We start from the raw sequence: 72,089 nt of genomic DNA, 5'->3' as shown, positions 1-72,089 counted from the left end.
AAGTCGTGTCGGTGGCATCCTTAAAGTGTGTCCCAAACATGTCTATCATCGTCTTACTACGTTTGATTTGCTGTATTAAAATTTCTGATGTTTCAAGAAACTCTTTCTAATGAAGTCTAAAGATCTTCCACAGCATTTTCTTTGGAATGATTTGATCTTATTAATTTCTGTTGCAGATTTCTATTGTAGTAGGAGAACAAACATGATGTCAATGTGAAAAATTCATAATTTGGTATCCGTGCCAGTCATGCTACTTTTCCAAATCTTTAAGTGTATGTAAGTTGTTTGCTGCCTTTGATATTTGTTGCTTGACATTTAGCATGGTGTCACCAACATTGCACATCTCACTCTGTAGACAGTTAAAAGTACTCCTTTTAGTGTTTCTCCTTCTACTCTGCTGGTTACTTTGGGGATGCTGATAACCATATATTCTGTTTTCCATTGGTTGATAAACAAACCAACTTGTTTTGCTGTGTCTGCCAAAAACTGGGGCTTTCTTCCATTAAGTTGATATGTTGAACTAAGCAGGATAATGTAATCAGCAAAAACAAGGTAATCCAATAATGCTTTATCATTAGTCCATATAATTCTTCTGTTGCCTTCTGCAGTTACTTTCCTCGTGACATAGTGAATGACCAGTTCAAACAATAGTGGGGACATAATGCATCCTTGTTTTACTCCAGTTGTCACTGCAAACCATTGGCTGATGTAGTCCCCATCTCTGACTGCACATTTTGGCATTGTCATACAGATTCTTGATGATTCTAATTAATTTTGCAGGTATTCAGTAATATGCCATAATTTTCCATAGATTGTCTCTGTGTATGCTGTCAAAAGCTTTCTGGAAGTCTATAAAATGTATCACAAGTGGTGCTTGCCACTCTACGCTTTATTCCAAAATGTGTCTGAGAACAAGAATATGATCTGCATTTGATCTCAATGGTCTAAAACCTGCTTGTTCCTCTTGAAGTTGGAGATCTCTTTTGTTTCTTGGTATGTTCCAGGATGATGATGCACAGGTACGGAGAGTAATGTGATTCCTCTCCAGTTATTGCAATTGGTAAGGTCACCATTCTTTGACAATTTTACTATAAGGCCTCTCTTCCATTGGATTGGGTTCTTTTCTTCACTCCATATTCTATCCAAAAATTCAGGAAAGTCTGGAGGGCTATTTCATCACTTGCTTTAAATATCTCTCCAGTAATGTTATCATCTCCAGCTGCTTTTCTATTTTGAAGTTGTAATATCTCCTAAATCAACATCAAGCTCTGGTAGTAGGTCTTTATCATGTATTTTTAGCAACTTTCTATTTAAAAACAGCCTGAAAGTGTTCTGCCCATCTTCTCGTTTGTTGTTTGTTCTATGTTAAGGCTATGTCTACACTACAGCCTGTGTCAGCATAACTTATGTCACTCAGGTATGTGAGAAAGCCACCTCCCTTTCATGTGCACAGCGCTATGTCGGCAGGAGAGCTTCAGTACAGCTGGGCTGCTGTAGACAAGGCCTAAGAGTCTTTCTATTTGCATCTTTAATAGGGCCTCCAGTACTGCTAAAGGTTCCTATTAGATGTTTGATTGTTTTATACAAGATTGTAAGCTCACTCTTTGGCTAGTGCCTTTGGAAAATGTTGAGAGGGTATCAATATTCTCCTTTTTACCTCTCTGTCTAGAGCGCTCTATTCTTCTTGTCACTTGCTTGTCTCTTCACATGTCTTAGCATTCATCAGTTTTTGTTTTACACTTCTTCTCTTTTCCACAGCTGCCCAAGTAGCATCACTAATTCATTCTTCCTTTTGGATTTTGTTGTTAGGAGTGTCTTTGCACTTTCTAGATAGCACTCTGATGTTTTCCCACAAAATAGCAGTGTCTTGGTTTTCTTCAGCTGACTCCATTAGAACTCTGCACACGTTATTCAATTCAAGCTGAAAAGTACTTTTTGTGTCTGGGTCTTTTAATAGTGCACTGTTGATGCCTGGTCTTCTTTTACCTTCTTCATCCTTTTAAATTTGATCTTCAATTTAGCCACAGAAAGGTTATGGACACTGCCCGTGTCTGCTTCCCTCTGTGCACTTACATCTACCAACAACTGCAAAACTTTCTTGAAATGCAGAAGTGTTTTATCTGGTTCTCTGTAGGAACTGGAGAATTCCATGTCACTTTGTGGATTTCTTTGAGGGAGTATTGCTTCACCTGTCACTATGTTGTTCATGCTGCAAATTTCTACCAACTATTCAACATTTTGATTCCTATCCAAACCCCTACCACACTTACCCACACTTTATCCAAAACTTCATTGTTATTTCCAATCTTTGTGCTAAAATCATCCATAGTCACAGATATCATGTTTTGGGAGCTTGGTTAACACATCCGGTAACAAATCCTAAAAAGCCCTTTTTACTCATCTGGGGTTTTGCTGATTGGTGCATAGTATTGTATGATTGTTAATTTGAAGAATCTACTCTGAAAGTGAGCTCCAATAATTCTTTCATTGACTGACTGATTCCAGCTCAGAAAGTGCATGATCTGGTTCATTCAACATTAGGATTGATATGCCAACTTCAGATCCATTATCCATGTTACCAGAGTGGATGGTGGTCTCAATTATTTCTCTAAAATGTAGTTTGTTCGAACCTCTCCATCCACACTTATTAATTTCAAGGACACCAAGATGGTATCAATCCATTCCTTTAATTATCTGACCAGCTTTTAATAGTTTTTTAAACTGTTCTCAAATTCCATAATTAGATTTTCATTACTGATCTGCCACAGGACTCTACAAGGGACAAGCAAAGGACTTTTCAGGATACAGGTTTCCTTACAGGTTTGACCAATGCCAATATTATTCTTTGTGTGAAGTTGATCTCGTGTTTGAGCCTGCTGCATATCGATATGGCTTCTAGTGTCCATTTCTGTAGTAAGTTTGTTTTACATGACGGTATTACTAACCTTTGTGCACAACGTAAGGTCCACATCTCCATATTCGTTATTTGGAGCTGTCCACAGGTGGACACTTCCCCATCTGCCAAGTGCAGCGGATGCACTTTGTAACTTTGGATGCTCCTTAATTCTTTTTTGTTGAATCCCATATTAGTTACTCCATTATCTTGCCTGGAGTCTGTCAGACTGATAAGCCCATAAATTACCTAGGTCATCCCTTTTAAAATATTGGCACAACCAATATTTCAGAAAAGCGAAACCCACCACATCCTCCACCATTTACCTAGCTAGTGGTTCACTTTCTGTCTTGCTGCACTCACAGGCCAGGAAGGATCTCTAACAAGATCACTTGGACATTCTTCTTCAGCACCCTTCCAAGTTCCCTGAAGTCAGCTATTGTCTATGAGATGGTCCATGATGCAGTGTCATTAGTGCCGATATGAACCATCACTAGTCCTTGACCGTCAAGTTCAGAAGCCTATCCAATCTTAGAGAGATGTCTTGTGCTGGGAAGATAGCACACCGTTCTGTTGCCCACATGTCCCTTTCAGAATGTTCTTTCACACCCTTCGGTTTAGTTGAAATATGGATAATGCTTTAGGCAGGACGATCAGATACCACATCTTAGGATTTCTTGAAAACACATTGACACATAATATAGGGTTCATAGATTTTTTTTAAAGCCCGAAAGGGCCAATCTGATTATCTAATCTGACCTCAAGCACAACACAAGCTGAAGGATCTCAGTCCATGACTTCTGCATCAAGCCTGTATCTTCTGTTTGAGATATATCATATCTTTTTAGAAAGAAATCCAGTCTCTGTTTTGGGGTGGGACACCCCTGGCCCACGGGCTGGATTTGGCTCCTTGCTTAATTTCATTTGGTCTGTGGTGCCCCACCCCCCGTCAGGCTGGAGCCATGAGTGGTGGCTTGCCCCGCCGTGGGGGGAATCCCCGAGCCTCCGCACACAGGTGTAGGAACTAGAGGTGCAGTGGGTGCTGCAGCACCCCCAGGTTTTGCACAGGGTCCCAGCCACCAGAACCCAGGGTTCTGATGCTGCCTGAAACCCGCTGGGAGCTCTGTCTCTGGCCCTGCGCGCAGGGTCTCGGCTGCCACCAGACCTGCACCCGGGACTCTGTTCCCGGCCCTGCATGTGGGGTCCTGGCTGTTGGCCCTGCTCCTGGGGCTCAGCTCCCACCCGTTGCTGTGGTCCCAGCTTCAGCCCCCTTACCCCTGTCCGCTTCCTGCCCTCCCTTCCCGGAACCACGGCCCAGTCTTGGCCCCAGCTCTGGGGAGAGGGGGCATGGACAGGATTAAGGGGGTGCCAGGTAAAAAGTCTGGGGACCACTGGCTTTCAGCACCCCCACTGTAAAAATTGTTCGTGTCACTGCCTTTGTGCCCCCTGTGGGACTGGAGAGGCGAGCACCGGCTTGCCCCACTTCAGGAGGAAGCTCCGAGCCTCCACCTCCCGCTGCAGGTGAGTGGCCCGTGATTTGATTTTTTTTTTTTTTTTTTTTTTGTGGATCAAGGGTCCGTGACAGAAAAAAGGTTCCCCACTCCTGCTCTATTTAAAGACTTCAACTCTTTAAATCCAAGGTAAGTTGTTCCAATTACTAATTATGTTCACTGTTTAAAAATTCATGCCTTATTTCTAGTCTGATTTTGTCCAGTTTCTGCTTCCAATCATTGGATCTCATTATATCTTTTTCTCCTAGAGTAAAGAGTTATCTGCTTCCCTGTGTATGTACTTGTAGACCATGATTAATTCACCTCGTAAACTTCTCTTGATTGATCATTTTTAGTCTTTCACTATAAGGCGTGTTTTCTAGTCCTGGAATAATTCTTGTAACTCTTTTCATATCCTCTAATGCCGGGGTTCCCAAACTTGATTCGCTGCTTGTTCAGGGTAAGCCCCTGGTGGGCCGCAAGATGCTTTGTTTACCTGAGCGTCCGCAGGTACGGCTGTTCGCAGCTCCCAGTGGCCGCAATTCGCCATTCCCGGCCAATGGGAGATGCGGGAAGCAGTGGCCTGGCCTGCGCCGCTTCCAGCAGCTCCCATTGGCTGGGAATGGTGAACCGCGGCCACCGGGAGCTGCGAGTGGCTGTATCTGCAGACACTCAGGTAAACAAAGCGTCTCGCAGCCTGCCAGGGGCTTACCCTGAACAAGTCACGAACCAAGTTTGGGAACCCCTACTCTAATGAGAACTATTGGAAGTATTCAGTTTGATTTTGGTCATCAATTTTTCTTTGTGCCAGGTCAACAAATTTGTGCAGTTATTGATAAATGCCATATCAACACTAATGTATGATGAGTAGTTATGAAATTAAGATATTGCACTGTTACTGACTGATCCCTGTAAGTCTAATGGATGTGCTTGGTTTTTGGCATCTGGGCCAGAGGAATGAATCTTATAGTGTACAATTTTATATGGTACAAGTATTGATAACTCACATGGAAAAATAATAGTGTAATAGTAATATATATCCATAGTAATGGCACACAATCTCCTGTTGCAAGAGAAATAAAGTGCTCAGTATTGGGACTGCCTCTGAAAGAGCAATGGATCTGCTGGGAAAATATAGGTCTACGTCCGCACTAGCCATGTAGTTATATGGCCATGTAGTTATATGACAGGGTGGACCAGGTCCAAAGGCCCTGCCACAAATGGACCCAGAAAAGGGCAGTAGAGAGGTCCCCCAAGCTGCCTAGAAAGCTGTGTGGGAAACAGCCAGTCAGGGTCCAGCAGACTAGTATAAGAACAGCTGCAGGGCCAGTGAGATCAGTTCCTTGCTGGAGCTCGCGGAGTATGGATGGTGTGCCTGGCTGGCTGAGGGAGGTACAGGACCGTGGACAGAGCAGTGTTCGCAGAGGCTAGGGGTACACAAAGGAGTGCCAGACTGGCTGCTAGGACTCAACCAGGACAAGGTCTTGGGGTAAGGGTGAAGAATGAGCTGGGGCCATGGGGAAATGGCCAAGGGAATCCTAGCAGCAACGTAACTTAGTTAAAGGAACATGGTGGATGGCTGCTATCTTTAGGGTTCCTGGGCTGGGACTTAGTGTAGCGGGTGGGCCTGAATCTCCCCCACCAGCCACTGGGAAAGTGGCCTGGACTTTGATACACCCCAGAAGGGGAACTGAACTCAAATTTTAGTGGCCCAGCTGAAGAGCTGGGGTCAGAATCTCCAGAGAGGGAGCCCTGGGGGACATGGCCCCACACGAGGGCCAGGACTGCTTGGGGAACAAGGAGAGAGCCCAGAGGGGGCTGAGAAACAAACTAGGGTACTTGATAGGCTCTGATGGACTGACTGAGGAGTGAGCCCAAAGATAGGGCTGCAGATCGAGGGACCTTACAGAGGGCACTGAGCCCCTGTTGGACTTATATCCCGAAAGAGGTTTTGATTTTTATCTCAAGCATAGGCTGTGTCACACGGCCAGAGGGTTGAGTCACCGAAGACCCACCACAAACAGAGAGAGAGAGTACAGGTACGTGCACTAAGATGGGGTACTCGTGAGAGGTGAGTGCACCCCATTACAGGCAAAAATAGCAAGGAAATTCCTGAAGTTCATGTTGCAGACAGAGCTGGTAGATCCATGCATTGTGTGTTTAATACCCAGTATATACTGTATTTGGTTTTGCCTCTGTATTGGAAACTGTTTATCAGCATTTCCCGATAAGGAGAATCATCAGCCCAGCTGGTTCACACAGATGTTTTCAACCTTATGATCTGTGCCTACAGATGGCTGGATAATTTCTCCCAGGCTTTTTGAATAGCGAAAAAAAATCAACTTAGTTCCTAATTTCAAACTTGTGCACCCTAAATGTGCACATGATGTGGAGGACAGCTAGAGTTAAGGGTAATTAAGGAAAATGAGGGCCATTAATTTTGTTGACATCACTCGTCAAATAGCTGAATCTATGTTTGCAGTAGCTTCAAAGCAGAGAACATTACCAAAATAAAGATCCAAACTAGTGTAGTTTTTGGGATGATGGGTGTTATCAATGGGTATGTAAAGGGATGGGTTACCCTATGTGCCATCTTTGGCCAGGTGTGGTATTATGGACGAGCCCTGCCTTATTGACACCCAGTTGGAGGAAAGTAACTCTGCTGGCACAGGTCAGGGGAATGAGAACCCAGACCAAGCTAATCAGAATAAGTGTCTACTTTTCATGAAGCTCCATTGGGAATAATAGTTCAAAGGCTCTTATCTCAGGACTCAGGTCCAGAGCTCTCAAACTTAAAGTCCAAAACAAAGTCTCTGTGTCTGATCAGGCTATCCCTTCTACAGCTGGAGAGAGATCACCACCCTTTGCAAGCTGGACAGCTTCAAGTATCCTCTGTCCTGCTCAGCTTCCTGTTTCTGTTTAAATAGGTCAGTCTTTGGGCAGAGCAGGGAGTCGTCTTGTTTATTCCAAGGCTGTTCTGATTGTGAACTCCTAGCTGCCCCTTACAGGGGTAATACACTCCTTCACAGAGGTGTGTGTAGCAGTATCATCATATCTGGGTACACTTGCTGCTACTGTGTACACTAAGTACCCAAAGTGCATGCAACTGTTATGAATAGCACAGAAACTGCATTCGGCTTGCTCAGGTCAACTGTCATACTATGTAATTTTAGAGCCACCTACTGGATCAGATAAATATTAGTAACAGGGCACAATGGCAGTGGCAGCTGTGGATTCTAGTACTTTTGTGGAGTGGTCAAATGCATAACTGCCAAGTTTTGTGCAGCTCCACTTTGCATTTTATGCAAATTATGTCATGAGCTAACTTGCACATTGACAACTAATTTGCATGTAACCAGACACTTCAGCTGAAGATGGTGTGCTTTTAGTGTTAGTGAAAGGCATCAAACCAACAGCTCAGATAAAAGAAGTTCTTCTTTAACTTCAGGGCAAGCTTCCAGGTCCTGCCCATTGCCTCGCTCCTGATATGAGTGGTGGTTTCTACTAGGAGTAACTGGGATAGTTTTGTATACATGGCCCATGCACTGCTTGGCCTTTCTGGTGAGTCTGCCAGTCATCTACAGGTGAGAGGCTATATGGCTTGGTAGCTGTGCCCTGAGGAATGAATCACCTCTACCTCCAATAAATACTAACCTGAATCTTCACTTAAATTATCACTTAGTAGTACAGGCATCTAGTCCCCCAATAACTTAATTTAAGAGGGGATCAGATTAGCACAGACCTCTTCTATTTGAGCTCAAGGAGTAACTTGTAACGGAGGTAGTCTGTTTTTTCTCTATGTGGCATAGCCAAGTGAGAATGACAGAACAGACACTTTGCCAGTGGGTCAGATATCTGCTAGGGAGTTAGCAGGAAAATGTTGGATATTGGGATTCTTGGGGTCTGTTCTGGTGTTGGAAGCAGATTATGGCCTTGTGTGGTTGAGGCGCTTTACCCACAGAAATTTGGTACATTAATTCTGAAAATTGTGGTGACAAAGGACATGTAATTTGGGCCTAGCATAATGGTACCCTGCCTTCTATTCCCAGCAAAAAGCCAAAAAAGCCACATGCCCAATTTATAAAAACAAACCTTTAATGGGAGCTGAAGGCAGCAGCTAGCACCTCACAGAGGAGGTTTGGTATCTTGGAGGATTTGGCCCCTTGCCAAATCACCTTCCCTTCTTCATTCAACCCCCCTTTTAGGACACACTTCTTCTGCAAAGCCTATCCCATTAATTCACCAAAGACAGTCAAGTAAAACAGCAGAAAAAAATCCTATATCCCTTTAAGAATGGCTCTTCAATTTATGACTCACAGGTACCTGATTTGTATAGATACAAATGGATCATTGGTATTGGTACCTAAATACCTACCTACCTAGGTATGATGGGGATATCACCCAAGATTTTCAGAAGTGCCTAGTGATTTTTAGGTGCCTCATTTTTTTGCAGCTTGAACATTCACCTTATGAAAATCCATCATGCATATGAAATAGGGCCTGATTCCCCCCCACCCTTCAGATTTTTGCTTTTAATTTCAATGGGAGCAGGTCTAGTCCTTAGACTGCCGTCTCCTTGCAGAAGGGACCATGTGTGCAGAGGGCTGAGTACACTGATAACCCTCGGTGAATAAGTCACTCGAGCTATATAACTAACCCAGAAAAATATATACAGACATCAGCAACAACATCTTGAATAAGTGATGCAAATACAGTAGCAATCTATGGTAAATCCAGCTTTAAGACCCTGCAAAATTAGAGCAGAGTGAAAAACTTCTTTTTCAATTTTCAAATTTTTAATTTTACCGAAATATCATTCAATTTTGGAAATTCTCCCACTTCGTTTGTTCTGGGCTGCCTTTCCTTAATATTTGCATCTTAATTTTATAGCCATTAATAAAATAAGAGACTTATTTTCCCATCAATCTTTTGTAGGATAGCTTTAGATACAGAGCACGGGCCACAAGGTCTCCCTGACATCAAGAGTGGAATCTTGAAGTCCGTGGCAAAACTCCCATTGATGTATTTAATGGAGCCAGGATTTCACCTCAGGATTTGGCAAACTGCTCCAGAAGCAGATTCTCTGGAATACCTGCAATGAGAAAATCTGACTCCTCTTGTACTTTATCCTCCTCTCCTTCCATTCCACTCCCAGCCCAGAACTCATATTGAGGAGACTGGGAGATAGTAGTTGCTGTTGCAGCTGAGTGAAAGCAAAATGCAGCTTTTCTTCATTGATAAATAAAGGAAAAAACATTCACTCCATTACCATCAAATACCAGACCATTTATCATTTCAAGTGGCATTCTCCCATTAGATCACTTAAATAGATGTAATGAGGAGTGACCAGTATTTTTTACCAAGCAGATTGGTAATTGTCAGCTGAGTGTGACAAATCTGCTAATGGACTAATAAAATTAATTGTACTACAGAGAAGGCCCTCAGTGGAGAAAAAACAACTTCCATTTATATTCTACCTGTTCAGATCATGTAAAGCATTATTTCTATATAGACTATCATTCTAAAGTCAAGAGGAGGGCAAATAGAAATTATTTAAAACACAGTTCAAACTCTCTTGTAAGTCCTTGAATTTTATTTCACATCTCCAACCAAAAACTAGTGCTTTATATTACTCTGTGACTAAATCCACACTGTGGGCCACATTCATCCGTTGGATTTACATTGAAGTTGAATTTGGCTTATTTTTGTATTAGAAAAATTGTTAAACTCTTGGGAGCTAATGTTAGACTTTGTCATGAAGAAACACATTTTAAAAACTCCCCTCCATAGGTAAACCCTTGAGCACCACATTAACATCAAACTTCTTGTCCTCACCTTCAAGACCCTGCACAGTATCATTCTGGTCTACACCTTGTCACTTATATTTCCCCTATAGAACACTTCTCTGCTCACAATGCCACTCTTGATGCCTCATTAGTTTCCTGTCCATTAAAAACCCTATATTGTAGAGAAACTTCTTTACTAGGTTATTCATCAGGGGTTAGATTATTAAACTCAGAGTTCTGTTGTTACTGTTAACAGTGGCCAAAAAAGCAATTTTGATGTGAGGGATGTATCCAGTAGGAACGAAAAGGACCATACGGGTTAGCTTGATTGGAGTAAACCTTATTACGGAGCAAGTCTCATCAAGGGCAACACAGAATTTGAACCAGTTTGAAAGGAAATGGGGAAACAAATTCCCAAAATAATTAAGGTAGATTTTTATGTCTTATGTATCTTGTGACTAACATAGTGGTAATGGAGTCATTCCATGACATGTCAATGGTGGTGCTTTTATCCCTGCAGTGCCCCTCTCTTCTTAGGGACCCCTGTGAGGCAGGGGAGCAGTATTACCCCCTTTGTACACATGAGGGAACGGAGGCACAGAGAGGCTAAATGGCTTGCCCAAGGTCACTCAGGCCATACATGGCAGAGCAGGAAATTGAACCTGGGTAACCTGCGTCAGTGCTCCAACCACTGGTCCACCCTCCCCAGCTTAGACTTACCCTGTGATATGGTTTGATATCTATTTGGTATAATATACATATAGAAGTGCCCTTTGCTTAGATCCACATGCTACTGAAAACAAAGTTAATGCATTATGCACATCTACATTCTTGCTGATTTTACAATAAAAAAGGCAAACAAAATCCAGTTTTCAACATGATCTACTTTTGCCTTATTTTCAGCTTGGATGATGAAAACTAATGAAGTTTGACGTTTGTGTAGTTATTTTTTACATGCAAGTTCTCTTTGCTGCTATGTTTTGGAGAACAGTATGTTGTTTGTGGTATTTTGTTTAAAAATAACTTTCTATAAAATAGAAACAGAGAAATTTACGTTAGTCTTGTAAAAGTTTGGTTGCATGATATTTACATTTGGGGCCAAATTTGACTTGCCCATAACCCTTTAAGGATCATAAGTTGTTCTTTTTGTATTTTTCCAGGCTATTTTTGTAGTGTTACCTTGTTGCCAGAGCATATTTACTATATGGATAGACCGTTATCCGACATTCTATAAAACAAGAGAAAGTGATACCATGAGCTTTCATTATAGAGATGGGTCAGAGTGTGAAATATTTCTTGTTTGTGACTGTCTCCTTCACCCTAAATATTTGTAAGTCAGATAGTTACTTTACCCACTTGGTATCTGAATGAGTGTGAATCAGGTATTCAGGATCCTAATTAACTACGCAAAACTACTCTTTGTCATGGCACCTTTCCTGCTAGTACTGGGCACAGCCTAGAGGGCTGCTGCCATAAAATTCAAAGGGCTTGACTATATGAACACTTAGTTCATGGTATGGTGGGGTGTAAATCTACCCTGCTGTACCTGCTGCACACTAAATATCCATGTGGACCTTGCTGCCGCTCACTGAAAGTTTGTATCACACTTTGATCTAGAGCACTTTGAAATGGGAGTAGATTAAAGTGCACTAGGGAAGTTTTGGTGTGTGGCAGCAGAGTTCACAGGCACAATTATTTAACAGCAGGCTAGTGTGGGGTAGATTTATACCCCAGCTTGCTGCAAACTAGGTGCTAATATAGACAAGCTCAAAATTCCAGTCTTCCTGTTAATATTAATAGGATTTAATCCAATGACAATCTTTCCACTGACTTCACTGGGTGCTGCATCTGGTCCATAGGATATGATTGAAGAGGGAAATATATTTGTTTTATTTTTTTTAGAAGAACATTTTCTTCAGGCTCAAGTCCGAGCAGGCTGATTCTCTTAAGTAGAGGAGTAACTATTCTGAAAAGAGCCTCCATAAATATTGTCAGTAAGGAAGATTGACTCCGTCCATTTTATTCATAGGTGCACACATACAGCGATGATAGAAGTTATATGTAGAGGGATCTTTCCACCATTCTTGTTTGTGAAGAGTGCTCTGAAACATGAGCACAACTAAGCTATGAAATGGCTCTGAGCTAGAATTTTTTCTTGTGAATTGGTGTATAAATGAGCAAGAAATAATCCCATTTTCCTTCCTGAATTCCCTCATTCAATACTGGTTTTTTTTTTAAGTATCTCTACCACCAAGAAATCAAAATAATAGGGATCATTCCAACCCATGTTTTAGCCACTGGTGAAACTTTATTACAGTGCTTCTCCCTATCTCCTGCAAAACACAAATCTGATTTTTCAGATGAGCGTACGTTAGATGGCTGAAATGCAAAGGCACCTTTCTACCCATAATACAATACAATTAGGCCCCAGTTCAGCCAACTACTTAAGCAGGTGCTTAAAGTTGTTCACATACGTATGTGTTTTGCTGGATGGGGCCTTAATGCATATAGACAAAAGGTAGCTTTGCATCATACTTTTGTTAGATCAGCATAATATTTTCTCCCAAGGGAATATCCCCAGGTCCCAAGAGAATGTGCCCACATCATTCAAGCATGTGCTCTAATTCAAATGTGGCTAGATGAGCAATCTAAATAATGCCGTATATGTTGCCTGTCCTGAAGGAATTTTCTTCTCTGCGACAGTTTTCCACAGTGACATGGTGAATTATTTAGCTCAAAGGAGCACAGCCTGACAATATTTTAGAGATGATCAGAATTTATAACAAAGAACATAGAAATAAGACACCCATTTTTAACAGTGGCGGTGATTAATCATTTGGCAAAAACTACCAAAGCAAGTGATGGATCCTTAATCTCCTGAGGTCTTCAGATCAAGACTGTGGATGCCCTTCTGGAAGATACACTGTAGTTAAACACAAGTTATTGGAGTCAAGGTAGGGGTAATTGGGTGAAACATAGTGACCTGTGATATTCAGGAGGTCAGGCTGAATGATGTAATGCCCCACATTCTAAAGGCTCTGGCTTTAAAATCTGTGAGCTACTTGTGAACTCTGAAGTGCTAAAATAGAGACTGAGGGTCTGGTGCGCCATGGAGTACTTGCAGTGTTATGCTTCCACAACACCGTAAAGACTTTTTTTTTTAAAGGGCAGAGAGGAAAAGTAAAATTGAAGTAACATAGTGGTTACGTAGGTCATAGGACTGAAAGTTAGGGTGAGACTAATGCTGTGGTGGTCAGTTTTTTTTAATGTCAAATTGATTTGCTGTTGCTTTTGGATAAAGGCGTTGGTTTTTATATTTATTTAACTTTTGAGGGCCTACACTCTGCTACATGGTTTACCTTGAAAGCCACCTGTTAGGTTACGCCACTAATGGTCGATTGTGCATGTATGAATGGGTTGGTATATTCATCTAGAAGTGTAGAGGTGCATAACTTTGTACCCCACTAAGGGACTTTCTCACTAGAGCAGAAGGGGAAGAAAAAATACTGCACAGCCACAAAATGGGACCCATTGCCCCTTTTCTCTAAAGTACTCTCCCAATGGACAGTGAATTGTCGAAGAGGAAAGAGAAGCTGTCTCCAGGAGCTCAATGATAAAGTATAATTTCTGCCATTTGTGGGATCAAGGGATCCTTATGAACATTAGCATTCCCTGCAGCCATTGCTGTAAGAGAAGGGATGGTCACTGTAGGGTAAAAATTTGACCTATGCCCAAGGGGGAAAAAATCAGGGTTAAGTCGGTACCGACGCCTGCAACTACAGGGATTTTGCTCCAAAGGTCTCTGAATAAGCACAGTGTCTGAATGGCCATTCTTACAGGGTGACTTTTTTTCTTCTTTGCTGTCTGAATGTTCGAGCTGAGGATGAGCGCCCTGAGATTCCTTAGTTTCAGAGCTGTGCCTCTGTAAACAAAAGTTATAGATGACATTCCTATGCTGGAAGATTACATCACCTGCCTTTTTATTTTTCATCTGCCTCTTCCCTGTGCTTGTTGTAGAGCTGCATTTGTTATGACTCACCGCCAGGGACTGAGGGGCCGACTGTAGTGGGTTTGTAAAAATTCTGCTTTACTTACACAGACCGTAACACCTTGAACGTGGCTGCAGAGCCGGCGCTAGGCAGAAGCAGACTAGGCAATTGCCTAGGACCCCGAATAGCTCAAGGGGGCCCCCTATTTGCTTTGTGTGTGTGTGGCCCAAATTTATTCCTGTTTAGGGCCCCAAGGGGCTAGCACCACCTCTGGGTGGCTGTTCCTGGTCAGAACCTTGGCTTTTGTTGGTGTGAAGCTAGAACTTTAAAAACTATTTGAAGGTGAGTTTTAAGTGATTAAGATAAACTGTGTGCAACAAGGCATATGTACCAACAGACCGGGGCGGGGGGGAAGAAAAGTAAAAGCTTCTGAAAATATCCCTTTTGGCACAATGGAAAACAAAAATCAGTTTGACCCTGTGCTGTTTGCAATATCATTTTGAAAGCTTGGAGCCTAAACTTGTTTTTCTGCTGCTGTTTGCCAAAAGAAAAAGGACAAAAATTGAGCTTGCTCTTTTCTCCTCTGGTGTTTTCATTGGAGCAGAAGCCAACATAGCCTAGCTTTCTTTGTTTTCTCCTGCTGCGCCAGCATCACTGACCACCTCAGCAGCAACGTGCACTGCTCTGGGAATGATATGTCATAGAGGCAGCCAGAGGAGCACATGCATTGTTTTGGGAGAACTCCGCCTCTCTTTTGTTCTCGTTTCTTTTGAAATACTGTATCTCAGTGCAGTGGATGCATGTACTTTTAAAACAAATAATTGCAGTTCTCTACCAGCTCTGGCCCTGATCCTGTAACCACTTGTAACTTCATGTGCGTGAGCAGTCTCACTGAAGCCAATATAAATTCTGGTACTCTCACAATTTTATACTAGGTTATATCTGAGGCATAAGTGGAAGTAGGTGCTTAAAGCACGCACAGGACTGGGCATCAGAAGATTTAGGTTCATCTTGTTTTGATAATAATAAGCTCTTCAGGACAGGGACTTTTCTTCATTCCTGATTGTAAAATCCCTAGAAAATGGTTATTGCTATAACAGTAATAACAACATTGTGTCTCTGCCAAAGACTTCCTGTGCAACCAGGGGCAAGCCAATTAACCTCTCTGAGCCTGTGTTTCCTCATCTTGTAAAATGGACACAATAATAAATACCCTGTTTTGCAGGACTTGTGGGAGGCCACACTCACTAATATTTGTAGAGTACTTTCAGACCCTTGGAGGGAAGCTGCAATAGAAGTGTGAAGTTTTTTTTTAAATATTATTGAATTACTTGAATTTTTTCCTTCATTAAGGGCTATAATGTACCTAATTAATAAACCTCAGGAAGATCAACAGTGCTTGAGATTAGAGCTCAGCTGTGGTAGCTGCCTTGCACTGGGGGAGTGCCGAGAGACCTGTTCCCTCCTGGAGCTCCCAGGTATGTCAAGGGGATGTGCAGGGTGCACCATCCCGCAGGAGGAGTGCAGTAAGGGTGACCAGATAGCAAGTGTAAAAAATCGGGACGGGGGTGGGGTGTAATAGGTGCCTATATAAGAAAAAACCCCCAAAATCGGGACTGTCCCTATAAAATCGGGACATCTGATCACCCTAAGTGCAGTATGCTGCTGGCTGCTGCAGAGGTGGGGCAGATCCATCACTTTGACCCTGGGGCTGCTTGAGCCAGTGGAGGCACTAGGAAGGTGTGAGCTCTGAGTTCAAAAGGGTGACTCGGTGACTGCAGTTGTACCAAGCCTCGGCCGAGGGGCAGGAATGAAAAGAAACTTTTTGTGCCTTCCGCCCCATCTCGAGTACCTGCGCAGCAGCTAGGCAAAATCTGGCCATAAATGCCTAACTTTTCATCACTAGAGAGTGGGAGTGAAATGTGGGTCAGGCCCAAAGTGAGATGATTATTTGTATCTTTCACCTCTAGCTCAAGTGCTCTAGCTCAAGTGTGCCACACTACAGAGGAAATTCTTGCCCGCAGGGCTGCAGCAGTCCAAGTACAGTGTAGATGAGTTTGATTGCTTTTCTATAGTCTTCAGTATGAATTTTTCCATATCCAAGAATCAGTGTGGCAAGAACAACGGTCTCCACTAGTGGCTAGATTAACCCACCACTGGGACCCTAGGCAAACATATGCTTCTGGGCCTAACCACTGATAAAATGGCCACTAGCCATGCCCCTCTTCCCCTCTCAGACACCTCCCTGCACTCCCTCCCAGGAGCCCCTGTCTTCCCCACCCTGGTCTCTGCTCCTTACCTCTCCCTGCTGGTGAGCCTCTGGTCTGTCTGTCCCACTTCTTTGCCCTGGCGCTGAGAGGAGCAGGAGCCTCCGCTGCTGTTGGCATGTTGAGGGCTCCGCATGCCAGGGCAGGACTCAAGTACCATGCCAACATTGCTCCCAGCAGCCATGTGACCTGAGCGCCAGTTGCTGTGCGGTGGCTTACAGTTGGCAGTTGAAAAACTGTCCAGGTGACAATCCTAGTGGCTGGGCCAAACCTGAGAAGTGCTGCAACCTTGCATGCCAGCTTGCAGTGCCACTCAGGCAGGTTTGGCCCAGCTGCCTCTCCAGCGTGAGTGAGTGGCAACATGGTGCAGGGGGTTGCAGGGGGTTGCAGCGTGATGCAGGCTTTCCCCCCAAAGATTGGATGCCCCACTCCCCGCAACTCTGTAGCCTGTGATTTTTGGGGTTACCCCATGAATTTGGGCTCTAGGCATGTGATAGATTGCCTGTGACTTAATCTGGCCCTGGCAAGAATGTTGGTGATGAGGACTGAAATACTCTGGCAGACTTGCACAAAGAAGCTCAACCCACCAGTGCCAGAGCCACAAATGATGCCTATTTCTTTCAAGCTTCCCCAATGCAGTACAACCACTCTGTGCAGGTAGAAATATTAGTTACCACACAGCACAAGACAGGATTTTAAAAAAATTTTCAGCCTCCTCATCTTTCATTTCCATCTGACAGATACAAAAGGTATTTGTGCTCCCTGCAGCAGCACGGGTGAATTTGCTCTGAAAGACTTTGCTCTCTCTTGGAAGGATGAGCAATAGGACTGGCTCAGAGCATGGCTTGATTAGTATTGAGCACAAGTTTTTCCTTTTTTCTTTTCTTTTCGCTGACGAGTCTTTGGCATGTCTTTGATTACTCACCTCTTCCCTCTGCCAAGTCCTTGCAAGATAGGTACTGAATGTCCAGTGCCAAACTATCTCTTTAAATATCCATCAGCAAGAGAGCGCATAATTCTGCAATTGGAAAATTGTGCATGTGTACTTGTTGGTCTAAAATAAAAGGACTTCCTGTCACAGTTGATTTTGGCACATTGGTTTCTTCCCATTAACCAGTGCCGCCTGCAGGGCCAGATAGTGGCTTGACCTGGTTTGTGGGTAGAAGTAGGGAACCAGGTACAAGAGGTCTCTCTCACTTCTCCCATAACCCCCCACCTCATACAGGGGTCATCTTCATTTTTAGGCTCTGTGCTTGCTTGAATGCCAGGACCATGCAGAATGAGTATCGCAATCCCAAAGGGGATGGGGAAGAAACAGATTGTTGGCCCCTCCTTCCCTCTGACTGACCAATAGTGCTGACTTGCTAGGGCTGGGAGCGCACATTGAATACTGAAGGGGTGAAGCAACAGATGACCTCTCGGAACAGCCTCCACCCCACCCTCAGCCTCAAAACAGGTCTGTGTCTATTAAGCACAATAGAGTCCTTAAGGAATGCATTCTTATTTACATTTTGCAAGGGAAAACAATATGCATCGCAAGGGGTGCTCTGTGTGTGTGGCTGTGTGTATTTTACTATTTAATAAAAATTAAGGGTCGGATCCTGCAGGGTTCTGGGTGCTCCCCACCCCCAGCGAGTTCAGTGGGAGCACAGCTTGATGTCTCATAGGATTGGCTCCAAAGGGAATTAAAAAGTATGGTAGTTTAAAAAATAAACAATCTCCCAAACCTTTGTTTTTTGCCAGCAAAGTAAGGAAATACGATTCTTTACATGCAAGGTAAGAAGGTCCAGTTTCACACAGTCCTATCTCAGAGCAGAATCACATGCCTGAAATATACATCCATCAAATATCATAGAATCATAGAATATCAGGGTTGGAAGGGACCTCAGGAGGTCATCTAGTCCAACCTCCTGCTCAAAGCAGGACCAATCCCCAATTAAATCATCCCAGCCAGGGCTTTGTCAAGCCTGACCTTAAAAACTTCTAAGGAAGGAGATTCTACCACCTCCCTAGGTAATGCATTCCAGTGTTTCACCACCCTCCTAGTGAAAAAGCTTTTCCTAATATCCAACCTAAACCTCCCCCACTGCAACTTGAGACCATTACTCCTTGTCCTGTCCTCTTCTACCACTGAGAATAGTCTAGAACCATCCTCTCTGGAACCACCTCTCAGGTAGTTGAAAGCAGCTATCAAATCCCCCCTCATTCTTCTCTTCTGCAGACTAAACAATCCCAGTTCCCTCAGCCTCTCCTCATAAGTCATGTGTTCCAGACCCCTAATCATTTTTGTTGCCCTTCGCTGGACTCTCTCCAATTTATCCACATCCTTCTTGTAGTGTGGGGCCCAAAACTGGACACAGTACTCCAGATGAGGCCTCACCAATGTCGAATAGAGGGGAACGATCATGTCCCTCAATCTGCTCGCTATGCCCCTACTTATACATCCCAAAATGCCATTGGCCTTCTTGGCAACAAGGGCACACTGCTGACTCATATCCAGCTTCTCGTCCACTGTCACCCCTAGGTCCTTTTCCGCAGAACTGCTGCCTAACCATTCAGTCCCTAGTCTGTAGCTGTGCATTGGGTTCTTCCGTCCTAAGTGCAGGACCCTGCACTTATCCTTATTGAACCTCCTCAGATTTCTTTTGGCCCAATTCTCCAATCCATACAAGATGTATACAGCTTGTTTTTAAATAAAGCAGCCTTGTTGTATATTTCCCCAATATTGTTGTGGTTGTGCCCAGTTCTATAGGGTATGCATTAAGTTACCGTGGTCCTTTCACAACATGGCTGGCCCTTTACGGAGCTGCAAGGCTGGGCCCAGCCTGAGCTGTGAACTGATCACTCACCTCCCAGCTGAGACTGATGGAGTGATTATAAAAGCCAGGAAGTGGCTTATTTGGAAAGATGAGCTGTGGGATGGAGGTGGGCTCCTGTGGCAGGCCCTTGCAGAAGACCCTGGGTCAGGGGAAGAGACTGGGTTTATATGTAGAACTTATGTTGACATTTTTTATTGTGTTAATGAATTGGGCCCTGTGAGAAGGGCCTGAACACTGTGTGTGTGTGTGTGGCGGGAGAGGTTGGGGTTGGGGTTAGTCCTTCCTGGCTGGAGACGCTGGTCAGCAGTCCTACCCATCCCCAACGTGTTTCTGTTACACAGACTGTTTGGTATTCACTCTGGGCCAGGGTCAGCCAGAACCTTACATGAGGCACAAGGAAGGAGGAACACAACCTTTCCCATGTGCAGCCCCAGGAAAAAATGCAGCCCCTGTAACTCCTCTCCCTACTCACCTGGGGTCACTAAAGGGCCACGGTCCCATCTCCCTTTCATGTCAGGATGGGGCCTGTGCACAGAGAGGGGACAATGTTGTACCCTATAAAGGAGAGGGGGAGTGATCACACTCTTACAGGTACAAAGGGGTTTAGGCAGCTAAAGATGCTGATAGATGCCTAGTAGCATTTGCAAAATCATTGACTTCAATTGGAGTTAAGGGCTAGATCCACAAAGACATAGGTGACTAACTGCTACTTAGGGGCCACAGTCCAACATTTATGCACTAGTAAGATTTTGAAACCCCTACTCAACTGCTGCCTAACCCTAGAGGTGCCTAAATTCCCCATATTTCCATCAAATTTCCACCAGTGGGCATCTGCCAAACCGCCCCATGCTCTAGCTCATGCCTTTGCCCACAGAGCAGGCGTTCCCCCATCTATCCTACTTGCAGGGTCCAACCCAGAAGGCATTCTTCTTTCACACTGACTGGACTGGGCCTCACCAAAGGACATCCCTGGGGAGCCCGACTGGCCATTTTTGAGTGAGGGTTTCCTGGAATAGTCAATAGCCCAGTGGTTAACTCCCACTGAAGTCTCCTTGAATCACCATTGCTTAGGGTTTGTCTATGCATGCATAGAGCTGTTCCTGATCATCTCCATGAGTAGACACCCTAATTCCAGAAGAAGGGTGACTTGTTGCTGATTAATTCAACCCACTTTGAAAGGTAAATAGGAACAAGACCCTTATCTCTGTTCAGGATTCCTGGAAATAAACACCTAAAATGAGTCAGCAATCTTCTTCTGGAATAAGTGTCCCCAAACATGAAGTTGGTCTGGAAAATCTACTGTGCTTTAAATTCACATCTTTAATGCACCTTAGTCCATATTGACTTTCAAGTGTAAACAAGCCCCTACTTTGTGTTTTGCCTAGCATGGTCTAGGCCTGTGTTTGGAAATCTGAAGTTCTCCTAGATGTGGCAGAAATCTCTGATACTCCTTAGATCCTCCTTTCAATCCTGATTCCTTTTTTTAGTTTAAATAGACCACCTTTAGTATTAGTGAGTTTCACCTATGCCATACAGAAAGTGTAATGTGCATACCAATGAAGCTGATTTTGCCACTGGGAAATAGAAGGCAAGGCTTCTTATTTATGAAGGCAATTCATACCTTCATAAATAGTTTAGTTGGAGTCATGGGGTAGAACACCATGCAACATCTTGAAAATTTAGAGCCTAATCTCAGCACAAAAAAATATCCTGACCAAGTATTATTTGGATAAACATATCTGGCAGATCTGAGTTTGTGACTGATCCCAGCAATTCTAGTTCTCCAGGTTGCTAAAAAATCAATTCAAATTCAAGATCTCACCCCACCCTCCCTTGGGCCTCACTATAATGCATATGCACAAGGGGAAAAAATAAAGCTGCTTGTGGGAATCTGAGCTCTACATTTCCTGTCCTTTGTGTGTAACTGTAATCTCCTCCTTATTGATGCCTGAATATAGCTTTTGGAAACAACTTCTATTCAAAAATAAAAACAAAAGAAAAGGAAAAAAAATGCAATGAAATAAAAGCACTGCACAACCTAAAATGGACCAAGCAGACTGTGTAGAGCACAAAGGACTTGATTGTAGGATCAGTACTCCAAAGATTTTACTCCTCATAGTGTTCATTTCACACCATCTTTTTCCATCAGCTCTCTAGCTCTTCATCTTGTTGCGTACATAACCTGGAATTTTACTAATGCATAAATGTTAAATTGCAAATAAACAGCTAATACGAAGTACTGTAAAGTCAGCCAAGAAGAAACAGAAACAGCAAAGCCTGCCATGCATAGAGCAGAAGATAGAAATAGAACTACTGGAGTCAGAGAATTTGGCCTGAGTAGAGTTTGCAGGACTGGACCTCAATAGTCTGATTCGGACTTTACACCAGTTTTAGATGGTGTAAATCCACTGATTTTCATGTAGTCTTGATTTACATTGGTGTAAATGAGAACAGGATGAGGATCCAAATGAGCAAACCTCAAAGGTTGGGTTGTGGAACCATTACTCATGTGAGCAATCCCATTGATGTCAGTAAGACTCGATGCATTTAAGGATTACACAGTTAGGCCATCTTTCTGCCAACGGTCAGAAAGAGGACAGAATGCCAGGCTCCATTTACAGTATAACTATAAACAAAGATGAAACTGATTTCTTTTGACTTTCAGTTCCCAAGCTGAAAGACATGAAAAATTGGTAAGTATTAAAACTAAACTGGATTTTTAACCCTCTTTTTTTTTTTTAATTGTAAATATGACAGGAAATACATGTTCATAATGTTTTCCTTTTGCTTTCAATAGCATCTAAATCCAAACGAGGAGGCACTATAAGATCAACTCAATACAAAATCATATGTTAGGGGTAATTCTATGTTATTATTTTGGAACTAATTGATTGCTGTTTTCCATTTCCTTTCAAGCGTGACTGTGTTCTGTGTTGCTCTTGCTGAACTTTCTCCATAAGAAGGTTTAGTCTGATCAAGTTGAGCCATATATTCCATAACTGTGAAAGAATGATTCAGAGAGAACTCTACTTGTTTAAGTTTAATAAGGAATTTCCTATGCCTCAGGTAGCTTCTTCCCCGCTCCCTCCTCTCCCTCCCCCCGCCGATGAAAGGAAATTTGTTACCCAAGAGGAGTTTGAATTGGGAGGGATCATTCTTCCTTTCATTACAGCACCCAGCAAATTGATAGCAAATACCGATAATTAACCCCCTCCGTTTTTAAGCTGTGAAAACTTTGATTTTTGTTCCTTCACAGAAGTTGTGATAAAACCCAATAGCACCGTGAGAGCTCAGGAGAAAATATCAATATGTGAGTGCCTGAAGTGAGGTAATTAAATCCATTTTTAGGGACATAATGTAAATAATTGGTCTCATCTCCAGCGTCACTGAATCACAACTCCCACTACAGTGCTTAACGTCTGTGAAAATGGGGCAAATTATTTAGGTGCCTGTATGGATTCACGTGCCACACATCCAGTACTATAGTTTGAACGTTTGGGGCTAAAGGTACAATGCTACCCAATATCTCAGGAGCACTTCGCATAATCAGTGAGAAGAGCAATGTATAATAGTATTCCTTATATCAGCCTGAAGATGTTTCTACTCCTCTTCTCTTGTTGCAAAGACAATTTCAAGTCAATTTCAGAAAGTTCTGCTTGTTCTATGTGCTCTTGGATTTATCTTGGAGCACAATAGTGATTTCCACCCTGTCCTCTTCGGCAGTATCAGGGTGCTCTTTCCCCCCGGATTATACATTTTTGGCTTTTGAGTGTGGGGAATGACCAATCTAGCATCTGGAGCCATTTCAGTCCATTTTGGCAAGACAAATGCTAATTGTGCGGCTGAGTAGGGAATAAGGAATCTCATGCCTTTGTCTTTTGATAGTGTCTGAATACTACCAAAATGTCTGGGAGCTTGCTGCACATCTGGATGAAATGTCCTTTGTCAGTGTGCCCTAGCTGGCCTTTTCCTCATGCTCCTGCCATCAAATTGCAGTTTATATTTGTGACTCGGAACAAAATGAGGAACATTTTGATTGTAGGCACACGGCCTTGTTTGTCTGCTTTGACAAATTTGCAGTTGTTCCTTTATTTCCAATTTTTCCTCAAAGTAATAGGAGGAATTTTAATATCCTACTTTGCTTCCATCTTCTGGCACCCACCAATTTTTTATGTTGTTCTGTTGGAACGTGGGTATTAAAAGAAGCAGTGAAAAGGCCTATGCACCTGTCCGCCGTATTAGTTTACCTGGCTGGCCCTGCTTCTCTTTTTTCAGTGGGGGTGGGGTGGTGGATTCACAAAACTAACAAAGATCTTCTTGCAAGCAGCTGTATTCCACAAGAAGCTCAAAACATCATTCTGATTATGGCTCAGTAAAGTCCTGCTCAAACAATACAATCCAAACCACTGACAATTGGCATGCATGATGTTTGTTCTGATACAAGCAAAGCATCCTTTCTCAAGTGCTGTAGTAAACTGCACATTCAGATCCCCAGTGGAAGGCATATGACTATGCACATACTGCATTGTATTAAAGGCTTTAGTAGCTCCCACTGTTATGTGCATGTCTCAGTCACAACGCTTCTGAGCTCCTCCTCAGCCTCCCACTCTCTCTGTGGCTGAAAAGCCACAACATAACCCTGTTGTCCCAAGCAACCGTTTGAGAGCTCTGCTGTATTTTAGCCTTTGACAGCTTTTTTGATTTCCATCCTTTATAGTCATTAGGAAAGGAATAGATAATATGACAGAAAATGATGTCTCTATATAAATCCATGGTATGCCCACATCTTGAATACCATGTGCAGATCTGGTCGCCCCATCTCAAAAAAGATATACTGGAATTGGAAAAGTTTCAGAAAAGGGCAACACAAATTATTAGGGATATGGAATGGCTTCCATATGAGGAGAGATTAAGACTGGAACTTTTCAGCTTGTAAAAGAGACAACTAAAGGGGGATATGATAGAGGTCTATAAAATCATGACTGGTTTGGAGAAAGTAAATAAGGAAGTGCTATTTACTCCTTCTCATAACACAAGAATTTGAGGTCACCAAATGAAATTAATTGGCAGGAGATTTAAAATAAACAAATGGAAGTATTTCTTCACACAATGGACAGTCAACCTGTAGAATTCTTTGCCAGAGGATGTTGTGAAGGCCAGGACTATAACAGGGTTCAAAAAAGAACTAGGTAAGTTCATGGTGGATAGGTCCATCAGTGGCTATTAGCCAGGATGGGCAGGGATGGTGTCCTTAGCCTCTGTTTGCCAGAAGCTGGGAATGGGCAATAGAGGATGGATCACTTGGTGATTACCTGTTCCGTTTATTCCCTTCGAAGCTCATGGTATTGGCCACTGTCAGAAAACAGGATACTGGGCTAGAAGGACCTTTGGTTTGACTCAGTATGGCTGTTCTTATATTCTTATGCTCTTGTGTTTAAAACCCCTCCCAAAACAGACAAATATTTCTTTTAAGATGTGCTGGTTTCTGTGATGGGATGAAACTTGTAAAAGCACCAAATACAGAAATCTCATCCTATTTGTTGCCAAGCCTAAGAAATCTATCCTGTCTTTTGTGTTTAGTACTCGTGAGCTGAACATACTTTTGGACTTTTAAAGCAAACTTCAGAATATCTAGGGTGATGTTGCTAACTAAAATTATGATTCAGCTGCAGGGTGCAGATGCTCTCTTTAAATGCAGCCCCAAGAGTATATTGTATCTAGGTCTGCAGATCTCTCTGCTTCATGGTTACCTATTGTGCAGTAAAGAAACAGGGTGATTATTTAAAAAACTTCAGAAAGACTTGCTACTAATAAGGAACATGTATTTCTTGCAAAGGTTGTCCTTGTTTTACAAAGTGTTAACCCATTTGTAGTATGCAGAGGGGACAAAATTAGCCATTTTCAGTTGTAGTTAGGATGGGTGAACAAAAATACTTGGCATTTATATTGTGCTTTGTATTTTCAAACAGCTAAACATCACTGTATTGCATAAACTAAGAACTGTTCCAAACCCTTTGACAGCTCTTGAACCAAATATGAATAGTTTTCCTGATTGAGAGGAGTTCAGATGATCCACTGTCCAGTCATCTTTACAGCTTAGTTGAAGGTAATTCCTCCCCACCCCCTGGACCTCTCAAGCAAAGGTGAGTTACAAAAATAGTCCCATTGATAGGAGGGTGTAGTTCCAGCACTTCTCCAAGGAGGGTGGAGAGGACTGAGAAGGGGGAGCACTGCTTTATGGCTCCATTTCCCCACTTCACACAGTTTTGTGGTGCTGGCTGGGCATTCAGAGGGAGATAAATAGGTTGTATCTTTAAAAACATGGTGCATGTGTGTCCTCCCCTTACATGAAGAGCTGGGTGAGTACAGTGCCTCCTAGAGCTTCCTGAGGTGGTGCAGCTCCAAACTACTCCAAAATAAGGCGGAGTGAGAAACACAGTCTGGTTCTTTAAACTTGGGGACTAAGGTATTCTTCAGTAAAATTATGTTTATTCCCCTTTAAAATGATATCAGGGGCTGTAAAGCTAAGTTTTATGCATTAAAATATTAATTGATGTTCCCTACAAATAGGCCCAATTCCTGGTTCCATTCCCACTCGTATGTCCTCTCAGACAACAATATGCTTGTATCTAGAGCAGGTTGGAACATTTCAGTGAAAATACTTTCCGATGGAAAAACAGGAAACTTTTTGGTCAGAAATGTCTATAATCCTCCCTCTTTTCATGGCATTTTTTAAAATCCGTTTCAAGTTATAACACATGGATCAAACCTGGAAGGAACCAGGTCAGGAATGGAAGTCCTGCAGGAGGAAGATCCCTTGATATTAGATCTTTCCCTTGAAGTGTGTCATTAAGGACGAATTATATGTTTACTTGCAACCACTAGATATCTTTGTGTTGCATAGAGTTCTAAACAGAGTGTAGTGACGGTCCTTGGTTCACAAATTTATCTAATTATTTTTCTAACTCAGTTATAGTTTTGGCCTTCACAACATCCCCTGGCAATGATTTTCACAGATTGTGAACACAAAATACTTCCTTTTGTTTGTTTTTAAACATACTGCCCCATTAATTTCATCAGGTGACTTCTAGTTCTTGTATTATGTAAAGGGGTAAATAACACTTCCTTATTTATTTTTTTCCACAACATTCATGATTTATAGAGTTTATCATATCTCTCCTTTGCTATCTCTTTTGTAAAATGAACAATCCCAATCTTTTTAATCTCTCCTCATATGGAAACTGCAATCCCCAATCATTTTTGTTGCCCTTCTCTGTACCTTTTCCAACTCTTTTATATCTTTTTTTGAGATGAGGTAACCAGAACTGCATGCAGTGTTCAAGGTGTGGGCATATTCTGGATTTGTATCTTGGCATTATAATATTTTCTGTTTTATTATCTATCCCTCCCTAATGATTCCTAACGTTGTTTGCTTTTTCCTTCTGCCACTACACACTGAGCAGAAGTTTTCAAAGAACTATCCACAATGACCCCAAGATCTTTCTTGAGTGAAAAATGACCATTTATTCCTACCCTTTGTCTCCTATCTTTTAACCAGTTACTAATCCGTGAGAGGACCTTCCCTCTTATTCCATGACAGCTTAGCTTGCTTAAAAGCTTTTGGCGAGGGGCCTTGTCAAAGGCTTTCTGAAAGTCCAAGTATACTATATTGACTGGATCACCCTTGTTGACGTGCTTGTTGATACTCTCAAATAATTCTAGTGGATTGGTGAGGCATGATTTCCCTTTACAAAAGCCATGGTGACTCTTCACCAACATACCGTGTTTATCGGTGTGTCTGAGAATTCTGTTCTTTACTAGTTTCAACCAATTTGCCTGTTATTGAAGTTAGGCTTATCGGCCTGTAATTGCCAGGATTCCCTCCAGAGTCTTTAAAAAAAAAATTGACATTACATTAGCTCTCCTCTAGTCATCTGGTACAGAGGCTGATTTAAGTCACATTCCACAGTTAGTAGTTCTGAAATTTCATATTTGAGTTCTTTCAGTTGAGTTCCTGTTCTTGAGTGAATACCATCTGGTCTTGGCGACTTATTACTGTTTAATTTATCAATTTATTCCAAAGCCGCCTCTATTGACAAGTCAATCTGGGACAGTTCCTCAGATTTGTCACCTTAAAAGGATGGCTTTGGTATGGGGATCTACCCCCCTATACTCTGCAGTAAAGACTGAGCAAATAATTCATTTAGCTTCTCTGCAAAGGCCTTGTCTTCCGTGACAGATGTGGTCACTGCAGCTGGATCTGTTTGCCAGCTGTAAGAAATACAAAATTCCAAGTTATTTCTCCACATTTCCAGATATGAAAGCAGAGTGGACAAATGCATTCTTGGGGATCTTGGGGATTCCTTGGAGATCTTCTTAGTTTCTGTACCTGTTTTTACCTTTCCTAGTACTTTAGGTTAGAAGCTACTATCAATGGTAAGAAATGAGAAACTAAGTAGCTGCCTGTTAATATTACCTTCCTGGTCATCCAGACCATAGGTCCAATTTGTGCTCCACTTTTTGATAAACTTCCCATTAGCTTTGGTGAACCTGGGCAATGTGGCAAACTTGATGAGGTGAGCAGAAGGACAGCTCTGTAGTGACAGATTCTCCAATGACTGTATGTTAACTGTCACGGAATCCTTCTGAAACGCTGGCTTTTAGAAACAGACAACTGAGGTATTGCTTTCAGAGCTGTCAGTCAGGGACCTAACTATTACGGTAGAGAGATACTGCATCTGCTTATTATGGCAGTTGGGCTGGCCAGAATCAGGCACTCCACCTCTGAGGAGGAGTGGGTGAACAGTTGGACAAGCATTATCTGGCTGCCTTAGAGGTGTCTTCCAGAGTCTAACCCAGGCAGGCCAGAGAGCCCTTTAAGGTTCCATGAAGCAGAAGTTGCTGCCTTTAGGATTTGACACCTTTGTTGCAAACCTGGTGGAAAATTAGAAAGGTATTGGGGCATGGATCACTTAAAAAAAAAAGTGGCACCAATGATTTGCTCCCCGCCCTCTGTGGTGTTGTCTTTAGATTAGTAAATAATTATTTACTAGATTTGTACATATATTTCAAAGGAATTTCAAAAACAGTTTCAGAAATACCTGTCACTGTTTCAATTATCTCCATTCAGCATGTAATGCTGTGCCTCTCAGTGGGTCTGAAATATTAATGATTTTTCCCAGCTGGGGCCCAGGTGGATGATGCAAAGTAGAAAGAATTGGTTTTGCCATGAAAAAACATTAAAATAAGAAATCTGAAAAGCTATTCTAAATTCTATAATTTTATTAGTTAATGGCTCATTTACTGACTGACTGTTAACCAGTTTTTAAAATTAATTCTTCTCTCTAGTTAGATGCAGTTGCTATTATATGAGAGTTTTTATTTAATCCTAGAGGTTATCTTTAACTTGTGACATCTGTAAGTTTAACCCCCCTAAGTTTATTTTAGACAGTGAAATAAGACCCTCACAAACTAAGTCTATAATGAATTAATATAGCTATTAGATCTGGTATGTACTTAATGGTTTTGAATTCACATGATCTTAGATTTATTTTACAATCTGAAGAGAAAAAGAAAGTCCATGTTTTATAAAGATAACAATTTTTTCAAAGACCTTTCAGTCTTCCCCAGCAGTGAATGCATATTCTATTCTATAAAGGTTCTTATACCATCCTTCCAGTAGTGCATTAAACAATATGACCAACATATGTCATTGGAGATTTCTTCTTTCTCATCTTCTCTCCCCAGGGGACACTTGTGTGTGTTGTGCAGGAGATTTCTTCTTTCTCATCTTCTCTCCCCAGGGGACACTTGTGTGTGTTGTGCAGTGTTTTGTTTTGGTAGGGTTTTGTTTTTGTTTCAAATGTATGTGCTGCTATGTGTTTATGTTAGAGAAGGCCAACTCAAAAAGGTGGGCTTTGCATTCAGTGCAGAAGGTGGTGAGGTTTGTGATGGCCCTCAGTTCTTGTGGGAGTTCGTATCACAGTTTCAGGCAGGTCCTGGAGGAAGCTCCATCTCCTGCACAGATGGGTTTTACCTTTCTGATAGAAAGTTCCATTGTGGTGGAGGAAACGGTTGTCAGTCTCAGCATTTAAATATGTGAATGGCCAAATCTTTAAGAACCTTTTCCTGCAAGGTGCTGAGAACCCTAAACTTCCACCATCTTCAGTGGGACGGGAACAGTAGGTGATAAACATTTTGCAGGATTGGGCCCTGCTTTCTTTTTTGCACATGTGAGCTCTTTCTGTTCGAATTTGAGAGTACATATTGTGACAGGGTCGGGCCAGATGGCTACAGGAGAGTGATAGAAGGAGATATATTAGCCCCAGGTTAAGTAGGTCCCTTTTCCCTGTGTAAGGTAACAGGGAAGGTTCCAGAACAATCAGGAACTTTCTGGAAACAATTAAGGCAGACAGGCTGATTAGAACACCTGCAGCCAATCAAGAAGCTGCTAGAATCAGTTAAGGCAGGCTAATCAGGGCACCTGGGTTTAAAAAGGAGCTCACTTCAGTTTGTGGTGTGTGCGAGAAGCTGGGAGCAAGAGGCGCAAGAAGCTGAGAGTGAGAAGGCGTACTACTGGAAGAATGAGAAGTACAAGCATTATCAGATATCAGGAGGAAGGTCCTGTGGTGAGAATAAAGAAGGTGTTGGGAAGAGGCCATGGGGACGTAGCCCAGGGAGTTGTAGCTGTCACGCAGCTGTTACAAGAGCCACTGTAGACAGCTGCATTCCACAGGGCCCTGGGCTGGAACCCAGAGTAGAGGGCGGTCCCGGGTTCCCCCCATCCCTCTATTCCCCCAACTCCCTACTTGATACTGGAGGAGTTGAACTGGACTGTGGGTCCCACCAGAGGGGAAGATCTCTGGCCTGTTCCCCGATCTACAAGGTGGATCAGCAGAGACTGCGGGGAATGTTCTTCTTCCTTTCCCCATGCTGGCCAGTGATGAGGCTAACTGAGTGAACAGCAGATTTGAGCCACGAAAGTGGCCAAACTGAGGGCTGCCGTGAGCCACTGAGGTAAGAAAATCCGCCAATAAGCGCGGGACCCACCAAGGCAGAGGAAGAACTTTGTCCCAATATCTAAGTATTTTCTCAATAACAGAAGTTGTTAACAGTCAGGTAATGCCAAGTAAATACTGCAGGGATCATCACTGAACTGTCCTGCAGTTATATAAAATCTGCATTATAGCTGCAGTGAAATAGGAGAACAAAGAATATTATGAATAGTGTTTCTTTCTGGGTCTCACCAACCATCGAGTCAACAAGAGTGTTTTGAAAAGACTACATATGAAACAGTATATGTGTTGGGGCAACCAGAATAGCATCCTGGTTGCCCCTAACACATAACCATCCCAGGAAACAATTGTAACAAGCAATGAAATATTATATAAATATTTAGTTAGGAACACAGACTGGCCCAAACTATAATGAACTTGAGCATCCCCCCTGGTGTTTGCATCCAGATGTGGTTCTGAAACTTGCAGCTCAGGCCCACCACTTCATAATGGGCCCAAAGTAAAATATGAACCTCTGAAATTTTGGAATGAAATTCTTGCCCTATTGAAGTCAATGGAAAAACTCTCAGTGGGGCCAAGTTTAATTCCTGAACTATTCGGAAATGAGGCTGTGGCTACAAATTCAGTTCTGCCCTCCATAGCTTGGGCCCATATCTAATTAGAGCTGTTATTTGGTCTGTTCCTTTGCCTATCTCTGTCTGCCTTTCTGCATTGAGTAATAGGGCAAAATCTTTACCCTAGGGACCCGAATTCTTTAAAGATGAAGAGAAATTTACCAGTGGTGATATCATAACTTTGCTAAATAACATATGCGGTCTTGTAGCTTTAAAAACTGTTTGTAAATTTTAACTTTTCCAACATATAAAACTGCCATAAACAATACAGTTATTCTATAAAATGAGGGAAGTGAGATGCATATAACTAATCTGAATTTACATGTCCAAGCTACTAAATATGAAGACGTTTTAAGATCATAAATCATCATGGTATTTATTAGAGCTCTGAGGTTAGGCTTTCAGACTCATCCTTGGTCCTGTCTGTCTCTTCTTTTAGCATTTCCAGTCAATGCTGAGCTGAAATCTGGTTTCAAACTGTAAAAAGAAAAGGAGTACTAGTGGCACCTTAGAGATTAACCAATTTGAGCATAAGCTTTCGTGAGCTACAGCTCACTTCATCGGATGCATCAACAAACAGTATATACATTTTGCCTCCACTATAATAAGACTTAGCAAGACCTGTGTAGCAGCAGTACCATTTGCCTTAATAAATATTTATCAGCAATCTTCTTATACTTTAGGTGATGAGAGCCATATCTGGGCAAAGGGCGGCTGGAGTGGAAGTTTGCTTATGCATGTACCTATGTGCCCTCCCCCGCCCCATCACAGTAGTATCTGAACAGCTCTCATACATGCCCTCACAATGCCCTGTGAGGCAGGGGTATGCATATGGTATAGTCACTGCTCTGGTTTAATTGGTCAGTGTTCACCTCTTGGTGAAGGACAAAGGTTAAATTACCAGGCTGATTCTTTTAGATCAGTGAGCAGCCTTTGATACCATTGACCAAAAGGTTCTGCTGGCTTGCCTTTGGCTCTTTTGAGGTAGATACAGGTGTACTCCAGTGGCTCTATGACTTCCTTCTGGAAAATTCTTGGGGGGGGGGGGGAAAGAGGGATAGAGGGGATTGAGCAAAAGTGCTTTTGCCCTGGAAGCTTTCATTGTCACCCCCTTGTGTGCAAGGTACCTGTATATCAGAGGCTATTAAAAATGAAGATGGTTTAGGCCACGGGTAGGCAACCTATGGCACACGTGCCAAAGGCGGCACATGAACTGATTTTCAGTGGCACTTGCACTGCCTGGGTCCTGGCCACTGGTCCGGGGGGGCTCTGCATTTTAATTTAATTTTAAATTAATCTTCTTAAACATTTTAAAAATCTTATTTACTTTACATACAACAATAGTTTAGTTATATATTATAGACTTAGAGAGAGAGGCCTTCTAAAAACATTAAAATGTATTACTGGCACGCGAAACCGTAAATTAGAGTCAATAAATGAAGACTCGGCACACACTTCTGAAAGGTTGCCGACCCCTGGTTTAGGCTCCTACTGACTTTTCTATTTCTCTTTTTCACTGTATTTGGGATGGATTCTGGCCAAGACAGAGGTGTGGATGAAGCTCACTTTAGACCAGACAGAAATTATGCTGGTACATAGAGGAAAGAATATGACAGAGATAGTTACTGACCTCTCTGAGGTCTCTCACATTTGATGGCTCTCCCCAGGTTCCAGTCATGACTACAAGTGCCTTTTTCTATTTGCATTTAGCTATGGGGTTGCAACTGTTTTTCTCTCAGGCAGACTTTGCTCCAGTTAACTGAGCCTTAGTAAACCTCAGATTGGATACCACAGTGTGCTCTATATGTACTGAAGACCACTTTGAAGTTTAGACTAGTGTGGGTCTTACAGCTATTTGAGTATTGTTTGTTTGAATCAAACTTCCAACAGATTTTGTTTTTGTTTGTAGGTTTATGTATCATTTGTGAACCAGTCTTATCAGCTCAGAACATATTTGGCATCTGTATTGGCTTATGGAGTAGTTCAGAGGAATGATTTTCAGTGTATGGGTTGTTTATGAATTGTTCACTTTGACCATCAGCACGGGTTACTTAAGTCACATGGCATTGTTTCTAGGGGAGGGATAGCTCAGTGGTTTGAGCATTGGCCTGCTAAACCCAGGGTTGTGAGCTCAATCCCTGAGGGGGCCATTTAGGGATCTGGGGCAAAAATTGGGGATTGGTCCTGCTTTGAGCAGGGGGTTGGACTAGATGACCTCCTGAGGTCCCTTCCAACCCTGATATTCCATGATTCTATTCCCTGATTGGATAACTGAAGGCTTCTGACCTTAAAATCTATGAAGCAGGAAAAAATAATGAGTAGCAAAGTAGATAACCCTCTTCGTGGGGATGAATTTCAGCACAAGGCCTGTGCACCATCAGTCCCACTTAAAATCTCTAGCAGATCCTCACCTGGTACCAGATATTGTCATAGCTCCATTAAAATCAATAGAACGATGATATTCTACAAGAGATTATGATCTGCCCCTCAAAGGAGGACTTAAGTGGTATATAGACTTTGTGCTGGTCCTCTGCATGGAGCTGAATTTCACCTATTGTGAATACTGAATTACCAGTAGGAGTTTTCAAATACCAGCCAATTTCAAAGAATTGAAAGAATAATGAGACCCCATGAATAGTAGCTAGTTTAACTCAAGCCTCAAATTTGCAAATAAATTTGTGAATCAAGTTTCTCAGTATTCAGCCAGCTCTACTTAGTGATAATAGTCATGTGAAGTATCTTGTACGTATTCTGCATAGACTATCTCCCAGTTTGCTTCCAGGTACAATTCAAGGTCTGTGTTTGATCCTCACATGATTTTGAATTCTGGTTGTTATAGAGATAGAATGGAGTGAAGGGAGAGTAGCAAACAATAGAGAAAAAGGATACTTCTGCTAACAGTCCCTAGATTTGAAGTCTAGAGGACAGGTTGTGTGAAGTTCTTGGTGGATAGCTCTATACTCTGGAATTCATTTCTTCCTGTGCTGTGACAGAGCTTAAATCTGACTTTCAAGGCATAATGCAAGGTTTATCTGTTCACTCAAGGTTTCACATGAATGCTAAATGTAGGCTGATTAGAATGTATTTAAGGGAAGTTCATTTTTTGGCACGTGTCAACAGTTTGATATTGTTCTAGCTATATCCACCCAGTGTCTTTACAATGAGTGCACATTTATAGTCAAAATCAAATACGAATTTGTAAAATAAAAGACTGAAATACACTTCATCAGAAGGCATTCAACATCAGGTAGGTATCGCTTGGTTTTATAACAAAACACTTAATCTGATACTCGACTCATAAGTCCACTATCAAACAGAAATTCAGATATTTCACCTTCCATAGTGTGGTTGAAGGTAGGCTGAAATTATATTTGAGGCTTAATATTTTCATATGGAAACTCTTATTTAAAAAAGTTCTGGGGCCTCAGGAAATGAAATAACAAGCTTAGTGATGGTGGGAGCTCAGGGGAAAAATAGTTTTAATCAAGGAACAAGTTCAACTTGAGATTCTCCCACTGAGAAAGCTTTCCATGAATGAACTTTGCTGCCCCAGCTTCTTGATTTTCATGCAAAATGAACTAAATCTCATCAAAATTTCATGGCCTATAAACTAAGCTACTTCAGATTTGTGTCACCCAGATGAAATATTGAAGTGTGACCTTAGCAATATACTGTAGTATATTAAAACAACAACAACAAAACCCGAGAACAAATGAGTGGGTGAACATGCAGTGATGAAGAAATAAAAAGCAATTAACAATCTGTCAGGAACTTGCTAAGTGGAATTAAGGTTTCAAGGAACTAGCGGGAGAAAACTCTGGGAAGTAACTCAAGGAAGAACAGTCATTCTAAGTTTTTAATACTTCTTAGAAAGCTAATCTAATTGAAATATCATCTAAAGCCCTTATCTTGATATTAACCTGACCTCAAGGGAGCTCACCTTGATAATGCAATCCTAGGATTCATCGGGGAGGTATTTCCAGTAGAAGCATTATTACCATTATACAAGACAATGGTGAGACATCATCAGGAATACTGTGTACAATTCTGGTCTCCCATGTTAAAGAAATATAAATTCAAACTGGAATAAGTGCAGAGAAGGGCTGATGATTAGAGAAAGACTTACGAGAGGAGACTGAAGTAGCTTGGCTTTTTTAGCCTAACAAATCAAAGGCTCAGGGGCGATATGATTTGCTTTCTATAAATACATCAGAGGAATAAACACCAGGGAGAGAGAGGAGTTAGTTAAGGGACAATGTTGGCACAAGAACAAATGAATATAAACTGGCCATCAACAAGTTTAGGCTTGAAATTAGATGGTTTCTAATCATCAGAGGAGTGAAGCTCTGGAACAGCCTCCCAAGAGGAGCAGTGGGGGCAAAAATCCTAACTTGTTTTAGGACGCAGCTTGAAAAGTTTATGGAGAAGATGGTATAAGATTGCCTACAATGGCATGTGGCCCATCTGTGACCGCTATTAGCGAATACACTGGACCCTCGCTAGAACGCACATCTATCTAACGCGAATTCGGATATAATGTGGTCGCGGCCATGGATCCCAAATTTAAGTACTGTACAGTACAATTTTTTTGAGTATAGACGCGATAAATCGACCACTGAGCATTCTCCTGTTGACTCTAGTACTCCATCAGAATGAGGAGTGCAAGCACAGTCGACGGGAGAGATCAACCCCGCGCAGTAGTGTAGACAAGCCCAAGACGATTGCTTTAGGCCTAGAATGCCATACAAATATAATGTAATAAAAATTTACAGGTACAGCATTCATCTTTAGAAAGATGTCAGAAATGTCGAGCAAAAGGAAGGCTTACTCAGTGCAGGAGAAATTGGATGCTATCGAATGACTTAGAAATGGCAAAACCCAGGCAAAAATTAGCCATGATATTGGCATTAACGAGTCCACCTTTCGTGGATTGCTAAAGAATGCTGACAAGCTCGGAACTTACATTCATAACCTGGATGAAAAGCATGGCCTTCAAAGAAAACAAGCCCATTTAGCGAATTATGCTGGTCTTGATTCTGCGGTGTACATGTGGTTTGTGCAAGAACAGCAGAAAGGCATTCCAATCTCTGGTCCGCTTATAGCCATACAAGTGGAAAAATTCGACCGGGAACTTAATGGGTATTCAGCAATTTTAAGGCAAGTTCAGGTTGGCTATGGCGATTTCAGAAAAGACACGGAATCTTTCAGATTGCAGTTTTGGGAGAAAAATGCTCTGCTGACGCAGACACCACGCAATCGTACCCTGAGAAGCTGAGGGAAATTTTAAAGGCAGAGGGTTACTCAGAGGAACAGGTTTATAATGCAGACGAAACAGGAATTTATTATAAAATGTTGCCCAATAAAGCCCTGGCTGTCAGAACAGATGAACGTAATAAAGAAGGATATAAACAGGCAAAAGATCACCTTACTTTATTGTTTTGTGTGAATGCAACAGGCAAGCATAAATTAAAACCATTGTGCATTGGAAAGTCTCGCATGCCTCTGTGCTTTCATCACATAAATGTGAATTGCCTGCCGTTTTCATAGAAGAACTCCAAAAATTCCTGGATGACGAGAGATTTTTGAACAATGATTCTTCACTGAATCTGTCCCTTCTGTGCGAAAGCATTTGTGGGGAAAACGCTTAGAAGAAAAGGCCATTTTTTTGCTAGACAACTATCCAGTGCATCCTCTGGCCAAAAGACTCCGAACCTATGACGGTAAAATACTGGTTGCTTACCTAAAAACACGACTTCCAAAATCCAGCCACTTGATCAAGGTGTTATTGCCATTTTTTGCAGCACTTCTTTGTAAATGTAAAAATGTAAAATTGTAAAATTGTAAAAATGTAAAAATGTAAATGTAAAACTTCTTTTACATTGGTGGCAATTCCTGGAATTCATTGAAACGATAAACCACTGTTGGATGGTGGGACTGAGAAAGTCGTTTGGCTGCCCGCTCCTAGAAGAAAATGAAGAAAGCAGATCACAGTCTGACGAAGAATTCGACTTGAAGAGATTTACAGAGGAGGAAGTTGGAAAAACAGACATGGAATGCATGCAGGAGCTGTGCCAGCAACTGTCCGGGCTCGGGGTAACAGTTCTGCCACAAAATATCGAGTCCTGGATAAGAGGCGACGATGAAGCAGAAGGATTTTGTCCCGTTGCTGAAAGTCTAACGGATGACCAAATTCTTCAGGCAGTACGACCAAACAACGTTCCAGAAGCTGAAGAATTGGCCTTCACCATGGAAGAAGAGGAAGATGAAGTGGACGACGTTTCAACGTCAACTGTGACTGTAGCCGGCTTAGAGACTCCTTTGAGATGGTTTAAGATGCAAGACGTTGAGCCTATAAAAATTATGCAGCTACGTAGTCTTTTGCAGTTTGCTAACCGGAAGCGGCACAGCAGCAAGAAGCAAAAGCAACTCACCGACTTTTTAAAGAAAAACTAGACTAGTTTATTGTAATGTCTACTTTAAATCTCTAATAAAGCAACACTTTTTTTCCTCATTTATTATTTCCTTCGAGTTGGAGTTTATTTTCTAAGGTTTTCTATACATTATGGATGTGACATTTACTGTATATAGTAATTTCATTTCAACACGGTCCCCACTATAACGCGGTTCTTGGCATGGATCCCAAAGCCCGCGTTCTAGCGAGGGTCTAGTGTATTTCCAACGGCCAGAATTGGGACAGTAGATGGGGAGGGCTCTGAGTTACTACAGATAATTCTTTCCCAGTTGTCTGGTTGGTGGGTCTTGTCCACATGCTCAGCATCTGACAGATCACCATATTTCGGGTTGGGAAGGAATTTTTCCCCAGGTCAGAGACCCTGGCATTTTTTCGTCTCCTTCTGCAGTGTTGGGCAGGGATCAGTTGCTGGTTTGAACTAGAGTAAATGGTGGATTCTCTGTAACATGAAGTCTTTAAATCATGATTTGAGGACTTGAGTTACTTAACCAGAGGTTATGGGTCTATTACAGGAGTGGCTGGGTGAGGTTCTGTGGCCTGCAATGTGCAGGGGCTCAGACTAGATTATCATGATGCTCTCTTCTGTCTTTAAAGTCCATAAATCCATGGATTCTGCATGGATCCAGTTGCAAAAATAAGGCCTAAGACTACACATGAACCCAAGCTGGAACCCCAGGTATGAATACTTAGGCACAGGTAAAGTTTGAATTCAGTTCTAAACTTTGCAGGTCCTACCTATCTCTAGATTACACTTATTTAATTAAAATGCTTATTAATTCATAACCTGTTCCTTCTGGGAAATTCTGAAACCCCATTTAAAGATGACAAAGATATATTTAGCAAGAAAGTTTATCATATTTACTTATGTACCTGTTCTACCAAAAAGTCTAACCTTGATGTTGATAGATGTAACACCTCCAACAAGCTCCAAAGGCCTGTTGATGCTGAAGTACCATGGATGGAATACTACCTTGGTTAAGCATAGATGAATGACTGATTTCAGGTAAGGTCCTTCACTATGAATTTGTCATGTTCCATGGGCCTGTCTTTGAACTAGGGTCCCATACCATTATATCCAATAATGATTCTCCATTTATGTCAGCAGATAACTTGCAGCAAACTTAAGTATGGAACTCATAGAAAGGGAAGTTGTAAAATTCACAGATGATGCGGTTAATGTCATGTGGCATTGACAGTATTTATGGATGTAAATAATTTAATAATCTAATAGCCAACTGAAAAGAGCAAATGGTTTTGTCTCTGTGGTTAAAAAGCATAGAGTACTGACAAATTAACAACTTGAAAACTGATTTATGTCCTTTGAGTGCTGAGAGATGTGAACTGGAACAGTCATGAGATTAGCCTCATGAGATTTAAAAGCAATTGCACTACAGGAATAGCTGCTCATTAGAAGAGTTCTGTAAAAATGATTTTAGTGGCATATATTGTGGGGCTAAAATAATTACCAAGCTGTGATCTAACTAATAGCTTTCTATTAATTAAGATAATTGAGCAAAACTTGCAGTCCTTATCCTTTTGCTAAGAAATAGAAACTTTTCAATGGGAAGTATGAAAAACGCAACCTGTGAGCGTTTGCCCAGGCCTCTACCTACCACAGTAATTCAGATAGCTAGAATTGTGTTTAACATATAAAGTGGGCAAATAGTGTAAAAAAATTCTGTGAATATTCATTCAAATGTTTGAACTTCACTTTTGATCGTTTCTGTTCTGTTTCTATTAATGCTTTTGCAAAGGAGTTTACTAGCAGCAGGAGTCATGAAAACTGAAAAAATATAAGCAAACATTGCAGAATATTCACAGAAAAGAAATTTAAAATTTATCACAAGTGTTTCCACCAGAAATCAGTTTCTAAAAATTACACTTATCTAGTTAGGGAGCAGAAACATATCATGAATACAACCAATACAACTTCAATGTCAAATGTTGAATACATGCAATAAATGGTTAACAAATGAGCTACAGACTATGAATTAGTCAGAGAAATTATTAGGTGAGTTGGTAACACAGTGATCTGCTTGTAGACAATTTGAGAACAGAAAATAACAAATATATTTGTTATGAACTATTCACCAAGACGTCTTAACAACACAAGGCATCCAAGTGTGACTTTTTGCTTGATTTAATTATGAAGAAAGTAACTGGCATGCATAATGCCAGAGGAGCTCATAAAGCACAAGAAAAATTAAAGGAATTTAATACTGTCAGTCTGGCACTTCAGAGTGAAGTCCTCTATTTTTCTATGGAATAGACAGCAGTAATGCATGGTTCCCCTCATGTTCCCAGTGATGGGTTTCCACCTAGAGGGAACCTCTATAGGAATGACAGGCTATATCATTTCATTCCCTGGCCTTTCTGATGAGACTACTGATCAAAGTATCCATGGTGTTTTAGCTGTACACCTGTTTCTCCTGAAGACTGGACTAAATGCTCTCTTATAAAATTATTCATTTCACATGTGCCACCAAACAGCCATTTGATGAGTAACTACTTTCATTTGCCATTGCTAAGGCTAGAATCCAAGTTCTAGAGATGAATACCTACGTCCTATTAACAGTCATTCTGAGCCATCCAGTACCCAGCTGTTATTTTTAAAAACAAATAACACCCACCCCTCCTCGCAAAATATATTCATAACACATTACTGCCATAGTTTAAGCCTCAAGACCAGGTTCTAATTTTACATGCTATACTGCAGAGATTAGAACCAGCCTTTTAGGGTGCTTTATCTTTAATGAAAATCTTGGTATTTTACATTTTTTTTCTCAACTATGTTAATGTCCTTTTCTGTAAATCATATCTTTGTTTAGTGGTGATCTAGGGGAAGTTTTGTCAGGACCTCAATCACAAATGGAGTTTGGAAAGGAAAAACAAAAATTTTAGATTATGTTACATCTAAATAAAACTTGCCATGTTGGAAACCACTGTGATACCTGAAAGTGATTTAGAAATTTGATAGGCAAAGCTGCAGTTGTATATGTAAAACCCAGAGGGGCAAATGGTTTGAAATATATTTGGTGTTGTACAACAAATGGTTCCATGAAGACTGGGTGAGTACAACTTAAAAATAAATTAAAACCTTGCTCCAGGTGTCCTATTGAATTTTGATATACAACTCTTTAAATTGGAGTCTTGGCTTCTTGTTATGTGCAGCATTTACAGAGCCAATTAATGTTATAGACCTCTGGCAAAGTTTCCCGGCAAGCTTCTGCAGCTACAATTTTTCATCCAGTTACTTAGATTATATGTAAGTATTGATGCACTCATTCTCGACCTCTTTCTTACTATAGCTATGCTAGGTTTAAATCTTTAGATCTGGGACTATTCACTCACGTATCTGCTAGGAGGCTGATACAAATAGAAAATAGGTGACTATGGGCAGATTCAGCTCCATTGAAGTTAGTAGGTGTTTTTCCATTGACTTCAATGAAATTTGTATCAGACTCTACTGTGTGCCATTGCTTAGAATTCTACACCAGAAAAGAGAAGTTGGGAGAATAACACTCAGTATTGTTTCTCAATGTATTGAAGCTAACACCCAATCAAAAGAGTTGCAGAAAGGGGAGAGGACATTTTGTTTCACTGTTGGCTGCAATAAGAAAGAACTGTGCACAGATCAGCTCAATGGAAGTGCTTGTCTTATACTGAAAATTTATTGAGAATGACAGTTTAAATGAGGTATTTTGGCACAGGTTATTTGTTCACATTCATACCTATCTGATGAGCTACAAGGGGGAAAACTGGCTTTTGCAAGGGGATCATCACACTTTACTTTTCTGATGGAATCAGGGGCTAAAGGGGAATGGAACACTCTTTTGCTTGAAACATAAATAGAACCACAACATGATTCTGCTGTGTGTGCAGAATCCCTTATTTCGTGCTGCAGACTTTGAATATTAAGCTGCTTGTCAGTGAAAGTTTCCTTCCCTTAGGGAATCAAAGTGTTGGCTCTCCTGAAGTTTAATAAGGAAATTAATGTCCTATTTATAGAGTGGTAGATTGCTTCTAATTGCTTTAGTAAACTGTCAACTGCTTGGATTAAGTGATGTGGGGAGCTCTATTTCTAAAAAGTGCTTAATCTTTGACCATTACAAAGGCTTCATGTCTGTTGCATTCCATCACAAGCTGTAACATAACACTTAGAAAACTGTGTTACAAAAGAAACAGGAGACAATTTAATAAAAAGCAATTACAATTTGACAAATAAGACAGGAAAATTAGCCAAATGTCACCAGGACCTTGAGTGGAGACTCTTTCTCCAGCACGAGTTTAAGAAACTGGAAAGAGGAAAACAGGGCAAATGTTCATAATATTTATGAATTACACAATAGGAATTATGAGGGAGTGATGGTAGTGAATCCAGAGGCAAGTTTAAGACACATTTGTCTGTAGCTGCTTTGAACCTCTTAAAACAAAGATCCTACTTGGCTGACGGTTTTCATGTGTAATTTTAATTCTTTTTTTCCATGTTCAATAGCATAAGAATCAGGCCCCAGGTAGGGATGTAGTGAGACCCCTTTTTACTAGAGTGGAGCTCTCGTCCCTTAAATATCAGGGTCTTAATGTATCCTAAAGCTGGACCACATCCTGAGATGGTAAAAATTGATGTAGCTCATTGACTTCAGTGGAACCATGTGGAATTTACACTAGGGGGTTTGGCCCAGTAGTTTTCTAGGTTACAAAGCAGAGTTCAAACTTCTGTGCTCAGATGGAAATGGCACACTTAAATATTTACAGAAGAAATTTGGGGCTCCCTGCTCACAAAGTGCAGAAGGTAATTTAATACTGTGAGCATCAATAAAAAGTGAAATGGTGCCTCCAGCCTTTCCCCCTCCCGTTATTGTCATTTTCCTTCTCCCCCTCGCGCCCCCACTCTCAAACTGGAACACTTTGGATGCCACAAATAGAGGTACTGTAATACAAAGGATAACGCAGTAATTTACAGCTGCATCACCCTGTCCCCTGACACTGTCAAGATCTCACAAGATAAACCAAAGCAAAGTCTGAATAGATTATTATTTGGCTTGGAGGACAATGAAGGTCTATAGATTCTGCAGGAAGTGGAATTGGGAACTCTAGGGGGCAATCTTTGCTCTAGATTAGTATACAGCCAGCTCCTCAGCATGATGTGTAGGGGTACAGTGCTGCTGAAGATGCCATCTTTTGGACAAAATGAAGCCCAGACCATTTGTAGACAGTAAAGATCCCATGGCACATTTGGTAGCAGTAGGAATATCCTCTTGTCCAGGCCAAATTTCAACTTACATAAAGTTTGGCAACCTAAATTCCCTCTACAGTTTGTCTGTTTCCCCACAGAACAAATGTATTCAAAGATGGATAGAAATACTGGCCAGAAGGAATCATTATATCATCTACTCTGAGCTCCTGTATATCACAAGCTAGTAAATTTTACCAAGTTACCCACATGGAATCCAGTAACATGTGCTGGATTAAAGCATCTCTTCCAGAAAGGCATCCAGTCTTAATCCAAGTGATGGAGAAGGCACTGCTTTCCTTGGTAGTTTGTTCCAGGGATCACCCTCGCTGTTAAAAATTGGTGCCTTATTTTCTTATATGAATTTGTCTGGCTTCAGCTGTTGGTTCTTGTTATGTCTTTCGCTGCTGGATTGAAGAGAATTCTAGTATCTGGCATTTTATCCCTGTGAAGATACATTGATACATGGTAACCAAGTCACCACACATTCTTCTTTCTGAGAAACTGAACAGATTGAGCTCTTTAAGTCCCTCACTCTAAGGCATTTTCTCCAGGTCTTGAATCATTTTTGTTGTTCTTTTCTCCATTTTTAAAACATATTTTTACAGTGTGCAGGGCATAGGGTGTATGATGGTGGGGGAGGGGGAGGTTCAAAATTATATGTGTGTGTGTGTATATTATATATGGTATATGTGACATCATATATGTTTTATGTATAGGACTATGATTTAATATTGGCTTCTGTAGGAGATAATATGAAGGTGTCCTGTCACAGGGAGACACTGACACTTTAAAAGGGAAGAGGCCAGTTCATCTGTGGCTGGTCAGTTGACCCCCAATTAGGCTAAAGAAAGGACATAGAATCATAGAATATCAGGGTTGGAAGGGACCCCAGAAGGTCATCTAGTCCAACCCCCTGCTCGAAGCAGGACCAATTCCCAGTTAAATCATCCCAGCCAGGGCTTTGTCAAGCCTGACCTTAAAAACCTCTAAGGAAGGAGATTCTACCACCTCCCTAGGTAATGCATTCCAGTGTTTCACCACCCTCCTAGTGAAAAAGTTTTTCCTAATATCCAATCTAAACCTCCCCCACTGCAACTTGAGACCATTACTCCTTGTTCTGTCATCTGCTACCATTGAGAACAGTCTAGAGCCATCCTCTTTGGAACCCCCTTTCAGGTAGTTGAAAGCAGCTATCAAATCCCCCCTCATTCTTCTCTTCTGCAGGCTAAACAATCCCAGCTCCCTCAGCCTCTCCTCATAAGTCATGTGTTCTAGACCCCTAATCATTTTTGTTGCCCTTTGCTGGACTCTCTCCAATTTATCCACATCCTTCTTGTAGTGTGGGGCCCAAAACTGGACACAGTACTCCAGATGGGGCCTCACCAATGTCGAATAGAGGGGAACGATCACGTCCCTCGATCTGCTCGCTATGCCCCTACTTATACATCCCAAAATGCCATTGGCCTTCTTGGCAACAAGGGCACACTGCTGACTCATATCCAGCTTCTCATCCACTGTCACCCCTAGGTCCTTTTCCACAGGCATCTGTGCTCTAAAGGAAAGGAAACCGGGAGAGTCCAAGACCTGAAGTCAGATATAAGAGATGTGGGTAAGAGTTGCCAGAGATTCCAAGAGACAGGAAATAGTAAGGAAGAACTGGCAGGCGTTGCTTGGGAGAGAGCTTCAGAAGACCCAGTAGAGAGAGCTGATGTCAGATGGGAACTGTAACAAGAGTATTGCTGAAAACTGACTAAAGCTGGGGACCTCTGCTGAGCGGAAGGCTCAGGCACAGGTCCATAAGAAAAGGGGGCTGTTATGTTTTATGGCATACAACAGAGAAGTTACATAAAAACATAAAATACCCTTGTTGGAATGTTGCAAATTCATACTAATTCATTTCTTAGAATTCAGAACACACGAACCAGAGAGAGATAAAGCAGGCTTCTCCCTGAAACAGAAAGGCACAGCTCACCCCACCTTATAGTAGACTTGCTATTTGTAAACTGAATGCTGCTAGACCCAGATTTTATGCTTCCCTGAGGAATCCCCTAGGTTGCAAGCAGGACCAGGAATACCACCGGACTACTTAAAGTGATAGCTTACAATTTTAACTCAGTTTTCAATACACTAGAGAGAAGAGCCAGCTTGGTCTTGGGGAGTTGAGCCTGGATGCAAGTGGGTTGATGGGTGGTGGTGGATCCCCCTGGGCAGAAGCAGGACACCCAAGCAATGAGGCCTGAGAGGTGGAACACTGCAAGAGGGGAGCTCTTGGGGCAGAGACCTGACTGAAGGGCTGCAGGATGACTGGTCACTCTCAGACAGAGAGGCTGGCAAAGGGGACCTTGGATCAGAGAAAAAGGAACTGGGAACAAAATGCTGGTATTGACACTTGGGTGTGTGACTTGGAGGTGATGTTTCTGAAAAGGGAAACTGGAAAAACATAATGTATCTTTATATGTTTGTTATGGAAATTGGAGAATGACTTTACTACCAGGTTTTGGGGGAATTACTGCTCTGCTCAGGGTTTAAATTTGGTAAATATTTTCAAACCCACAGGCGCTCCAGTGCATGCCATGGGGCAGAAGCCCCAAGCCCTGGTGTGACCCATGGGGCTGAAACTCTGAGCCCCTGGGTATACAATGGGGCTGAAGCCCCACAGGCCCCTTCCTCACAGCTGAAGCCCAAAGCCCTGAATATGTGTGGGTTGGGGGGGGGGGACGCTCTGGGAATTTAAGCCCTGGCTCTGTGAATATGTGAATAAATTATAACCAGAGTTGTGCTTTGTATTGGACACTGAGAAACTATTTCCTTTCATGAGTGGAAGAAAAGGGGAACCGAGGCAGGTGCCCCAGACATGCTGCATCCTTGAGGGTGCTCAAGGCAGGGCTGCCCTATGACATTGGCCATCAGCCATATTAGATTATATAAAAATAGAAAGACCAGGTGGGTGAGGTAATATCTTTTATTGGACCAACTTCTGAAGAAGAGCTCGGTGTAGCTTGAAAGCTTGTCTCTTTCACCAACAGAAGTTGGTCCAACAAAAGATATTATCTCACCACCTTTTCTGTCTAATATCCTGAGGCTGAAATGGCTACAACAACTTGCATATAAAATACGATATACTACCTATGTATTTGAAGCCTGTATGTTCTTTCTACATGGATTGGAAAAGGTATTCTTCACTTCCTGTCCTAAACTACTATTGTGTTGCTGAGAATGTTAGTGGCACTCAAAAGTTAAGAAAAAAATTATGAAATGCCAGAAATAAGGTTTTCCCTGTAAGCTGAATCCTGCCTCTTTTGGAGCATATCTATTATGATACATTTTTAAATTACATGACCATGTACAATCTTTTTCCAGAGGAGCCTGACCCTCTTTAACACTAGGGGTGGAACTTTAAAAAGGCTTAATTTTGCTTCCATTTCGGTCAATGGTATAGCTCTTAAGCACTTTGGAAAATCCCATACCATAGACTACTGTCCCTGCTCTTGCAACCAATGCCAGCTATCATCACCTATTAGTCCGATTTTCCCTCAGGCATCTTTGGTCTTTTTCCTTTGATGCCTCCTCTGGGATGAACACTTCAAAAAAAAAAAATAAATAAAACCCTGCAAAGCCACTACACAATCTTCCTTCAAATCTCTCCTTTAAAACTCCCCTCTTGGATGATACTCAACAATGAGGCTATGTAATAGCTAATTGATGTAACCATGTGATATCATCAGGCTCATTCTCCTTCCTTCCCTCTTTGTGTTTGTCACATGCATTGGTTGTGTCCTGTCTCAAACTGTAACTTGTCTTGGGCATAGACCATATTTTCTATTTGTTTGTACAATACCCAGCATGATGGAGCTCTGATCTCTGGGAGCTATCACAATGCAAACAGATGATAAGTTTGCTATCAGGGGGTAGCCGTGTTAGTTTGTATCCACAAAAACAACAAGGAGTCCAATGGCACCTTAAAGACTAACAGATTTATTTGGGCATAAGCTTTTGTGGTCTAGAACCCACTTCATAGGAGTGAAAATTACAGAATGAGCCTCTGATGTGGTTGGGTCCTCTGATGGTGTCGCTAGAGTAGATACAGGGACAGAGTAGGCAACAAGGTTTGCTACAAGGGTTAGTTCCTGGGTTAGTGTTTCTGTGGTGTGGTGTGTAGTTGCTGGTGAGTATTTGCTTCAGGTTGGGAGGCTGTCTGTAAGCGAGGACTGGCCTGCCTTCCAAGCTCTCTGAGACTGAGGGATCGTTTTCCAGGATAGGTTGTAGATCATTGATAATGTGCTGGAGAGGTTTTACCTGGGGGCTGTACGTGATGGCCAGTGGTGTTCTTTTATTTTCCTTGTTGGGCCTGACCTCTAATAGGTGATTTCTGGATAAGTTTGCTATTACTTGAAGAGCTAATGTGCTTTAATCACACTGTTTTGCAGAAGAACTGAGGAGATACTTAGATTTGCCTCGATTTCATGTATGTGATTTGTTGTTTTACTGCTACTTTGCACTAACAAAGTCTTGTGATGAGAGCTGCAGCTCACACACAGGTGCAACGAGAGTAAGCAACACACTGAACTGAAACTGAACCAAGAGAAAAGGGAATCTCCTGCTCCCCCAGTTTGGCAGACCAGTGAGGAGTTAAATTTCTCCAGTTTGACTATACATGTGAGAGCACAGCTTTGCTTTCACTTTACAAGCAACCGTGGAAAAAGTCTGGAAGAGTGTTCAGGATCCATTAATGCCCTGTTGTATAGCATACTGCTTCTCTGGGTCTATGCATTCCTACCAAGGTGGCGCCAAATCAGGTAATCTCTTCTTAATTACTTCTTCATTTAATTTTCTATACGACATTTCTTAAAATTCAAAACTGTCCTTTCATTACAGCAAGCACACAATTGATTAATAACCTCTCATCAAAGAAACAAAGAAAACTTGAATAACAGTTCAGTTAATGTCTGTAGGAAGCTGCAGGGGTGCTCAGTTAATAGAAGTTTCCCTGATCATTAGCTTCCTGTCTGGAGATGTGCTGGCTTATTCTGGGCCGTTGAGCAGTGGCCACAGTTTAGGAACTAGGATGAGAATGTTTTTACACATAAGGCCCAATTATGCCCTCCGTTACAGGGGCAGCTCCTATTGACTTCACAGGGTGGATTTGAACCCTAAGTGGGTCTTCTGAGCAACACAAGTAACTTCTGTCACCCTAGTAAGTCAACATAGTTACTTCTGGATGTTTAAATATTAGGGAGAAATCCTGCCCTGTACCGTGTGGGTGTATGTGGAGTCTCTTCTCTGCCTCATCCAAGCAAACAGCAGCACACAACCAACAAAAACAATGAGGAGTCCAGTGGCACCTTAAAGACTAACCGATTTATTTGGGCTTAAGCTTTTGTGGGTAAAAACCCACTTCTTCAGATGCATGGAGTGAAAATTACATATGCAGGCATAAGTATACTGGTCCATGAAGAGAAGGGAGTTACCTTACAAGTGGAGAACCAGTGCTGACAAGGCCAATTCAGTCAGGATGGATGTGGTCCACTCCCAATAATTGATGAGAAGGTGTCAATACAAACAGAGGGAAAATTGGTTTTGTAGTGAGCCAGCCATTCCCAGTCCCTATTCAAGCCCAAATTAACAGTGTCCTCTATCAAGCACTCAAGAGTGTGCTATGACCTTTCTTGGGTACCATAGATTGAAGATCATGGATCCCAGCTGGATAGCACCTATACTGCTCTCTATATTATGCTCTAGACAGGGGAGTGTGCTACTTCTTCTGCAATAGAAAGTAAGGGTGTCCCTGGATTGGCTTGAGCCATCCTGCCCCATGCTGGCAGGATAACTTTTGTCCCAGAGCTCATTCAGCTCTGTGCATCCCTCACCCTACATAAATTTAGCCATAAATTTGTTGAATGCAAATATATATTGGCACATTGGTAGGGTAGATAGTTTGCCAGAAATTTTCATTGACAATCACAGATAAAACTATTATGTCTCACGGCAATACATCTAAATGATGGAGAAAACATCCCAAGGATTTGGAATAACAGAAATATTTATTTAGATTCCATTCCAAAAAAATTACATAACATGGGGTAGTACATATGTTTTGAAAGCATTGCACTAGAAATTAAGAGACTAAGGGGGGATATGATAGAGGTATATAGAGTGATATGGAGAAAGTGAATAAGGAAAAGTTATTTACTTGTTCCCATAATAGAAGAACTAGGGGACACCAAATGAAATTAATGGATAGCAGGTTTAAAACGAATAAAAGGAAGTCCTTCTTCACTCAGCACACAGTCAACCTGTGGAACTCCTTGCCTGAGGAGGTTGTGAAGGCTAGGACTATAACAGGGTTTAAAAGAGAACTGGATAAATTCATGGAGGTTAAGTCCATTAATGGCTATTAGCCAGGATGGGTAAGGAATGGTGTCCCTAGCCTCTGTTTGTCAGAGGGTGGAGATGGATGTCAGGAGAGAGATCACTTGATCATTACCTGTTAGGTTCACTCCCTCTGGGGCACCTGGCATTGGCCACTGTCAGCAGACAGGATACTGGGCTGGACGGACCTTTGGTCTGACCCAGTATGGCCATTCTTATGTTCTTCTTATGTTCTTAACTGAGAAAATGTCTGTATTTTACATTACATTGTACTGCAGTTGAAGGCCCAGAAACATGCTGCAATGGGCAGATAGAATTGCCCATCACTAAAATGTAAGCCCTGATCTATTCCATGTTAAAAGAAAAGGAGTACTTGTGGCACCTTAGAGACTAACCAATTTATTTGAGCATAAGCTTTCGTGAGCTACAGCTCACTTCATCGGATGCATACCGATGAAGTGAGCTGTAGCTCATGAAAGCTTATGCTCAAATTGGTTAGTCTCTAAGGTGCCACAAGTACTCCTTTTCTTTTTGCGAATACAGACTAACAGGGCTGTTACTCTGAAACCTGTCATATTCCATGTTAGCCTCCAAGAATCTTTTTTGGAAGTCTGCAAGTTGCAGTGCTGTGTTGAGCTCAGGCATTTAGGATTGACATGGCATGGATGAATCTACATGATTTTACTTTGTCACTCTCACATTCTGTCAGTGTTTGTGTTGCTTATTCCATATGCAAATGCTCTTCTGGAAGTCCTTTGAGATCAGCCTTCACTTCCCCTACTGTGTGAAAATCAAAACTTTCCTTCTCAGAGGAGCTACTGCTGTGATCCTTTTCCTACGTGACTCAAGAACTATAATCTTCTGGATATGCATGTGGAATAAGGAAACATTAAACTAGCTGTTCCAGCTTGTAAATATATGTATTTAGCTATAGAACTATTATGACTGTTTTCTTTATGCCACATCTCTATGCTCCTAAGGTACTTTGCAGGTGTGGTTGCTATTTTGTGAGGTTGAGGTGACACAACATGTTGGAGAGATTGCTCTGTCTTGGAGTCTTTACTTTTTTGTTACTTTTGTTCTTCCTTGTTTTGCTATTTCTAATAATCTAAAATAAAAATAATTGAGATTGAAAGTAAATGTTTGCTCTTTGTCTATGGGAAAAGCATAACCATGAGTAGAGGTTCTGGAGAAATGCAGAGTGTTTTTTGGTTTTTGCTCCTTTGAGGTATGCTGCATGAGGAATTGCTGTCCCCCAGTGCATGTGATGGAGATTGGGGGCGGGAAATCAGGACAATAATGATGGATGTCCCAGCCATTCTCCTCACAGAGTTGTGAGTAGCTGTGAGAAAGACTGGGAGTGGATGTGTCATTACACAAAGTAAAACTATTTCCCCTTGTTTATTTCCCCCCCCCCCGCTGTTCTTGTCAACTGCTGGAAATGGCCCACCTTGATTATCACTACAAAAGGTCCCCCCGCTACCCCCCCCCGGCTCTCCTGCTGGTAATAGCTCACCTTTCCTGATCACTCTCCTTACAGTGTGTATGGTAACACCCATTGTTTCATGTTCTTTGTGTATATAAAATCTCCCCACTGTATTTTCCACAGTATGCATCCGATGAAGTGGGCTGTAGCTCACGAAAGCTTATGCTCTAATAAATGGGTTAGTCGCTAAGGTGCTGCAAGTCCTCCTGTTCTTTCTGTAGTCCTGAAGGTGGCAGTAGTAGCTATGGAGCAGCTCCAGTTGCAGAGGAGTGATGCACTGAGCTAAGGATTTGGCCCTGTGTTTGTAGTACTAGTAACATTTGCAGGGTATAATGATGTTGGAACTGCCTTTTAATCTTCTCCCGTAGTCAAGCTAGAATTATGATAGTAATTTTGACCTGTTAATTCTGGAGAAAAGCTGCCCAAATTAGCTCTTTGTAATTGAGCTGATGATTTAGCTCTGTTAAACAATTTTGACATTGGCGAGACTCATTCAAAGTGAGTGTTTCCAAAGTACATAAATTTGTACAAATGACACTGGTCCAGAACTTTTACCAGGCAGGCTCTCATAACTAATGCCTATTAGCTGAATAATGTAACTAGGTATGAAAAGATAACTGCCTTTACTGCTCAGCAAAGAATCTTCAGCTGAAATACAAAACACTAAAACCAGCTACTCAATTAAATTCCTTTTTCTCAATTTATTTCTCTTAAAATTTCCTCCTCAAATAAATCTGCAAGCTAGGTTTTGGTGTAATGAGGATCCCAAAGCTTGCTCAATCCTCTGTTCTAGCTGAACTTCTATTTATCATATATAACACAGAGGAGCATTGAAATAATGGCACCATATTCTATCCTCAGATCCACAAAGTGGATCTTAATGGAAATACTTGGGGACTGAATCATGCAACAAGCATGTAGGAAAGGTGTAAGGGGTTAGAATGGTTTTCTGAATTACTCTGCTAATAAGAACATAGGACAACTTGCAGTGTTATGTCAGGGACAACTTACGGTTCATTTTTTTTTTTAAATTGATCCATTGTCCTCTTCCTGTGGTATGTCAATGCATGTGCACTCAAAAAATTGAAGGGAGGACACAATTCAAGGGCAGGGATTTGTAAAGGAACAAGAAAAGGCGGGAGAATTGAGGTAAGATCCTCAGCTCGTGTAAATTGGTGTGCTCACTTCACAGAAGAAAGCCAAGGACACATGATATGGGTTTTAACCATGCTGCAAATTTATTAGTCAAATTACAGCCAAGGTTACGATTGGGAGGACAGCTCAGCACAGCCACTTGCAATCCACTGATCCTTTGCCAATTCTTGGTGTGCTCCCACTGTGGGGGCAGCCAATAATCATACTAAGAGCTTCTCTGGGCACCTCCATCTGCCTGCTCGCATCTCTCCCTCTCGGGGGTGGTGTTGAGATGAGAGGGGACCTCATCCCTTGCCAGCATTGTGGTAAAGTGCACTGGTGGGGAGGTCCCCGCAGTGTCCTGGCCCCTGGTTTGCATTTGCCCCAGGGGGTTGGACATTTGCTCCCATCTCATAAGGAGATGCCCTCAGCATTCCCACTATGTTACCTTTTTTGGATCTGGAGCCTAAATGAGTGAGTTCCTGCACTGGGCACCAGCCAAACGTTGCAACAACTACATGACTCTTGCATAAGTCCAAACTGGGCCCTCCAAGAGGGGAAGAGTCCCAGCCCTGCGGTTGCCCGAAACCAACCCCTAGTTTTCACTGGCTGAGGCCAGTCAGAGTGTTCTGTGCTTCCCCCCAGCCTCTCCTTCTTTGCAACCTGGTGATACGGGGAAAAATTCCTTCCCAGCCTCAAAAGAGGGACTAGCGTAGCCTTCAGCAACCCAGATAAGGGTGGGAGAGTGGGTTGACCACTGGACAAAGCGGCAAACAGGAAGTGGCCCTGCGTGCAGGCCCTCTTTTTGTGGCTCCAAATCTCATGCCAAATCCTACCTGACCTCAGACCTGCCCAAGAAGTCCTGTGTGAGGTCGGGGTGGGGATCTGGAAATCTCCCAGAGACCCAGTCCGCCCCATCGTTTTTTGCTATCTCCCATTATGGTAGCCACCTAACTGTCCCTCACTAGGCTTGGGTCTCTTGTCATTGCTCTGTTGATTTCAGTGGAGCTATGATCATTTACATGAGTTCAGGTCTGCCCCTTACGGTCTTTGTTGCTTAAATCTTGATGTACCATGAGTCCACTTCAATGGAATGACCTTGTTTGAAGAAACTGGCTGGAGCTAACTACAATAATGCTTTTTCTGTGTGATGCTTGAGGGGCGAAAAAAGTTAATTTAGTTAACTCAGAGGGTATGGCTACATCAGATTTTTTTAACCTCCAGTTTATTAATTGCTAATTAACAGAAAGAGCTTAAAGACTAGTGTGGACCGTCACCACACACTTGATCAAGGTTACAATTATTTTTTTCTTTACCCTAAGGATCAGACTGGGGAAAGAACAAATGTTCGAAGGTTGGAACGAACAGATGGGGAGTGTTCATAGTAGATTTTACAAACACGTTAAGTACTTTCCATTAACTGGCAACTAATTAGCTCATGGTAACAAAAATTCTAGAGACAGTTGAAACACATTGCTACTATTCCCCCTTCCCCACCTCCAAAAATAGGAGAAGCAGACAGTCAATGTGTAGTGCTGATTTAACAGGAAAGCACTGCAGAAAAACACTCTCTGCTGCACCACCGCAGAAATCCTTACCTGTGGTGTTCAGGAACAGGGTAGTATCCCTTTAAATAGTTTAAACCCTCGAGTGGCTCTCATCGTGTTCTACATTTTTGAAACCAGCCGGAGCCATCAGTGAGGACACATAACTAGGTCCTGTCAAAGAGATGAACTGAAATCAAAATCCATATATATACACACACACACACGCACACCCCCAAAATCCTGGACCCAAACCTTTGAGCAAGTACAGATTGAGATCTCAAATGCGTGATGTAAGACTCTAAACACCTGGGCATTGTTGGAACTAATGTCCTATGAGTGAAAGGCTGTGTCCCATTACTAGTTCCCGAAACCATTCATGTTCCCTAAAGCTTGATTAAATTTTAAAATAGTGGAGTAAGGAGTAAGAACATAAGAATAGCCCTACTGGGTCAGACCAATCGTCCATCTAGCCCAATATCCTCTCTTCTGACAGTGGTCAGGGACAGATGTTTCAGAGAGAGTGAACAGAACAGGGCAATTATCGAATAATCCATCCCCTGTCATCCAGTCCCAGCTTTCGGCAGTTGGAGGCTTAGGGTCACCCAGAGCATGGGGTTGTGTCTCTGACTATCTTGGCTAATAACCACTGATGGACTTAGATGCAGTAGGTATAAAAATAGTGCTATATCCCATGTTACATCTGGTTTCCAAAGTGTTTAAGTGTATGATTTCAGTTTCTCTTTCCTTGAACAGAAGTGGCTGGCATGTGTAAACACTCTTTTTCTCTAGTAGTTTGACTTGTGTTTATTTGTATTTATTTTCTTTTCAAGTTAAAAAACCTTAATTAAAGAATACCAGTAGTTGATGCATTAATAAAGAGACATCAGATATTTAAGTTCCTTTCTGTTACAATATATCCTGTTCATTTTGTAAAACTTAAAGATCTAGCTCTACAAACCCTTACCTGGATAAGCAGTCTTTACTCATTTGAGTAATCCCATTAAAGTCAAGGGGCTACTTGCATGACTAAGAACTTGCTCAAATTAAGATGTCCAGAGGATCTGTTGATCTGCTAGGGTTTTTATACCATGTCACATCCATTGCCATGGTAACTGAAAGCCTTAATAATAATTCTGGCTGATTCTTAACATTTTGCTATTGCTTCCAAAAACTCTGACATTTTGAATGGCATTTTACTTTTATATTTAATTAATTAGGGCCTGATACTGTTAAATCCCACCTCTTATCCACATAAGTAATCTTGACTCTCACAAATGGTCGCATTGACAGTTAATGATGGCCAGAGAGATATAAATGGTATTACTTTATTCCAAATGGATGGAAATTTCAAAAGAAGCAAAGTGACTTATGTGCAAAAGTCCCATTGAAAGTCAATGGGAATCAAGTCACTCAGTGTTTTTTTTGAAATCCCGCCCAATGAAAAGAAATGCAAATGTATGTGTACATAATGAATGTGACCGTAGCACTCTCTGTCATACCCTTTGTATATTAGTCAATTGTGGCCTGGTCTACACTACAGAGTAAGGTCAACATAAGGCAGCTTATGTTGACCTAACTCTGTAAGCATCTACACTAAAATGCAGTTCCCATCGATGTAACTCACATACGACACCGACTTAATAACTCCACCTCCATGAATGGCATAGTGCTTAGGTCAATGTAGTTAGTTCGATGCAGTGTCAATATAAACATTGTGTTGCTTACATCAATTGTTGCTGCCTTTCAGAAGCTGTCCCACAATGCCCCAGACAGACAGTTAAACTGGTGCAAAAGCGCTCCTGGTGGGGATATGCACCGCCAACACAAGGAGCATAGTGTGGACGTGCAAAAGCAATTCAGTTACTGTGGTGACTGTACATCAACGTAACTGAGGCCATGTCTACAGTAGCAAGCCAACAGCAGCACAGCTGTACTGATACGGTTGTGCTGCTGTAAGATTGCTCGGGTATTGTTCTATGCTGATGGGAGAGACCTCTCCTGTCAACATAATAAAAGCAGCTCAACGAGTGGTGGTAGCTATGTTGGTGGGAGCGCGTCTCCTGCTGACATAGTGCTGCGCACACGAGCACTTATGCCGGCAAAACTTTTATCGCTCAGGGGCGTGTTTGTTCACACCCCGTAGTGAGAAAAGTTTTGCCTACCCAAGTGCTAGTGTAGACATTGCTTTAGGTCAACTTAATCTGGTAGTGTAGACTTTCCCTCAAAGGCTTCTGGAGCTGGGAATTTTTTTAATATATGTTCATACAGTGTCTAGCACAATGGGGCCCAATTTTAATTGGCGCTTCTGGGATCTACATTGTGTAGCTATAACAATAGTTGCATGATGAAGGCTTTGCAGGTTTTGGCCCTTAAATACTTTCCATTGTTTAAATATGTTAGGGTGGAGATAATGTCCAACAGGTTCAGTCACTGAAATCAGGAGCTTTGCTGTTGATTTCAGGCCATTATCAGGCCCTAGATGGTTATTTAAATGTACACTCTGGTTCCCAGAACTGATAAAAAATTCATATGGATCAGCAAAATAGATGGCTTCATGTTGCTGCTGCAAAAGCTTATGTACTGACTAGTTCCTAGTTAGAAGAACATCTGTAAACTGGAGCAGATTGACACAGGATAGTTTCTGAACAGACTGTGGGGCAATGTGCTATTTCCCATTACAGGCAAAGCATGACTCATCTGTTTGACTTTTCAAAGCCTCTAACAGAGATCCTAAATGGTTTCTGTCTAGCACAACACTGAGAGAGAGCCAAAAAGGAATTTATTTCCCCACAGCACATACACATTTGCCATGCTGAGAGATTCCCTTCTGAGCCTTTTTCGTGTGCTCTTCCAAGTCCCACAAGCAGTGTGATAGTAAAATGGGCAAGAAAAGCTTTCTTGATTTATTTCCCCCCATCCCTGAACTTTATATAAAATATCAACATTTATTGTGTCTGAGCCTTTCATTCATTTAAAATTGCCCAGGCATAATGTAAACTGCCTGTACCATTTTCCATCAAAATGATAAATGCATGAGTATGAGATATTATAACTCAATACTCTTGATTAATATTTGTCATATGGCAACCAGGCACCCACAAATGGTCCAATCATGTTACATTTTAATAGTGGGGAGGGGAGCAGGGGAGGAACCTTTTTATAGCTATTGGGATCTTTGGCCAAACTTTTCCGACTTGTGTGCCTAAGCTGGGCATACATATTCATAGGACCGTAACATGTCCCCCTACTTTCTCCATGTGGAAGAGCCAGGGTGAAATCTCCTTCTAGAAGTACTCCCCGTCATTCTATTGGAGGAAGTTTGCCCCTCTGTGGAATGAGGCTCATATAGAACCCTGGCATATCCCCACCCCCCCCCAGATCCCTTTAGATGTGCAGAAGACCAGTGCCATCAGCATTGAGTCCCATAAGCTTGGCACTGGCCCTGGGCCCACTCCAGTGAAGCCATTCCACCATGGATACCCCCTGACCATGTGTATCTCTGGGAGGAGGATCTGTGGAAAGACAATCCAGCCTCAGGCTGGCTGTATTTTCTTTTCTGCCTAAGCTCTGCAGACCTGGAGATGGTCAAGCAATGAATGTCCCTCAACCCTGGCAAACCTAGTCTCCAACATGGACCTCACAAGACACTTTTCATGGAGTCCAGAGGAGGCAGGCTGGTGCCATGGACCACCTGACCCTCTTCAACACGAAAGGGATGAGATTCACATGTGCAATATCTCTTCTAGATGAGGTTACGGGGAGAACCTAACTAAATGGGCTAGTTTCAAAGGTCTCGAGCACTTACTGCTTGTGCTGAAGTCAATGAGAATTGGGGCGTGCTCTGTGCCTCTACAAATCAGAGCACTTATTTAGGTGCCTAACTTTGGACTTAGGTGCTTATCTTTAGGGAGCCAGGCTGGAAAACATTGGCCTTTACCACCTTTTTTTTTTTCTTTTTTTACTATCAACATTATGCACATACCAATGTATTAGAATAAGAACAACTCTCTCATGAGTGAGGTTTTGCAGAAGCTTCAGAAATTAGTTTTGCACAATGCAATGACTGGACTTTGTGTCCAAAAACTAATTATTAGTCAGGAATCACTTTTAAGCCATAACTCCTGTTTTGTATACATGTCTGTTGAAGCCTGGATGCCTACCCTGGTTTGGTTGTTGTATTGATAATAAGTAATGATGACTGACTGATCTGAGTGTGTTTCTGAAATACAGGCTTCTGATTATTTATGTAAATTTTTATTTCAGTCCCCAACTGTTTTCCCCAAATAGATACAGAGCTTGAATATAAGGTCCAATAAACTTGCAAGGTTTCCCCCAGCTGTCTTGGCAAAAATATTACCTTTGGAAGCCAATGAAACAATTTATTATACATTATTCCTACTGTGTCCACAATGAGATGTCTTAAAATGTGGCTGGGGAGAGATTAAAGCTATACTTATTAAATTAGTTTGTTGCAGTATTATTTTAAATTAAATTATCTTGAGCAAAGTGATGTATTGTGGTTTGTGGCAAGTATTTATTTAATACTAGTAAGGCTGCTGCATACAGTACACTTACATTTTTTATGGTTTATATTAAACTGGATGGAGCTTATACAATTCTACAATCTATTGCTTTCGTATTGTTTATATAGTCTTTCCCCCCTCTGGGAGCTTTACTATTATGGAATCATGGTAGTGACTAGACCTTGGAGAAACATTTGTCACAAAAAGATTTTTTGGGGGGAGGGGTGAAATTTGACCATTTTTCATAAAACTGCTAGGAAATGGCAGGAATTTCCTGAAAAATATCACTTGGAGTGAAGAAGATGTGTAAGCTTCTTGTCCAGAGGAGTAGGATACATTCAGGAAGAGGATTGCACAAATAGGAACAGGACCCTTGCTACATAAATTCACAGAAACGGCCCTGTTCCTGCCATTCTCCAGCTCCTCCCTGCTTTGCCTCCTTTCTCTCCGTGTCTGTGTATTTTTCTGTTTCTCTCACAAGGAGCAGTTCAATCGATTTCCTGGGCCTACTTTAAATGTACAGAGCAGAAGACAGCAATTCAGGACAGCAGCAAGACTATGCCCAGCTTCTCCGTGGATGCCACAAAGGAAGGCAGGGCACACAAATGGAAGGCACAAGGAATGTGTCTTGCTTGTGGAGCAGAATTGCAATTTCTGCACTCTGGTTTCCTTTGGGCATACACTGCTCCTTCTGTGCAGCCACAGTGGATCGGGGGGAAACAGGCCTATGGCCAAGGTTAGGTAGTCAAGGGGAGTATGCTGTATCTGCTCTGGTGGCTAGCTGTTGGCACACTCTCCCTCTGTGCAAGAAAGCTTGGGAAGACATGGCAGAACTTGTCTTTTAGCTGATGGCCTGGAGCATGCAGGATTGTGCCTTAAGGGCATAATTGAGCCTAGAGGTAGGATGGAGCATAAAGGGCTCAAGTGCCACCTTGTGGCAAGCTGAGGCAGGCTTGCAGGAGTCAGCGGTTGTCACTTATGGGTCTGAATGGAGGATACCATGCAGTAGAATGACAAGTTATGCCTAAAAAAAATCGCAAGTTATAAGATTACACATACAGTAGTGGTGGTTTATTACTTGTCATGATCAAGAGGCTATGAGTGTTTAGTGTTGAGGAAGATCAGAGAAGACACACAAGTTATTAAATCAATAACAATGGGTTACCAACTATCCAAGTACTTGAATTAAAGTCTTATCACAACATGGTGTTGAGAAATCACTTTTCAGAACTACTGTCTATACATATGTGGAATAGCTAGTCATGTAACACACACATTGTGTCTAGTCTTGATCAAGTCACAGAACAACACAGGACTTTGTTCAAGAAGTAACTAATGGTCACTAAATAAGCAGGAGCATAATATGGTGAAGTAAAACATGGCCAAGGGAAGGATTATACCACAAACTAACATTACAACAGCTAGGAAGCCAGTTAGGAAGAACTTAACATGGAGGATTCTTAAGTGTATTTTATTCGTTACAAAAAATAGGAATACTCCCAATAAAAAGCAGTATGGTTAAAAGGGCAAGATAGAGAACTTTTTCACTGGAGTAAACTCTTGTTTCTAGGAGCTTGTCTAGACTGGGGAAATGAGTAGTGATTTTAAATGTGAAAGCCAACACAAGTTAATTAAAACTTCTGTAAACACCACTACTTAATGCCTAGTGTATAATGATGTTTAAAAGCACTCTAGCTTGCAATGATAAAGCCTACGTTACCACCAAGGTTGACCACAGTTGGCTAACATTTTTTAAAGGTGTGAAATCCTGGCTACACAGGTGTTTACAACTGTTAGTTGCAATATATTTGATTACACTTTTTTATTTGTGACCCATTTTCCTAGTCTAGGCAAGGCCAAAGACGCAGATGTCCAACCTGAGTGATGTCATTGGAAAGGAACATAAGCTATAAGGAAGGTAAAATGTGAGATGGAAATTAGGAGGGACAAGTGGCAAACTGGTGAATAGTCAAAGACATAAATACATCTCAGGATGAGGAGGTGAGGCACTGTGGGCACTCTAGATGAGCATGGAGTAAAAAGCATACCACTGGTAAAGTACCAGAGAAAATTATGTATTGAATATTGCTTTTAATCTTTGTTTGATGAATGAAGTCCAACCAGAGCCCAGCTAGTTAAATACTGCCAAGAAGTTCTTCACTGAATAAACTAGATGAGGAAAATGGTAAAATGTGCCATCTAATGCATTTGTCCAATAGTATTCTACTAACTCTAAAAGGGAGCAAACAAGGATGGATAAGGAAAGTGTAGCAAAATTAAACATGTTTGCATCCATCTTCACTGCTCAGGACAATGGGAAAATACCTACTCCAGAGCTCTTCTTCACAGGTAATAAAGATGAGGCACTACTAATGACCGAGGTGTCAGAAAAGAAGGTGTGAAACCAGCTGATAATTTTAAATTCCATTGAATCACCAGGACCAGATGGTATTCATCCAAGAATTCTGAAGGAATTTAAGAAGTATGTAAGCTATCATTAAAACCAGCTGCCATATAGGAGGTTTGGAGGGTAGCCAATGTTACAGCTTTCTTTAAAAATAATGAGTAGGGGTAGTCCTGTAAAATACTGATCTTGGCACTTTACGTCATTACCAGTTAAATTAGAGGAGAGGATAATTAGAGAATTATACAATACTTAGATGACCATGATACAACAGGGAAAAACAGTAAGTCTCCAAACTACTTGAGGTACTCAAAAGAGTGGATAAGGAGGAAATGATAGGCATGATTTATATGAACTTTTAGAAAACTACAGATAAAATGCCTCACTAAAGGGAGTCCTGTTCTGGGTTAGAAACTGATTCAGGATATGTCTACACTACAGCTGCAAGGTATAACTTCCAGCTTGGGTACACATACCCATGCTAGCTGACTGAGTGAATAGAAGTGTAGCCAGGGCAACATGAATGGCAGGAAGGGTTCTCTTCCCTGTCTATTGTCCCATCAGAAACTCTAGGCACACACTTAGAACAATTAGCCTGTCCTGCTGCTGGTGCTGTTACAGCTACACTCCTACTTTTAGCACACTAGCTTGATTAAAGCTAGTGCGGGTACATTTCCTTGAGCCAAGGATATGTTTCCTCCAACCAGAAGTGTAGATATACCCTGATAGACAGACAGGCAGAGTACAAATAAATAATGTTACTAACATGGAGGGAAGTTAGTAACTGGGTGCCCCAAGATTTGTACTTGGTTAGGTGAAGGAACATCCTCCTCTATTGCTAGATGGAGCAAATGGTAATAGGCTAGATTCACAAACAAAATTTAGGTGTGGTGATACTGAGCATCGCCACGCCTAAATTTTAGGCATCTAGAAAATCCCTAGGATTCATAAGTAGGCTGTGGTATCCAGTCCATCTCCCTGGGCACTCACAGAAATTAAGTTTGCACCAGCCTGTCAGGTTAGCTGAGGACTCTCTTTATACTTCAATATTGCAGCAAAACTAAGAATGTTTATTAACAAAACAGAGATTTAAGTGATACTAAGCAAGAGGCAAAAAGACAGGTATGGTTACAAACAAAACAAAACATGCTTTCTAGTGACTAGGCTCCTATCAGACTATCTATAGCTCAGTGGACAAGGGACTCACCTGACACATCCCTATTTTAAATCCCTTCTTCCCTTCAGGTGGAGGGGAGACTTGAACTGGGGATCTCCCACATCCCAGGTGAGTACCCTAACTAGTGGCTAAACATTATGAGGAAGGACATTGGCCTTCCCCTCCCCAGCTGTTTTGGGTGAGCTGACCTATGGGGACCTGATCTGGTAGGTGAGCTCTGAGCACACTCACCAGCTGGGGCCCTGCAGGTAAGATAGTTGGAGGAACACCTGTTTTTCTCTAGTTCCTTCAGCGCTTTGGGGCTTAGCCACCCGGACACCTAAAGTGAGGTTACAGTGGCATAGGCAGAGGCAAAAACATAGGCGCGTCGGGAACTTTTACTGCAAAAAAGCAGATGCTGAGCATGTTTAGGTGCCTCCAGCGTTTAGCAGCAACTAAGTGGGAGTTTTGTGAATCCCAGGAAGGCCTGGTTCTGGGGTTTAGGATCTGAAGTGGCAATTAGGCACTTAAGTCCTTCTGTGAATCTAGCCCAATAAGCCTGGGAAGGGGAGCAGGTAAGTGTAAGGTGCTTATTCTCATATGCATGCTATCCATGTCCTGAGTCCCAGTAGAAGGGGCAAGGCAGCTTTTGTGGCAAAACTCCCCCATCCATGGAGGTGGGCAGAGCTTTGACAAAGGGTTGCATAAGTGTTTTCATTCTAGCCCCACTGCTTTTATATGTGAAATTTGCCAGATTTAGGGTAACTTTTTTTTAAAGACCCCAAGGGCCAGATTTAAAAAGATATGTAGGCATCTAAAGATACTGATAGCTGCCAAATCTTCTTAGGCACTTTTGTAAATTCCACTAGGTACCTAATTCCCATTGAAAATCAATAGGAGTTATGTACCTAAATCACATAGAACCAAGTAAAAAGGTCCTTAAATGATTTAGGTGCATAAGCACTTAAGTCACTTCTGAAAATGGAAAAGGACCCCTACCTGAGTTAGTACATTTTGATAAGGTGGGCAGTGAGGAATTTCCTCCTGTAGATTCTAAGATGTATAGCATAGAGAGTTCTGGTGGTAATAAGCCAAATATTTTGGTTATGGAATTTCTTACCTTTTAAGAATAATAGGTTTTTTTAAAAATTAAGAGCTTGGTCAGATCGAGGTCTTAAAAAGTTAAAAATAACAAAGTTAAAGTAGCATCCACAACTTTAATTGTGCCCCGTGTGCACATGCATTAAGGAAGTCTCTATAAGGCCACATAGGACACATCAAACAATAAAAATAGTTTATATTTTTAAACAAACCTCTCTCTCTCTTCCCCCTCCCCCCGCAATATTCATATAAGGCCACTGTAGTAACCAGCATGGAACTTAGAAGAAAGAGGACAAGTTTCAGGCAGGAAGAGTTTGGAGGAGGCACCAGAAAATCAGTCTGTGTTCACATGACTAGAAAGCTAGCTGTGTTTGCGGCATCTCTGTAAATAGTTCTCTTAAGAAAGAGCTAGTTTAGTATTACAAGTATGGAGTCCTTTCATGTTGTTTCCCATTACACAGTACATGGAACAGTCACCATTCTCTCTGCCCCAAAGTGCCCGAGGTGAGGTTTGGGAGGAGTCGCTAAGTGGTATCCTTCTCCTGTGTCGTGCTCCTTGACTCTCTTTTGATGTGTCAGGGGCCAGCGGACCCATGGCAGCACAGCTATGTGTTCTACTATGTTTGGGGAGATCGGGACAGTGTGCGGTTGGGCTTCCTTTGTGGGACTGGGGTTTAATTTCCCCTGAGTTTGCAGGTTTTCACTCTGTGAAATCACTAGAACTCCCCATCACTGGAACTGCAGCTTGATTCATTCCCCTCTGTATATGTTTGCACAGGGAGGGAGGCCCCTGGTATTTGGGTATTTACAACAGTCACTTACTACATCTGACATTTTTTCTGCAGGAATCTGAGCAGCACAGAGTAGCATGTACTGTAGAGCATTTTGCTGCTGCAATCTAAGTTACTACTTATATGATGTAGAGCAACACTGAACTATTGGCAAAGCTCAAAAGCTTTCCAAAGAGCCTGTGAATACTGACCAGCTTTTGGAATCGGAGATCAATACATGAGCCAAAACTGTTTGCCTGGCTATTAGTTGTGCTTTTCTTACCAGACTATGAAAAATAGTGTCTACAGCATGTGATCCTTGTTGCTTAATAGTCCTAGAAATCCTAATGTCACAGAGATAGATCCTTAATGTATGCTATAAACAACGGTATGACTTTCAGCCTCAGTGCTTGCCTTTGGTCTTTTTGTCCCTCCTTATCCTGTTGTGAATATCGGTCAGAGATTAAAAATGTTTTTCTATTCTGGATATTGTGACAAGATTCAGAAATTTCTTATCAGCTTGGTCTAGCTGCTTAATTGTAGAGCTGGAAGTCAAGAAATCAGGTGTTGTATTCCTGGCCTTACATGTCATTCACTCACTGTGTGACCTTGAGTAACACTTGCAGTTTTGTGTCTTGTTTACCCACGTATGCAATCAGATTATATTTACTAGGCCCATTGAAATCAGTGGAAAGGATCTAATTGACTTTCATGGGCTTTGGAGCAGGTCCTTGATGTCCCATAAAACCTGTTCCCCTCTCTCTCTCCTCCTTCTTTCTTGCTACTTCCCTATTTGGGCTTGGCGCGCCTCTTTAAGACTGTTCCTCTATATTTTGATGGTATTTTTCTGCACAATAAAGAAGTTTCCAAAGAGAAAAAATATACCTGCTCTGCTAATATGATTTACTAATGTAAAAGTAGCAAGCTGAAGTATTTACTGTGAACAAGAAACTTGATAACCTCTTTCCCAGATTTGTCCGCAGCAGTTCATAATGGAATTGTCTGGGCCTCTGCGTCTGATATTGTAAGTGATATTGTAAGTAAGATTTATAATTTTCTATTTTCAGAATGAAGCTTTCTTCTTTGTGAGTTCAGATGAATCCCATTTTTAATCTTCACTTGTATAGTCTTGCAAAAATATGCATTAAGTGGGATGGTTGACTGCTTGCATTAATGACAAGGTTAAGAGCTTAGTCTTGCCCTTTTCCTGCTTTGCCACAACTCATTGTAGCAAAACTTCCACAACCAAAATTATGGATGGCGCAAGCACAGCAGAACCACTTGCCTTGTGTGCTAGTCACCCAACCTAAGTAAATCCTTGTTAATCCCTGCAACATTCCAGTTTATAGGATACTTATATACTTTTCTACCAGTGTACCCTAAAAAAAGGCTTTCCTTGTGTATAAATCATGCAAAGAGCTATGATCATGTAACGGAAATATGAGGCAACATATTTGAAAACAAGCTGCACAAAATGTCTTGCCTTTTAGGGTCCTATTCAGCCAGGGATGCTGGAACAATTTGTATAGTGGGGGTGCTGAAAGCCATTGAACCAAACTGTAAACTCTGTATATAATGGACACCACTTCAAGCCGGGGGGTGTGGCAGCATCCCCTTCATCCTTAGTTCCAGCACTTGTGAATTCAGCAAAACATTTACGTGTGTGTTTTAGTCTATCCCTATTCACCCAAGCACTTACATGTGCTATGGAAGCTGAGCACATGCTTAAAGTCAAGCATGTGCTTAAGAACTTTTCCGAATTGGGGCCCTACTTCCTATGGCCATGAATCAAACTACAAATGAGTGTATTTGTACATGTATGCTTAGTTATGTGAGTGCTTTCTCTTCTCAGGTTGTCTTATTTTGAGCTTTATCTTCATCTGGTCAGGAATTTTTCATCAGAATGATTTTCCAAAGGAAAATGCCTGTTTCACAAAATCAGAGTTTTCTGTTGGAAAGTTGAAATAAGGGAACCAATAAAACCTGAAATAAAAACTAACCTTGCACTTGGAGTAGCAAGTCAGTGGCATCCAGACATGGGTTAGAGCAGGGGGACAAAATAAGGGTTTTACGGGTCCTTCCCAAGTGTCTTCACTGACTTGTACAACCTTGGACAATTCACTTTGAGGTCTGATTTTTGACTCCAGTGGAAGCTATGAGCACCCAGCCTGTCTGCTGACCAGGCCATGAAGGCCTGATCCTACATTTCATGAGGTCCCAAGAAGTCAAGGGAGGATATAGGTGTACCAAAGAATGTAGGGTGGGGCCCCCTAGCTCTCTACGTACTAGTCTCAGTAGTGTAGTGAGGCTTACCTATAATTAATATTTCATACAGGTCTTTCAGATCGTTGATGAAATATGTAACATGCAGTGAGTGAAATCTGTTTATTAGATAGTTAAAATACGAGTTCAAACATACAAAAAGCAAATTGCAATCTGATCACTTTCAATAGTGCTTATTTTTGGGCATGGCATTCCTGGCTCCGCAGTAGTTTTTCTTTCAGCTTCTACTCATACCACTAAACACATAGCTATGCAGCAGAGGGCAACCCTGGTATACAGAGATCATGAACTGAATACAGAAGAGGAGGGAGAGGGGAGGACATACAATTTATATAATGTATTGCATTCACAGAAAGCGATCGAGAACTCAGTCGTTGAGGAAAGAGAGATAATTTCACCCCCTCCTGGGAAGACACGAAGCACTGAACACCTGTCGGTTACAACTATAAATGACGTCTCTGTGGTTCTTCCTTTTTTTTTTTTTTTCCAGTGAACAATCTGAGCCCTAGCTAAGTGTGTGTTTTCTGGAATAGCTGTCTGTTCTGGGAAAACAGCAACAGGTCATGCTGCAGTGCTAACTGTTTAATTTACAGCGATCACCACAATCCTGGCACAGACTATTCTGCTTGACAATTCCCATTGTGGCAGTGTGGGAATTCAGCTGCCAAACATAAGGGGAGGAGGTCCCCTTTTGTTTCACATGTCTTCCCCTCATGCACAGGACTGGGGCTCAGCCTGGGCAGGATTCCAACACTGCAGCCTGAGAGCTCAGTGTGTTTCACACTCACTGGGAAGATACGTTTTCCACTCCTTTGATCAATGAGGTTCCTTATGATCTTCTGATCTGATTCGCTAGTCATCTAACCTGAGAGGCAGCCTGAAGCACTATCTTCACCCATTTCTTCTCTTGTTTGCTATTTATTTTTAATCTCTGGGCTTTAGAATCCGATGTTCAACCTGTCTCCTTTTTGACAGTGCAACACAGTTACGTCAGACTACTGGGGAGCTGTTGTGAATTGAAAAGAGCAACCTTTATTTTTCTTGTATCACTATTTATCAGAGAGCATTGGGACAGTAACAAGAAAGATCTTGTTTTTAAAATTACACTTGTGTTTTTCTGTAACGAAATAAAAAATCTCCAAGTTATTTCCTACTGTATAAACTTCCGTCTAGGGAACCCTCATGACTTTCATCATGTTCCAAGTCCCAGACTCAAGTGTAGTAGCTGAACACAAAAGCTGATGGAATACAGGAAAAACTGCCTGAATACATTTTGTGTATAAATGTGGACTGAACTTAGCATCGTGATTCACAAGGTCACATTATTAGTTGGGCTCACATACTCAGCTGCTGGCTGTTCTTGAAAATCGTCATGAATCTCAAAACTTTTAACACTAAAATATGGAGCATGACATTCATTGTTGTTTTTTTCAGTCTCCTGTTTTAAAAGTTTGTAATGCATTCAGAAAGAAAAATCAATACTGTGTGATGTAGATAACCAGCTTTGCACCACTAACAATGATGAGCAAATATGTTAAGTGAATACATCATAAAACAATCTAGAAATTGTCCAAAATATTCAGCAAATACTTATAAACAATACATATTTACTGATAATCAGGATTGATTTGTAATTGATGACTAGTCAAAACTGGTGTTAGTCTGCGACCAATATGATTTTTTTAAATGGTTTGTTTTGCCATATGTAGTGAAAAAGCTTTTGCTTTCACTTCTGACGTGGAAATAGTAATACTGTAGTTTATTGAATCTGACGTTCGCCATCAAATGACATAACATATAGTATAGTTTGACATTTATATTGTTCATTCTAACTTGCCAAATAGCATCCTTAAAATGTAATAAAAACATACCAATTTGAAAAGCTATCTGCCAAATCATAAAATGTCTAAGAATCTGTCATTTTTATGTGAATACACTGTTTTATTTTACTCGGCCAATTTTAATGTCCCTATAGCTACAAAGTATGCAAATAAATGCACAATTTCAGAAGCAGAATTCAGCTGCCATGTGGTCTCTAAATTAGTTCAGACTTGTTTTTTGCTTTTGTCATAAGAGGGGAGTCTCCATTTTCCTCATCAAATGACACTGATGTTAAAAGTGCATGTATAATGGAACAGATTTTCTGTTTAATTCCCTCAGGTGTGTGCTTTCTGAGAGATGGTTCCTCCTAAAGCCAGTTGAACAAATTTGAGTGGAACATTTTTCTGTCAGAAAATTCTATTTTGTCAAAATAGAAATTTTCAGTGGGAAAAAAGAAATTCTGGTGGAATTTTACACTGGGGAAAAAATAAAACAATGTGGCTCTCCCTGTGGCTGAGCCAATGTGGTGTATAATGGGGCTCATTCAGAGGGATAGATTGTGATGCATCCAGAGAGAGTGGCCACTGGGGAAAATGAGAGGATGAAGGCCCCAAAACTGCAACTCTGAGGCATTGTGGCAGTTCAGGTAGAGGCAGAGATAAATGTTGACCCTGAACTAAACAAAACATTTAATTTCAGGTGGAAGCATCGAAATGAAGCACTAACTATCCTTATTCTTAGAAAATTTTTCTATCTAACCTAAATCTCCCTTGCTTTAGATTAAGCTGATTGTCTTCAATGTCCATTGAAAGTAAAACAAGAAGTAGTTGATCACCATCCTCTTCATAACAGCCCTTCACATATTTTAAAATTGTTATAATGTTCCCACCGCATCAATCTTCTTTTCTCAAGACTAACCTTGGCAATTTTAAAAAAATCTTTTCTCAGAGGTCAGATTTTCGTATGTTCCAAAACCAACGTTTTTGTTACTCTTCTCTGGATTGTCTCCACTTAGTCCACACCTTCCTAAATTGTGATGCCTGGAACTGTACACAGTACTACAGCTGAGGCCTCAGCAGTGAAAAGTAGAGTGGAACACTTACCTCCCATGTCTTGCATACGACACCCCTATAAATATACCCAAAAATGATACTAGCCTTGTGGTTTTTTGGCAACTTCATCATATTATTGACTCATATTCAATTTGTGATCCACTATAACCCTCAAATCCTTCTTAGTAGTACTACTGCCTAGCCAGTTATTCCCTCGTTTTTATCTGTGCATTTGATTTTTTCTTCCTAAGTGTAGTACTTTGCACTTGTATTTATTTAATTTTGTCTTGTTGATTTCAGACCAATTCTGCAACTGATCAATTCAATTAGCTTCAGCCTACAGATATTGGATATTGTCATTAAGCAGCCTTCTCCCATCAGATATCTTCTTCCCATGAGCGTGTTTATTGTCTATGATGTTCTTTGAGATTCTTTGTTAACTATTTTTGCTTTGGCTATACCAGTTTCCTTGACATGAATCTGGCAAATCTGATGACGTTTTTAGTCTGGTTTTGTAATACCTCAATTTTACGTTTTCCAAATTTTCACCTCCTTTCTTTCTCTTCTTCAAAGCATTTTTTCAGTTACAAAATCAGAAGAGCTGTAAAGGAGTGTGAATGTGCACATCCACAAATATAAACCCCAAACCCTAGGAGCATTCCCTGTATGAAGTTCAATAATTTTGGGGCATAAATTAATTTATTTCCATGTTAGGATTTTTTTATAAAAAACCTTTTTTTGGGGAAAAATATATAGATTACATTTTAGGTCTGTCAGTATTATTACTGTCTTTAAAACATTTATGCAGTTTCTGTCCAGGTCTAGTACTGAACACAGGTTTAAGATTCTTTGAATCCCTATTTACATTAACTAAAGAAAAACTTGTTGTTTTCACATCACTGAACATCAGCAGCAGATTTATATTTTGTACATTAACTTGCCTTGGAGTCAGAAATACATTTCTTGCTTATTATGTAACTAGTTAGGGCAGGTACTTTTTTCTTCATATTTGTAGCATTAAAGAGCCTTTTAAAAAAAAACAAACAAAAAACCTCTTAGCTGCATTTATGAAAATAAACCAAGTGACAAAATGTATTATATTTAGACATCATCAAGTACCACTTGGCAGAGACAGCTACTTTAGAAGCTAATAGATTCTCAAGAATTTCCCCTGTGATTATCTCCATGTCTAAAGGACCATATGCCACAGATACTTTAAATGATGACTGCGTACATCACACAAATAGATTTATTCCATCTATTTTGCAAGCAGTTCATGCCAAACTGGTGAAGACATCCTCTTGATTACTGAAAGGAGCTAAATTTCCTTTGAAGCCTCTTGTGGAATCTGATGTGTTCCATGAACACAATATTTGTTTTCCCCAAAGACAGATTCTCTTTTGCTCTTTGCTGGTTCTACCAGGGAAAAGGACAGACGTTGAATCAAATGGGAAGTTCAGCTAGTATATTGGGACAATTATACATTTTTTTTTTTTTTTTTTTAGCCTTCTAGTTGGTAAGGCATTTTCATATGGACTCCAGTCCAGGCACTGCTGAGACTGAGATCAGGGGACTGATTCACATTTTCACTTACACCATGGCAAATGAGGAATAAGTCTTGTGAAGTCAATGGACTTACATATGTAAACCTAGTATAAGGGAGAGGAGAACTGAGAACAAAAGCTCTAATTGTTACTTACAGTATTAGAGTGGGATAAAACTGGCATTGGTGTGAGATGTGGTAAATTTTGAGTCTAAAATGAATCTGTCATAAGACGTAAGTGGTGCATTGGGAATGAAACTGCCATTTCAATGTTAAGAGTTAAATTTATGATATGATGTTCCCTTGAAATTGAAACCGCATTTCCTGGTTAAATGTAAATGCGTGGTAATGGAGCTCAAGAGCAGTAGGATCTAAACCTCTGCCCATTGGCTATTTTAAATGGACTATTGCTGCTCTGGTAGAGGGAATTTGAAAAGAAAGGTTGCAGTATTTGAAATGAAGTGATTATAGAGGATATAGATTTGTACAACTCGCCTTCCTCCCATTAAAATCTTCTGAGTGGAAACGTTCACTTTGCAGGTTACTAGGAGAAGGCCATTTGTACTTGCAGCTAGCCTTTTATCTCTCATGGGGACAGCAGCAAAGTGTTGTCCTTTACAATAACTGGCATTAATAGTCATCTGTAGGCCTCTTGCAGTTAATGTGCCACCTGGCATCATTCATTTGTACTGCATGTGATCTACAATTACACAACAGCTGCAAACATATATGACCTATCCTGCTGGTGTTCTGTGGGTGTGGTTTGGGTTTAGTATATTTTGCTGTGATTTTTTTCTGTGGCTACATTGGTTATACAGTTAAAAGGCCTGATTCTCCTCTAACTTGTTTACATCTGACACTAGTATTTCACACTCACTTAGCAAGACTGTACATGACTATGCAATGGCCAAGGCTGTGGAGAAACAGGCCCATAGTATTTAACAACCAGGGGCTAGATTTATCCCTCTTGCAATTTGGTTGACTTCAGTGGAGTTACACAGGGAGAAATTTAGCCCATTATTTTATAGAATATTTGCTGGGTTTTTTTCTCTTTGTAATCTGTAATGGCTTGTAATTGATCAGAAAATGCTCTCGACTGTGTTTGCTATAGAACAGGCTGATCCTTTCCTACAAAATTATAAAGAATTTAACCCACAGAGTGCTTACTGCACGTAGGCCTTTGACTCATAATAAGCATGATATAAGATTATTTATCCTCTGAAGATCCTGTGATAAATGTTGGATGGTTTGTAGATATTATGATCACGTTTTAACATAAGTTTAGAATTCAGTGAGAGAAGTGAGGTCTGAGGGACCTGAGAGGAAGGTTCAAGAACTTCCCTGTTTCAAGGTGCTCAGATTTTGCAGTGATGGGCATAGCATAATACCCTGGAATTGATATTACTACTATTATACTATTGATAAGAGTGGCCATACTGGGTCAGACCAATGGTCCATCTAACCCAATATCCTGTCTTTCAACAACGGCCAGTGCTAGATCCTGCAGAGGGAATGAACAGAACAGGGCAATTTCAGGTGATCCATCCACTATTGTGGATTCTCAGCTTCTGGTAGTGAGAGGTTTAGGCACACCCGGAACATGGGGTTGTGTCCCTGATCATCTTGTTTAATAGCTATTGATGGACCTATGAACGTTTTTAATTCTTTTTTTGAAGGCTGTTATACTTTAAGCCTTCACAACATCCCTCATCAATGAGTTCCTGAATGTAGGTGCCTTGGGGACATAGGTATCCAGGGAATTTAGATGCCTACGGGTTAGATGGCAGCTGAGCAGGGGTGTTGTGAATGACAATGGCACCTAAATGTTCGACTTCGGCATCTAACAGCCTCTTTAGGCACTTCAGTCCCCCTTGCGAATACCATCCTAGGTTTAAAAAAAGTCATAACAATAGAGTGTAGTGTGTGTATGGGTGGGAAGGGTGTGAAAGTGGCAGGGAGATAAAGGTAGAGGGACAACAAGTTTACATTGAACCAGCTAAAGTTTACAGGGCTTTTTTTGTTCCTTTTTCAGATAATTTCACAGGACATGATATTGACCTGGTTTCTGCATTTAGAATACAGAGGCCTGGTCTACACTGGGGGTGGGGATCGATCTAAGATACGTCGACTTCAGCTACACTATTCTCGTAGCTGAAGTTACGTATCTTAGATCGACTTAGAATCACTTACTTCGCATCCTCGTGGTGTGGGATTGACGGCCACTGCTCCCCCGTCGACTCCGCTTCCACCTCTTGCAGTGGTGGAGTTCCGGAGTCAATGGTAGAGCGATTGGGGATCGATTTATTGCATCTACACTAG

This window comes from Caretta caretta, chromosome 1, assembly GCF_965140235.1.
Source record: "Caretta caretta isolate rCarCar2 chromosome 1, rCarCar1.hap1, whole genome shotgun sequence".
NCBI lineage: Eukaryota > Metazoa > Chordata > Testudines > Cheloniidae > Caretta > Caretta caretta.
Note: the sequence above shows the minus strand (reverse complement) of the source record.